Source organism: Phocoena sinus, chromosome 13, assembly GCF_008692025.1.
Source record: "Phocoena sinus isolate mPhoSin1 chromosome 13, mPhoSin1.pri, whole genome shotgun sequence".
Classification (NCBI taxonomy): domain Eukaryota; kingdom Metazoa; phylum Chordata; class Mammalia; order Artiodactyla; family Phocoenidae; genus Phocoena; species Phocoena sinus.
In genome coordinates, this window is record NC_045775.1 from 65466813 (window position 1) to 65538901 (window position 72089).

General features: G+C 39.6%; 1 protein-coding gene, 1 long non-coding RNA gene and 1 pseudogene across 2 annotated transcripts; all 3 read left to right on the forward strand.

Moving 5' to 3' along the window:
- Positions 1-2991: 2991 nt before the first annotated feature.
- Positions 2992-12539, forward strand: LOC116763912. Its single transcript, XR_004352674.1, has 5 exons — positions 2992-3238; positions 4641-4716; positions 5705-5837; positions 9124-9247; positions 12036-12539. It is a non-coding gene; the product is annotated as an uncharacterized LOC116763912 (long non-coding RNA).
- Positions 12540-49249: 36710 nt separating this feature from the next.
- LOC116764774 lies at positions 49250-50344 on the forward strand (annotated as a pseudogene).
- Positions 50345-55246: 4902 nt separating this feature from the next.
- On the forward strand, positions 55247-55483 carry LOC116763918 (signal transducer CD24-like). Its single transcript, XM_032652037.1, has one exon. It carries the CDS (start codon positions 55247-55249, stop codon positions 55481-55483), a length of 237 nt encoding a protein of 78 aa, XP_032507928.1.
- Positions 55484-72089: the final 16606 nt, after the last annotated feature.

The window sequence follows — 72089 nt, forward strand, 5'->3', positions numbered from 1 at the left end:
TGTGAGTCAGGGCTGAGTTGCTAATGATTTATATGTGAGGTAAGCTGGTTTGAGGGAGGAAATCTATGGATCTAGTCATTTTCCTTTGTGGTAAGCTTTCAGGGAGGGGTGCAAAGATTGATCTTTCCGGGGACTTTTCTGGTACTAGGAAGATATCCCATAGATGGGACCTCCAAAGACACACATTTAATTTTTAGGCCTGTTTTTCCTATTATGAGATATGAGTTTTTTCATTGATGGGGTTGATGCTTATCTGAGAAGAAATTGTGAAAGGTGTTGTAGTATAGACATGTGGCTTAAGCTTTTAAGTGTTTTTCAAGGTTTTTCCCCTAAGCTTCCTACTTCAGATGGCCTACTCACATGATACTAGTATGTGATGTGAGGCTACCAACTTACTAAATACCTGCAAGCCAGATCAGTGTCTCTTTTCTTTATATTTCCATGGAAATCAAGGGACCCATAGCTACTGCAGGTTAGGGTGGGTGGTGTGAGATTGGGGGAAGTGTGGTAAGACACATTTTGGTATCAGTAAAATGTTTACATATTAAAATATTCAGTTCCAACATTCAATTCTATTTAGGCAAACCCTTAGTTAGGCTTTTCCTGGTTCCGAACCTATGTAACTTATTTTCTCTCCCTAGTTCCAGCCGTTTAACTTTAGCATGCAGGTTGAGCATCATCTTAACCTCCAAAGAATCTTACATGTAGGAGGAAGAAACTAAAGAGCTCTATTTCAACACTTAGGAACATGAGGCCCTACCCTGACCTAAACCTTTATTCTTACAATTAGGGCATTGTCTTGTCCCATATACCCACTTCCTGCATTTTGAACCCATCAGGTTAACTGAGACGTGTCTTGGTGTAACATCCCCAGTTCATCTATCCCTGAGGCTCTCCTTAATTCCTCCCATTGTCACATTTTGGTTTAATTAAACACTGGAATCCCTCAAACCCTTGCATGGTACCTGCGGCCCTATGGGATACTGGTATTTTTTTTTTTTTTTTTTTTTTTTTTTTTTTTTTTTTTTAAACATCTTTATTGGGGTATAATTGCTTTACAATGGTGTGTTAGTTTCTGATTTACAACAAAGTGAATCAGCTATACATATACATATGTTCCCATATGTCTTCCCTCTTGCGTCTCCCTCCCTCCCACTCTCCCCATCCCACCCTTCCAGGCTGTCACAAAGCACCGAGCTAATATCCCTGTGCCTTGCGGCTGCTTCCCCCCAGCTATCTACCTTACTACGTTTGTTAGTGTGTATATGTCCATGACTCTCTCTCGCCCTGTCAAAACTCACCCTTCCCCCTCCCCATATCCTTAAGTCCGTTCTCCAGTAGGTCTTGTTAGTGTCAAATACTTAGCTGTCTGATTCTCCAAATATCCCTTGCTCCTTTATTTTCTATCCCAGCATACTACATACCCACTAAGGCATTGTTTCATCTCATGTTGGACCCCCTCCCATCCAGAGGCCTACTCTTTGCTAGTTCCCATACTTTTTGGAAACCCTGTTATGGCCAGGTCTGGATTTTTTGTGTTCCCACCCAAAGCCTGTATCTTTTAGCAAGCTGGAACTATAAGACCAAAATAGATTTTCTAGTTTCTGATAGATTTATGTCACAATTGGTACACTGTCATGTCTATAGATATTTGTATCATTTGTACTTTTTGGCCATTACGTGCCTATTGGATATTTTTCATAAATTGCAAAATAATATTTTATGACTTAGCACCAAATTGAATGTGCCTAATTGTAAGTTTGTAAACTAGGTTGTGCTAACTTGTATCTTTTCTTTATCTAAATAGTAATTTACTACTATTGTCCCATTTGTAATTCTGTGGAAGTTTTCAGAATTGTAAATAAATGCTTGTGGATTGAAACTTGGTTAGACTATGACTGTCCCTGATATGTTAAAGTTAGTGATCTTTTTACTCATTCATTCATTCATTTATTCAATAATTCTGACCTTCCTGACTCAGTTTACCCAGCTCAAATGGTTGTGAAGATTACTCACAGTGTATGTAAGATACTTTCAGAAATTTGAAACTGAAAAGTAAAACTAACAAAAAACATTTGTTATTATACATAACAGTGGAATTTAGTATGCTATTATACCTTCAGACCTACTGTAGGACATGCTGTTCTTTGCTGTTCGACTTGTGGCAGGATTCATAGTTTTTCTAACAGGTACAGATCCCTATGCCTGATACTGTGAGGAAATGTTATACTTGAGCTCCACTCTTATCTCTCTCAGGTGTTTTTTGGTATTGTCTAAAATGTAAATACATACTGTCAACCTCCAGCATGATACAAGGCTCATAATAGAAATCCAATAAATGTTTCACTATGAGTGGAGTATAAGTTGATACAATATTTTTGAAGGTTGATCAGGAAGATTAGACTGTTTGAAAAACTTTCAATATTTTAAGTTTGCATCTCTTTCATTCCAGAAATTCTATGTCTAGAAATTTATATATAGCTATACACATGTATAAAGAGGTTCACATTGCAGCCTATCTGTAACAGAGGACACAAACAAAATGCCCCCAAACTGAAAACAACCAAAAGTCCATCAATATTGGACTGGCCATGTAAATTATGTAATGTGACACAGCTATTAAAGAGAATGGAATGGATGTACGCAAAAATTGACTGGGAAAATCACTATCCAAGACAGATTGTAGACTATATATAGTATGCTGCTCTTGTATAAAATACAGGATCTCCATTAGGTAGAAATACTTACATACAAGATACAACAAGTGTGAATGTAAGCACTTGGGAAATATCTGAAAGAACCACACAAGATACTGGGAAAGTGGGACAACTTTCCATGTCCCATATGATTGGAATTCTGAGGGTACACACACGAACTAATGGACCTCTGCTACCATCCTCCGGCTAAGGAGGGAATTGCAGGCGTCAGACTCCTCTTTACCAATGAAGCGTCTCAGTTGGCCGGCGTGGTGACGTCATCTCGACGGGCGGTGGCGCATGCGCAGTAGAAGAAGGTCCGCGAGCTGCGTGGGCTTGTGCCTAGCCGCTTGTGGTTCGGCGCCTTGTGCTGGCACCGGGGCTGCCCGGTTGGCGACTTTGGCACTCTTGGCGTTGGGTGGGCGGCATCTTGGGGGTCACATGAGCCAGTGGCATCATGCTCGTGGGCGCTGGGGTCAGCGTCGCGGCTTTTCCTGACGTTCGTTGGCCAGGAGGAAGGGCGGAAAGCACATCCCGGAAGGGTAATACGCCTTGGCCCCTCGGCGTTACCGGTGGAGCTCAGAGCCCCTGGGCCTGGGCTTTGTCTCTTGTGCTGTCTCCTGTGACTTGTCCCCTCGCGCTGCCCCGTCCGCGCTGTGCTAGGGGGTATTGGTCGTCTCGCGGATCAGTTCACAGTAGCTGAAAGGGACAGTGTGTGATGTTCTGATTTCCCCCCATCGTTTTAGAAGGGAGGCTCTGGCCATTGCTCCTCGGGTAAAATGCAGCGGGACTGCTCTTTAAAATGGGACTGTCAGTGTTGGGGACGCTTCTTAATTACCAAAATGGAATCCCCTTTAATTCCTCAAGCTGTGTTGTTTTGGCACAGAAAATGTGAGTAAGAGGAACTGGAACTAAGTTTGAGTGAAAAAACGCACGGGTACCGCCGAATTTTCCGTCGAAACACTTGATTTGTGTTGTCTCTCGGAATTATAAAGGGCGTACTGTTGCTACCTAACCGGTGTCATTTGGGAGATCTACCTCTGTACGTCCAAATGATTAATTCTGAGACTTTGCTCATGTGTGCAGTAAACGCTTTAATTCCCTAAGACCATCCTTTCCTCCATCTCATACCCCATTAAGCCCGCTTCAGTTTATCTCCTGAATTTCTTTTGAATCTATCAACTCTTCCTCAACATCCTAATACTGAACTTGCCTGTCTGTTGCAATTAGGTCCTAAGTAGTGTCCATATTTCTTGTTTCCTTCCAATCCATTCTTCACACAAGAAACCTTAAAAGCAAGTTGGAACATTGCTCATAAACATCGCTCAATAACATTGTTTTGAGAATAGAAAACAAACTGTTGGCCTTTAAGACTCTGCGTGGCCTAGAATCCTCTCTGTTTCTCTGGCCCCACCTTGTGCCACTACTGCTCTCACTTTCTATGCTTCAGATACACTGAATTAACCTTAGTTCTAACTCATCTTACAGAAGTCAGTTCAGATATTTTTCACTGTGATTCGTAGCATTAAGGAATTTTATTTTCAGGTTTTGTATGAGGACTAAAACTAAACTGTGAAGGGGAAGAATTGAGTTCAATCTATTTCAGTCAACATGCATGTATTAATGATACCTTAGTAGTCAACACCAGGCTAGGTTTTATCAGGGATACAGAAGTTCTGGCCATCTCTGGTTTTAGATATCCCTTATTTGTTGAGACCTTTGCATTGTTTTGTTGCCTTTTATCTGTTTTCAAGATGGGAAAACAGGAACAAGGGAAATATAGCTTATTACAAGGTGGGGTTGAATAAGTGTATCAGCAAAATGCAAAGCAGAAAGAAGAGGGACCTACCCTAGAGCGATATGATTTCCATTTTCAAGGCGCATTCATCCTATGCAGGGAGACAGCCTAACATAAAATTTGCCTAATAAAAAATATATTAACAGGTGGAAAGACTATCTCCCAGTTGAACAGCGGATGCCTGGGACTCGTTTCATTGCTTTCAAAGTTCCTTTAAAAAAGGTGAGCAAAAGTTAATACCGTATTCTTCCAGAAATCTGAATTCACCATATAGAGCCCTGGCTCTCAACCCCGTCGTACTCCATTTTCCCTTTTTATAGCAAATACTTTTTAATACCTCTTTTACTATCCAGAAATGGGATTCATAGATAAATACAACCTACTTGTGAACTTAATTTAAAAAAAAACAACAATGCAATGCCCTAACTATAAATAAAGAATAAAGTAATTTATAAGAAAGTAATATGTATCTCAGTATGTAAATGTTTGGGGATGACTATACTAGAAATAAAGAAATAGTCGGTTACTTGTACCATGAATGCAATAAACTGTGGACTTTGATTGATAATGATGTGTCAGTGTTGGTTCATGAATTTTAACAAATGAAGCGCACTGGTATGGCATGTTGATAATGGGGAAGGCTGTGTGGGATGAAGGAGAGAGGGTATAAGTAGAGAGGATAAAAGTGTACTTTTTGCTCAGTTTTGCTATGAATCTCAAAGTGCTCTAAAGCTAGTCTACTAATTTAAAAAAAAGTGTGTGTTGCTGACACTTGAATAACCAAAGAGATCAATGGAACAGGGTACATGTATAAGCCAAATACATGAAAGAATATTTAGCAGTGAAAGCCATCCTTCCTATATGTAGATGTTCCAGAAGTATTTATTTCTGTGTCTATTTTCAGGCACTCTGCTTGGAGCTGGCAATACAGTGGTAGGCAAAATTGATGTGGTCCCTGCCTTCTGGGAGTTTAGAGTCAGGTTAGGAGACCAACATGAAATAAACAAACCTAGAAATAACTATATAGAAGTGAGCTTATTTTCTTCCATGTAATCTCTCTGGAAGAAAGGATCGTAATAATGCTTGTAAACTCCAGAGGAAGAAACTTTACTTTGAATCTCATATGTTAGCATCACAGGGTTTGAATAAATAGATAAGATAATAAAGGATTTTAAACACATGTGCTTTCTTATTTTATTCTTTCTGACAGGGTTTTGAAAAGAATCTTGCTCCAGAAGAATGATTTTCCCCCTTGGATCTTTTTTAACAAACTCCAAGAACAGAATGAGGAACTTGGGCTGACTATTGACTTAACATATACTCACTGCTATTATAAGCCAGAGGTAAATGGAACCCGTAATTGAAAATGACCTTCTTTCTGATACTGTAATAATTGATAGTAGTTCAGTAGTTATCATCTTATGCTAAGGTGAATCCTGGCCTTCTTTCATGGGTTCAAAAAGGGAAGCTAGTGGTTTCCTTAAATACACATTTGTAATTGCTGTTTCAAAATGAGATTAAAGATGTGAATTGAACTATAGTTTTTGGCAGTAGGCTCTAGATATGCTTAAGAAATTCTATAAGCTTCCAGGTTCTATATTTTGAAAATGAAGTAAACTTTTAGTAAGACTAGTAGTAGCCTAAAAGGAAAGAAAGGTATGTCCATTATGTCTTTAGCACTTATTTTAAGCAGTTGCCTGAGCATGTTTAAGCATCAGGGTAAAAGACAATTGTTCTCTAAGTATTATGCTTTCTTTTCCTAATACCTTCTGATATAGTACAGAAACCCATATATTCTCTTGGCCCATGTAGGACATACCAGTGCAAAAGAATTATCCTTCTACTGACCTGTTCCATGGCCTTGGAGACAGTAAAACCTAATGTTTGTTAATATTTGTATAGCAGTTTGCCATTTAGAAAGCTCTTTCATATGCATTGACTTAGTTAATCTTCACAGCAATCCTTTGCTGTTGAAGTGGAAGTAGTACTGATATCTCCTACTGAGTGCTTACCCTGCACTAAGCTCAGAGGATAGACAACTAGAATTCCTAATTTTACGGACGATGAAGCTGACTCTCGCACAAGGAAGAATTGAAATTTCAACTCAGTTATTCCTCTTTTTTTAATTGTGGTAAAATATACATAAATCATATTTATTTTAACCATTTATAAATATGCAGTTCAGAGGCATTAAATAGAGTCACAGTGTTGTGTAACCATCACTGCTGTCAATAACCAAAACTTTTTCATCATCCTCAACAAAAACTCTGTAACCATCAAACAGTAACAACCCCATTGTCCCTCCCACTGGCCCTTAGTAACCTCTATTCTATTTCCTGTCTCTATGAATTTGCCTATTCTAGGTACCTCGTGTAAGTGGAATCTACAATATTTATCCTTCTATTTCTGGCTTATTTCACTAAACCTAGTGTTTTCAACGTTCATCCATGTTATGGCATGTAACGAAATGCCATTTCTTTTTTGGCTTAGAAAATCCCACTGTGTGTATATAGACCATAGTTTGTTATTCAACGGTTGATTGACACTTGGTTGTTTTCCACCTTGTAGGTATTGTGAATCACGCTGCTGTGATCATTGGTGTACAGATATTTGTTCAAATCCCTGCTTTCAGTTCTGTTAGATGTGCAGCGTAGGTAGTAGCAGAGTTGTTGGATCGTACGGTAGCTCTACGCTTAACCTTTGAGAAAGTGCCAAACTGTTTTCTACAGTGTCGTCTTGTTTTTAAACAATGATCACAGATTTTAAGCATGTACAAAAGTATAAAAATACTGTGAGTGTTCCTTGTATACCCATGAACTCATCCAGCTTTCTTATTTACCAACTGATGGCTGTCATGTTTTATCTATACCCCCACCTGTTTCACCCGATTCCATATTATCTTGAAGCATCTCTGAGACAACATGTAATTACACCTATACATTTTTTAAAATTAATTAATTAATTACTTTTTTTTTGGCTGTGTTGGGTCTTCATTTCTGTGCGAGGGCTTTCTCTACTGGCGGCAAGCAGGGGACGCTCCTCATCGCAGTGCGCAGACCTCTCACTATCGCGGCCTCTCGTGTTGTGGAGCACAGGCTCCAGACGTGCAGGCTCAGTAGTTGTGTCTCACGGGCATAGTTGCTCCACGGCATGTGGGATCTTCCCAGACCAGGGCTCGAACCTGTGTCCCCTGAATTGGCAGGCAGATTCTCAACCACTGTGCCACCAGGGAAGCCCCAGCTATACATTTTTGGTATGTATATTTAAAATATAGGACTTTTATTCCTTAATATCATTTTTTAATAGTAAACACCCAGGGAGTGGTCAAATTTGCAGTTGTCTCCTAACTGTCATAAAAAATAGTTTTTAAGAATTTTGAATTAGATCCAAATAAGGTTCACACTTTGCCGTGGATTGTTAGGTCTCTGAAGTCTTATTTAATCTCTAGGTTCTCCCTCCATGTCTCTCTCACTTTTTTTTTCCTCCTTGAATTTTGGTTTTAAAGAAACCAGTTAATTTGTCCCATCTAGATTTTGATGATTACATTCCATGTGTTGTTAACATATTCTTCAATCCTTTTATTTCCTGTAAATTGGTAGTTGATCAGAGGGAAGCTTGCATGTTTTGTTTTGGCAAGACAGCTTCATAGGTGATGATGTGTTCTTCCATGGAGACGTATGTAATTGTGTCTTTCTATGGTATTAGCAGTCACTGATGATTCATACCTTCATCCATTAATTCAGTTGAGGCTTCAAAAAATGGTGAATTCTAATTTTCTTTTTTTCACTTATTAGCTGGGTATATTTGTATGAGGAGAAGATTCTCCTCATCAACTGTTTGGTTGCTCAGTTGTAGAGGCATGATTCTCTAGAGTTTTCAAACTAATGAGTTGATTCACAAATATCCTCCAGTGGTGACCAATTTTGTAAAATTTATTTATTCGTATCACCGTGAACTCCGTGACAGTTATTATTCTAACTGAGGCCCTATCTTTGGCCAGTTGCAGCTTTTCAGTGACTCCTGAGTCCTTTTGACATGACATCAGTTGTTTCTAGACTTTTTCAGTGGTCAGAGCTAGGAAATATGTATGTTTGTTTTTAATATTTTTAAAATAGGTCATAGGTTTATACTGCTACTTTCCATTTAAATTCAGAACTAGAGAATTTTCACTTATCCTTTTCTGTCTTCTATTGATAGTCTACTTTCTCCCACCTCAAGAATACCAGTTCTCAACAATGCCTAAAATTTGCTCTATTTCCTAATTCGAATCCAAGTTCTTCTGAGTCTATTCCACTACTCTCCTTAAATCACAGCCGCTTTATGTCCCTTGAAATGTAAGATAGAACATAAATGTAGGTCGAACTGTTTATATCATTTTGAGTTACATGTCCATTCATTCATATAGATTTGCTTTTCCTTTTGCATGCCTAGTAACTGTCCATTCTGCAGTTTTAATGAAAATCCAGTGATAATTACTGGTTAAAGCAGCTTTGGAAAAAATGGCTCTAACCAGAATGAGTGATAATACTAAGTTTAATGTACTCTCTTGGTTTATATTCAGCCTTCTCTAATGTTTTATTCTTTCCCTACAAAGGAAATAATACATTTTGTCATGGTTTTGCCTTATAGGACTTACCAGAAACTGTTCCTTATTTAAAAATTTGTACAATTGGGCATCAGGATCCAGATGACGACACTAGTTTTAAATTCCAGTGTGCTGTTAATGGGTTTCTGAAAGAAAATAAAGATAATGGTGAGTTGTTTTTGTTTTTGTTTTTTTTTCCTTTACCTGAACTTTGGTATGCATTTTGAGTGGGGTTGGGGATTTTTAACATTTTTAATAGTTCTGACATTAGTGTCAAGTTGTGTTTGGTAACATTAAGGTGGAAATGTCAGACGGTGCTAATAGAGTACGGTGTTTTTCCTGTTTATGGTCACAAACAATTTAGATTAGTTTGGAAAGTGATTTTTGTGAGAAATATCAACTGAACTAGCTTACTTATCTCTTTTTTAAAAATTTAAATGGAAAAAACATAAAAAAATAAAAATGTTTTTTTTTCCTATTTATTGGTTGCGAGGTGGAAGAAAAGGTTAAGACTCTCAGGTTCTTAGCGTATATAAAAGAAGGCAAAAAGCAAAGGTTCGGAGTGAGACAGATCCCTAGAAGCAAAACAGAACAAGTGGACTACAAGAGTGGCTTCCTCATCGTATGTGTTTAAGATATTTTTGCTGCTTTTACACTTCGGGTGCAAGTGAGGAAGAACACTACCACCTCTTACTCTTATCTTCAGACAGGAAGAACTTAAAAGGCTAGTGTTTTCTTGTTTCCACTTTAAGGTCTACTCTGTTGATGGTAGGTCTTAATAGCATGTGAATTTTAAGGATCCACTTGCCTTTTTCTAGCATCTAACTATCAGAAGGAACATGGTGTTTGCCATGTTTTAAGACTGAGGAATCTTTTGTCTTTGGAACGCCACTGACGCCCATGTGAAAGTGTTCATTTTGTCCTCTTTCTAAATTGAGCCTGAGGAGTGTGCACTTTATTAAATAAATGTAACAGACAGTAAATATTCCGTGTATAGATAAAATGATGCACGTATATACATAAAACAGGGAGTAGGGGAGAGGGAATAGAGATGGAGGTGGGAAGATAGGGGATGGGAGGCGAGAGAGAGAGGGAGAGACTGGAATTTCAAGATAAATTTTCATTCTATAACCTGGTTGCTTAATGCAGGCACTAGCTTTTAAATATCTTAAGCCCTATTCACAGATCTTCCCTGTACTTTTGCTTGAAAACTTGAGAGGCTTGGCCTTGCCTGTGATAACCAGGGTGTCTAGAAAGGGGGCAAATGATCCGATTTGTGTAAACTGTAAACTGTAGTCACTGAAATGTTACCTCTGCCGGACTACTCACTTCCTGCAGGCTCCTTTGTGTGTGTTCTGTCTGTTCCGCATGGGCTAGAAGATCCTTACAAGTGCATGAGAACACGTTTGTAAACCTTGATTGTTCACATGTTATACCAAGTGTAGTCCATTGCATATGCTGACTCCTCTGTGGGTCTTCTGCATGCAGTGGGCTAACTTCACCATGCTGTCTGCCATTGCAGTCTCAGGACCTTAGTTATGATCCATTGGTGACTTCGTCTGCTGTAAGGCCCTCCCACAGATGCCAGGCTCACTGATAATGAGGAGGAGACTATACTATGCACTGCCTAGAATTGGTAGAGACTCAGAAAATAAATTGTTTCAGTAAACTCCGAGAGCCTTATAGGTTTGTTGTTAGGGCACGGGGATACAGAGGTGAGTAGAAGTCTTTGTTCAGTAGCAACTTACAGTTATCTAGGAAGAGAAACATGTAGTGAGTATAAGTGGGTTAATTATGATAAAAGAATCAAGTGCAGCAGGAATATAGAGGAGAAACTGAGGAAGGCCTGACTGAGGAGACAGCGTTTGAGCTGGGCTTGGGGGAAGAGGATTTTTCCGGAATGAGGAAAGGACAGCCCAGGTATTGGGGACAGGTACAAAAGGCACAGGGCTTGAACTTGTGCTCTGGAGGGGCAGCCTCTGGTGTGACTAGAAGGTAGTGTGAAAGGGCAAAGAAGTCATACATTCATTTTCAGCAAATATTTGTATAACACCTTCTAAGTTGAAGGCACTGTTCTAGGAAGTAGGAACAGAACAAATTTCTTGCCCTTTCCTACTTTACATTCTAGTGGGGGAGAGAGATGAATAAATAAGTAAATATATGGAGTGTCAAGCAGTGGTAAATGCTTTGGAGAATAACAAAAGAAGATGAAGAGGTGAGGGAATGTGGTAGGTTATCACGGAAGTCCCCTCTATTAAGATGTCGATTGATTAGAGCCTTGAAGTGAGAAACAATCCATTGGATATCTGGGAGAGTGGAGATGGGGTGGGAGGGTGTGTTCTGGGAGAGTGGAGATGGGGTGGGAGGGTGTGTTCTGAAGCAGAAGGAATAGTAGGTGCAAAGTCCCTGAGGCATGACTGTGCTTGGCATGTTTGAGGAATAGTAAGGGAGGTGAGTGTGGCTGGACAGGGGAAAGTGAGTGAGGGCAGGGCAGTAGAGAATGAGATCAGGGGAGGCTGGCAGGGCAAAGGAGGGAGGTGGATGATGTAGGTCCTTGTAAGTCATAGTTTGAACTTATAATTCAGTTGGAGAGACAGACTGATATTTGTTTATAAAGAGTTCTCAATGCTATGCTAAAAACTTGGGCTTTATTTTGTGCTAAATGAAGATGTTTAAGCAACAGAGCAATCCAGCCAAGTTTATATTTTAGAAAGATAACATCTTCCATGTGGAGGATCAGTTGAAATAGAAGAGATTGTTAGATAGGGTGGTAGTAATCCAGGCCGGAGATAACGAATGCCAGACACCACCTAGTCACAGACATACCTTTTGCAGAGATCAGCTACATGTTGTTGTTTTTTATTTACTTTGTGATATAATTTTTTTTAAGTGCTGGACCACGAAATACTGTGGCATAGTTGGAAAAATCTGAGACTCGATTCTACTCTTTTTTCAGTTTGCCTGCTGTGCAGCTTGAGCTTACATCTGAAGTCTTACTTTTTCATTGTGAAATCAGAACGGTGCTGCTTACCCAAGGTCTCCACAGGCACATAGACCTGTGGCATGTGAGGAGCAGTGAATGAAGGAAGGAATGGAAGTGCTTTGGGACCCCAAGAGCCCTTCAGAAACTGTTTGTTCTTTTTAATATTGAGCATTAAAAGTGAAGGCATTCCATTTGTTTCACTCAAAAACAAATTCTGTTCTTCTGATAGCCTGTTTTTTTTTTCCACTCCCTTTTTCTATAGTCAAATCAGTTCCTGATGGGTATTCTCCAGTCCACACTATTGCATCTGATTGGAGGCTATGCAAAATTTCCCAGAGACAATGAATTTTGACTTTATAGTAGTTAATTCTTTATAGTACGTTACTGCAAAAACACTCTTTTCTTCAGAGTTTTTCCTTTTCAGGATAGTGGTCTTGTTTTGGTAACTAATAAAGGTTACTCTTCAGAAAGTTGTATAACTTGGTTTTAGTGTATCTACTTCGCTTACTTAATTCCATATTCCCTGTTTTATAGACAGACTTATGCATGTCCACTGTACCCATGGTTTAAATACAAGGTGTCCTCGCACCTTCCGTAAGCGTAGTAGCGTTCGGGGGAATCTATATATTTTCAAGAGTGCAGGGAATGTCTAGTTTCTGCATGGCGTAAAGAGAGGTCAGATAAGTAAGTGTACCCAGAGCAGACACTAAGAAACGTGTTTTCATTGCAGCTCACGCTCCGCACTGAAAGCCACTGACATTACACCTAAGACTAGCTAGAGCTGTGTTCCGGGGGTCTGTAGAATGTTTTGGCCATCTAGATATCTGAAAAAGAAAGCAGAGGGTTGCCTTTCACTCTGCTTTCAAAGAGGTGATCCGGAAGCCTTAGGTAGCGTAACGCTGCGCAGTCAGCCAAGAAGAGTGATCCTGTACTCAGTGTTCTTGCCTCGGACACAGTGAGGACGCAGGTGTCGTAGGAAAAGCATACTAGAGTTTCAGCACTACTTTTCCGAAAGTCAGTGGAAATCCTCTGCACGCCTCAATTCGTGGATGGAACATCTGAACAATACTTTCAACTTTGTAGAGAGGTCTAACTTTCCCTTTGGCAATGAGGGCTCTTGGATGCTTCCTGGAAGGCACAGGGCACACTCTGTTTCTCTAGGAACACTCTCTTTACTCCACAAAGGCATTCTAGCTGTGAAGAAAAGACAGAGAACAACGCTTTCTCAGGAAACTTTGACGCCGCAAGTATTCTGCTCTCCAGTGGGGAAAATAGTGCTTTTCTCACTAGGTCACCAATATCAAATTTGCATACTGCATATTACGTGCAGTTATTGATAAAGGCAAAGAGTCTGAAGCAGCACCCTGTCCTTCCCTGTTCAAACTTCGTACCAAGGAACATCTGCATGGGGCGAGTGGGGTGGCATACTTACTGTCTTTGCTTAGACTTCGACATCCGTACAAGTTATAAAAGGGCAGTTGGTGTTTCAGGGGAAAACTGTGCCTTTGTCAGGCTGCTTTGAAAGTCACCTGTCTGCTTGGCATAGAGAGATGGCCAGTTAGGGTTCCCAATATAAACACTAAGGAGAGCATTCCTTCATTGCAATCCTGGTTCAGTGCTGGGTGCCACTGGCCATACACCTAAAAGACCTGCTGGACCTGTGTTCGGGTGTTTTTTCGAAAGTTCGGACACCTAGCAATCCAACGAAGAAAGCAGTGTGTCGCCTTTCACTCCGCATTAAGAGAGATGATCTGGAGGCCCAAGGTCCCTGAAGGTTGTGAAGTCGCCCAGGAAGAGATATTCAGGACGCAGTGTTCTTCCATGGGAGGTGTGGAGGATGTAGGAGTCCCAGAGTCCTGAAAAGCTCACTAATGGGAAGGCACTACATGGACTACGTTTTCATGCAAATGCTGTACGCCTAATCTTGTGGATGCAATGCATGGACTTTAGTATGAGCCTGGCTGGCAGTGTCGTTTTCCCTTTAGGTATTGGCGCCTTTGCGATGCCTCATGTAGGCAACAGGAAGCACCTTATTGCTCTCAGGAAAACGCCCTTTTCCTAAGAGGGGCACTCCAGCACATAAGCCAGCCAGCAGGACTATATTCCAGGCAGCTTTGAGGCTGCAGTGGTTCTTCTTTACAGCTGGGAAGTGCTACCATGCACATACATTGCCAATCTGAAAGTTTGAAACTACCCAAGTACGTTTAGTATCCAGCGAGTGAAAAGAGATAGAAGGAGCACTCTGGCAAATTCCCGGATTAATTTTGAACCAGGGAGTTGTGCAACGTGTGAATGGTCTATGGGACTTAAGGCTTTAGGTAGGTTACGACCTGTCCTCGTAACTTCTCTAAGCATAGTAGTGTTCAGGGGAATCTATACATTTTCAAGACTGCATGGAATGTCCAGTTTCTGCATGGTGTAGAGAGAGGTCAGGTAAGTAAGTGTACCCAGAACAGACACTAAGAAAAGAGTGTTTTCATTGCAGCTCACGCTCTGCACTGAGAGCCACTGGCATTACACCTAAGAGGAGGTAGAGCTGTGTTCCGGGGGTCTTTTGAAAGTTTTGGACATCTAGATATCTGGAGAAGAAAGCAGAGGGTTGCCTTTCAATCTGCGTTCAAAGAGGTGATCCGGAAGCCTTAGGTAGCATAATGCTGTGCAGTCAGCCAAGAAGAGTGATCCTATGCACAGTGTCCTTCCCTGGGACACGGTTAGGACTCACGTGCCGTAGGAAGAGCATACTAGATTTCCAGCACTATTTCCCCAAAAGTCAATGGAAAATCTCTGAACGCCTCAATTCGTGGATGGAACATCTGAACGATACTTTGAACCTTGTGGAGAGGTCTAGCTTTCCCTTTGGCAATGAGGGCTCTGGGATGCTTCCTGGAAGGCACAGGACACACTCTCTTTCTCTAGGAACACTCTTTTCTCCACAAACGCATTCTAGCTGTGAAGAGAAGACAGGCAAAAACACTGTTTCTCAGGAAACTTTGACGCTGCAAGTATCTTGCTCTCCAGTGGGGAAAATAGTGCTTTTCTCACTAGGTTACCAATATCAAAGTTGCATATTACATTCAGTTTCTGACAAAGGCAAAGAGTCTGAAGCAGCACCCTGTCCTTCCCTGTTCAAACTTCGTACCAAGGCAGTTCTGCATGGGGCGAGTGGCATGATGTACTGACTGCCTTCAGTTAGGCCTCAACGCCCGTACACCTTATAAAATGCTAGTTGGTGTTTCAGGGGAAAACTGTGCCTTTGTCTGGCTGCAATGAAAGTCAACTGTCTACTTGGCATAGAGAGACGGCCAGTAAGCGTTCCCAATATAAACACTAAGGAGAGTGTTCCTTCATTGCAGCCCTGGTTCAGTGCTGGGAGCCCGTGGCCATACACCTAAAAGACCTGCTGGGTCTGTATTCGGGTGGACTTTAGAAAGCTCAGACTCCTAGCTATCCAACGAAGAAAGCAGAGTGTCGACCTTCACTCCACATTAAGAGAGATGATCTGGAGGACCAAGGTCCCTGAATGTTGTGAAGTCGCCCAGGAAGAGACATTCGGGATGCAGTGTCCTTCCATGGGAGGTGCGGAGGACGCAGGAGTCCGGAGTCCTGAAAAGATTACTAACGTGAAGGCACTACATGGACTATGTTTTCATGGCAAATGCTGTATGCCTAATGTTGTGGATACAATACATGGACCTTACTATGAGCCTGGCTGGCAGTGTCGTTTTCCCTGTAGTATTGACGCTTTTGGGAGGGCTCATGCAAGGAACTGGAAGCACCCTATTTCTCTCAGGTAAACGCCCTTTTCCTAAGAGGGGCACTCCACAACGTAAGCCAGCCAGCAGCACTATATTTCAGGCAGCTTTGAGGCTGCAGCGGTCCTTCTTTACAACTGAAAAGTGCTACCATTCGCATACATTCCCAATCCAAAAGTTCAAAACTGCCCAAGTACATTTAGTTTACAGCGAGTGAAAAGAGATAGAAGGAGCACTCTGGCCACTTCCCGGATTAATTTTGCACCAGGGAGTTGTGCAACGTGTGAATGGTCTATGGGACTTAATGCTTTAGGTAGGTTACGACCTGTCCTCGTAACTTTTCTAAGCATAGTAGTGTTCAGGGGAATCTATACATTTTCAAGACTGCATGGAATGTCTAGTTTCTGCATGGCATAGAGAGAGGTCAGGTAAGTAAGTGTACCCAGAACAGACACTAAGAAAAGAGTGTTTTCATTGCAGCTCACGCTCTGCACTGAGAGCCACTGGCATGACACCTAAGACCAGCTAGAGCTGTGTTCCAGAGATGTTTTGAATGTTTTGGCCATCTATACATGTGGAGAAGAAAGCAGAGGGTTGCCTTTCAATCTGCTTTCAAAGAGGTGATCCAGAGGCCTTAGGTAGCGTAATGCTGTGCAGTCAGCCAAGAAGTTGATCTCGTAGACAGTGTCCTTCCCTGGGACAGGGTGAGAACGCAGGTGCCATAGAAATAGCATACTAGAGTTCCAGCACCACTTCTATAAAAGTCAGTGGAAATCCTCTGCATGCCTCAATTCGTGGATGGAACATCTGAACGATACTTTCAACTTTGTAGAGAGGTCTAGCTTTCCCTTTGGCAGTGAGGGCTCTTGGATGCCTCCTGGAAGGCACAGGACACACTGTTTCTCTAGGAACACTCTCTTTTCTCCACAAAGGCATTCTAGCTGTGAAGAAAAGACAGAGAACAACGCTTTCTCAGGAAACTTTGACGCCGCAAGTATTCTGCTCTCCAGTGGGGAAAATAGTGCTTTTCTCACTAGGTCACCAATATCAAATTTGCATACTGCATATTATGTGTAGTTATTGATAAAGGCAAAGAGTCTGAAGCAGCACCCTGTCCTTCCCTGTTCAAACTTCGTACCAAGGAACATCTGCATGGGGCGAGTGGCATGACAAACTTACTGCCCTTGTTTAGACTTCTACATCCGTACAAGTTATAAAAGGGCAGTTGGTGTTTCAGGGGAAAACTGTGCCTTTGTCAGGCTGCTTTGAAAGTCACCTGTCTGCTTGGCATAGCGAGATGGCCAGTAAGGGTTCCGAATATAAACACTAAGGAGAGCGTTTCTTCATTGCAGCCCTGGTTCAGTGCTGGGAGCCACTGGCCATACACCTAAAAGACCTGCTGGACCTGTGTTAGAGTGGACTTTAGAAAGCTCGGACACCTAGCTATCCAATGAAGAAAGCAATGTGTCGACTTTCACTCTGCATTAAGAGAGATGATCCGGAGGCCTAAGGTCCCTGAAGGTTGCTAAGTCGTCCAGGAAGAGATATTCGGGACGCAGTGTTCTTCCATGGGAGGTGTGGAGGACACAGGAATCCCGGAGTCCTGAAAAGCTCACTAACGTGAAGGCACTACATGGACTACGTTTTCATGGCAAATGCTGTATGCCTAATCTTATGCATGCAATATATGGAGCTTACTATGAGCCTGGCTGGCAGTGTCGTTTTCCTTTTATGTATTGGCGCCTTTGGGATGCCTCATGCAAAGAACTGGATGCAACCAATAGCTCTCAGGTAAACGCCCTTTTCCTAAGAGGGGCACTCCACAATGTAAGCCAGCCAGCAGCACTATATTTCAGGCAGCTTTGAGGCTGCAGCGGTCCTTCTTTACAACTGAGAATTTCTACCATTCGCATACGTTCCCAATCCAAAAGTTCAAAACTGCCCAAGTACGTTTAGTTTCCGGCGAGTGAAAAGAGATAGAAGGAGCACTCTGGCAAATTCCCGGATTAATTTTGAACCAGGGAGTTGTGCAATGTGTGAATGGTCTATGGGACTTAAGGCTTTAGGTAGGTTACAACCTGTCCTCATAACTTCTCTAAGCATAGTAGTGTTCAGGGGAATCTATACATTTTCAAGACTGCATGGAATGTCTAGTTTCTGCATGGCATAGAGAGAGGTCAGCTAAGTAAGTGCACCCAGAACAGACACTAAGAAAAGAGTGTTTTCATTGCAGCTCACGCTCTGCACTGAGAGCCACTGGCATGACACCTAAGACCAGCTAGAGCTGTGTTCCAGAGATGTTTTGAATGTTTTGGCCATCTATACATGTGGAGAACAAATCAGAGGGTTGCCTTTCACTCTTCTTTTAAAGAGGTGATCCGGAGGTTTTAGGTAGCGTAATGCTGTGCAGTCAAGCCAAGAAGAGTGATCCTGTACACAGTGTCCTTCCCTGGGACAGGGTAAGAACACAGGTATCATAGGAAAAACATACTAGAGTTCCAGCACTACTTCTGCAAACGTCAATGGAAAACTTCTGCATGCCTCAATTCGTGGATGGAACATCTGACGATACTTTGAACCTTGTAGAGAGGTCTAGCTTTCCCTTTGGCAATGAGGGCTCTGGGATGCCTCCTGGAAGGCATAGGACACACTCTGTTTCTCTAGAAACACTCTCTTTTCTCCACAAAGGCATTCTAGCTGTGAAAAGAAGACAGATTACAACACTTTCTCAGGAAACTTTGACGCCGCAAGTATTCTGCTCTCCGGTGGGGAAAATAATGCTTTTCTCACTAGGTCACCAATATCAAAGTTGCATACTGCATATTATGTGTAGTTTCTGACAAAGCCAAAGAGTCTGAAGCAGCACCCTGTCCTTCCCTGTTCAAGCTTCGTACCAAGGCAGTTCTGCATGGGGCGAGTGGCGTGATGTTCTCATTGCCTTTGGTTAGGCTTTGACGTCCGTACATCTTATAAAAGGGCGGTTGGTGTTTCAGGGGAAACTGTGCCTTTTTCAGGCTGCTTAGAAAGTTCACTGTCTGCTTGGCATAGAGAGACGGCCAGTAAGGGTTCCCAATATAAACACTAAAGCCATTCAAAAGAGCATGGGTAGGCAGGTGTCTCTTGTAGTACTATAGGTGACTCTTCTAAGTGACACCAGGGCAATGTCTTGCACAGTGATTTTTCTCTCTGGTAGAACTCATGGAGAAACATGCAGCTGGCCGTGCATAGTTGGAGACAGCTGCAAGATTTCTGTTTAATGGAGGTACACACAAACATGCTCAGCTCTGTGTTCCAGTGCAAAAGTGGTCTCAAAGGCTTTCAGAGTGTTGGGAAAGGCTTGTTTCCCACTAAGGGGACCTTTGTACTTTTTCATGTTTTATTGTACTTGGGAATACCTAGAGAAGCACCCTAGAGGAGAGGTTCCATGCAGGAGATCGAACCAAAATAAGTTCAACCCTCTTGTCTATAGTGCCTAGAGTCTTAAGGAAGGTTCCTGTCTCCCAAAGGTCCCTCTGGGCGACTTGTAGCCCTGCTCCACACTGCAGGACTCGGCGAGAGAATGACAGCACTATTTCCTCCCCCTGAGTGAAGAAATTCTAGGACTATCCAGGAGTCCTCTGAAATGGCCCCCACGAAGAAACACACGGTGACATTCTGACCTTCTCCGGAAGGAGTACTACACATGCTGCCGTGACTGGAACGACTGTTTCCTAAACTCTATTGATGGGCTGTTGGTAATTGCTCTCGTGAAGGTGATGCCAACTTCACTTGCTAAGTGCAAGAGAGAATCAAAGGCTCTCACATGTAATTTGCAGCCTTGGAGTCCTATATGGGATGGATATGAAGCTTTCTCCCAGGGCCGAGGCCATGCTCAGCAAAGTGTGCTTCTCAAGGAGAAAGACCTCCCTGAATTCCGAGACCTGTATTGACTTGTTCCAGAAACTTGGAATACACCCTAAGAAGAGTGGCCTCAGACTTCCCTGGTGGCGCAGTGGTTGGGAGTCCGCCTGCCGATGCAGGGGACACGGGTTCGTGCCCCGATCCCTCCACATGCCGCAGAGCAGCTGGGCCCGTGAGCCATGGCTGCTGAACCTGCACGTCCGGAGCCTGTGCTCCGCAACGGGAGAGGCCACAAGAGTGAGAGGCCCACGTACAGCAAAAAAAAAAAAAAAAGAAGAGTGGCCTCAGGAGAGGAAAATTCCATGTTTCTCACAAGGCTCATGAAGGATACTGGAGACACAGTGTTTTTTCTGAGAATGTAGTTTCATGCCCAAGGTGTGGCTGCTCGTAAATTGTATGAGGGCCTTGTACTACTGCCTTCTCCACACCTCTGAGTTTAGCTGCCTTCAGCACAATGTTCAAAGAACGCTTTGCACTGAAAGCTGTTCTGAAGAGCATGGGAAGGCAGGTGTTTCATGTAGTACTGGTAGGTGTCTTTTTCAACCAACACCAGGGCAATGTCATGCACAGTGACTTTTCTGTCTGGGAGAACTCATGGAGAAATGTGCAGCTGACAGTGAATATTTGGAGACAACTGCATGATTTGTGGTTTCACAGAGGCACACACAGTTGTGCTCAGCTTTGTGTTCCAAAGGAAAAGTGGTCTCAAAGGCTTTCAAAGTGCAGGAACAGGCTTGTTGCACACTAAGCAGTTCTTTGTGCTCTTTCATGTTTTATTGTTTTCAAGAATATCTAGAAAGGCATCCTAGAGTAGGGGTTCCCAGCAAGATGTCGAGCCAACAAAGGTCGGACCATGTTGGCTCTAGGGCTTAGCGTCTTAAGGAATGGTCCTGTCTCCCGAGGGACCCCTGGGCGAACGTGTAGTTTTGCTCAACACAGCAAGCTTTGAAAAGACATTGACAGCCCAGGCCTTTTATGTACTGCTGAGTGAAGAGATTCTAGGACTATCCAGGTGTCCTCTGAAACTGCCAACATGAAGAAACACAAACAGTGCCATCTGGCGTTCTCAGAAGGAGGACATTTGCTGCGGTGACAGGAGCGACTGTGGTCCTAAACTCACATTGATGGGCTGCTGGTAATTGCTCCTGTGAACGTGATTCCAGCCCCACTTACTAGAGGCCAGGGGGAATCAAAGGCTTGCAGGTGTAATTTGCAGCCTGGGAAGCCTATATGGGGAGGACACAAAGCCTGCTCCCAAGGCCAAGGCCACGCTCAGCAAAGTGTGCTTTTCAAGGGGGAAAGACATACCTGACTTCTGAGACCTGTATTGACTTGTTCCAGAAACATGGAAGGCACCCTAAAAGGAATGGCCTCGTGAGACGAAAAGACCACGTTTCTCACAAGGCACTTAAAGGACATTGGAGACACAGTGTTGGTTCCGAGTATGTCATTTTGCACCTGAGGTGCGGCTTTTCCTAAATTGTATGAGGGCCTTGTACTACTACCTTCTCCACACCTCAGTGTTTAGCTGCCTTCAGCACCATGTTCCAAGGTCGCTTTGCCGTGAGAGACATTCAGAAGGGCATGGAATGTCTGGTGTCTCATGTAGTACCAGTAGGTATCTCTTTCAACCGACACCAGGGCATTGTCTTGCACAGTGATTTTTCTCTCTGGAAACTCATGGAGGAACGTGCAGCTGGCAGTGAATGGTTGGAGACAGCTGCGAGATTTCTGGTTCCACGGAGGTATGCACAACTGTGCTCAGCTCTGTGTTCCAAAGGAAACGTGGTCTCAAGGGTTTCCAGAGAATTGTTAACAGGCTTTTTTCGCACTAGGTGGACCTTTGCACTCTTTCGTAGTTTACTGTACTTGGGAATACCTAGATATGCACCCTAGAGTATTGGTTCCCTGCAGGAGTTTGAACTGCAAAATTTAGAGCCAAAACTTATTGGCTGTAGTTCTTAGTGACATAAGGAAAGGTCCTGTCTCCCGAGCGTTCCCTGGGTGACCTTGTAGCTCTGCTCCACACTGCAGGCCACAATGAGAGAATGGCAGAGAAGGCCTTTTACCTGCTGCCGAATGAAGAGATTCTAGGACTACCCAGGAGACTTCTGAAACCGCCTGCATGGAGAAATACACACAGTTGCATTCCGGCCTTCACAGGAAGGATGACTACACATGCTGCAAGGACTGTAGTGACAGTTGTGCAACTCCTATTCATGGGCTATTGGCAATTGTTCCTGTGAACATGATGTCAGCTCCACTTGTTAAAGTCAAGCAGGAATCAAAGGCTATCAGACTGTTATTTGCAGCCTGGGAGGCCTATACAGGAAGGACACGAGGCTGGATCCTGAGGCCGAGGCCACACTCGGGAAAGTGTGCTTTTCAAGGGGAAAAGACGTACCTGACTTCTGAGACCTGTATTGACTTGTTACCAGAAACATGGCAGACACCCTAGGAGGAATGGGCTTGGGAGGCAAAAGTCCATGTTTTGCACAAGGCACATGAAGTACATTGCAACACATTGTTGGTTTCAAGTATGTAGTTTCGGGTCCAATGTGCGGCTGCTCGTAAATTCTATGAGGCCTTGTATGACTGCCTTCTCCACACCTCAGAGTATGGCTGCCTTCAGCACCGTGTTCCAAGGGTGCTTTCCAGTGAAAGCCGTTCAGAAGGGCATGAGAATTCAAGTGTCTCATGTAGTACCAGTAGGTGTCTCTTTCAATCAACACCAGGGAAATGTCTTGCACAGTGATTCTCTTTGGGAGAACTCTTAGACAAACGTGCAACTCTCGGTGAATTGTTGGAGACAGCTGCAAGTTTTGTGGTTCCACAGAGGTACACACAACTGTGCTCAGCTCTGTGTTCCAAAGGAAAACGTTTCTCAAATGCTTTCAGAGTGTTGGGACCATACTTGTTTCATACTAAGTAGACATTTGTTTTCTTTCATGTTTTAATGTACTAGGGAATAACTCGAAATGCACCCTAGAGTAGAGGTTCCCTGCAGGAGGTCAAACTGAAAAATGTTCGACACTCTTGCCTCTAGTGATTGGCATCTTAAGGAAAGGTCCTTTCTCCTGAAGGTCCCCTTAGGCAACCTTGTAGTTGTGCTCCACACAGACCTCGAGGAGAGAATGGCAGCTGAGTCCTTTCACCTGCTTCCAAGTGAAGAGATTCTAGGACTCTCCAGGAGTCTTCTGAAACTGCCCGCTGAAGAAACACACACAGTGGCATTCCTGCCTTCTCAGGAAGGAGGACTACACATGCTGTTGGAATTGTAACGACTGTTGTCCTAAACTCCTTTTTTTTTTTTTTTTTTTCGCAGTACGTGGGCCTCTCACTGTTGTGGCCTCTCCCGTTGCGGAGCACAAGCTCCGGACGTGCAGGCTCAGCAGCCATGGCTCACGGGCCCAGCCGCTCCGCGACATGTGGGATCCTCCCGGACCTGGGCACGAACCCGTGTCCCCTGCATCGGCAGGAGGACTCTCAACCACTGTGCCAGCAGGAAAGCCCCTAAACTCCTTTTGATGGACTTTTGGTAATTGCTTCTGTGAATGTGATCCCAGCTCCACTTGCTAAAGACAAGGGGGAATCAAAGGCTCTCAAACCTATTTTCTCACATATTGTTCAGCCTCGGAAGCCTATATGTAAAGGACCCTAGGCCTCCTTCCTAGGCCAAGCCACTCTCAGCGATGTGTGCTTTACAAGGGGTAAACATATACCTGACTTCCGATTCCTATATTGACTTCTTCCAGAAACACTTTGGACACTTCCCAAAGAGGAATGGTCTCGGGAGAGTAAACATCCACATTTCTCACAGGGCACATGAAGGACATTGGAGACACTGTGTTGGTTCCAAGTATGTAGTGGGCCCAGTTGGGTGCAGTGGCTTGTAAATTGTTTGAAGGACTTGTAGTACTGCCTTCTCCACACTTGAATGTTCAGCTGCCTTAACTACTGTGTTCCAAGTGCAATATAGAGTGAAAGCCTTTCAGGGGGAAAGGAAAGGCAGGTGTGTAACGCAGTTAAAAAAAGTGTGTCTTACAACTTGGATGAGGACAATGTTATACACAGCAATATTTCTCTCGAAAGAACTTAAGGACTAGCATTCAGCTGGTGGTGGGAGTGGGGTGGGTGAACTGTGTTAGTCCTGCAAGATTTCAGTTTTTATTGGTCAATGCACAACTTCGCTCCCCTATGAGTTCAAAAGGAAAAGTGGACCTGAAGAACTTCAGAACTTAGGGACAAGACTTTTTTCTGTTCAACCTCCTGCAGGGTACCCTTACTCTAGTGTGCATTTCTAGGTATTCCCAAGTACAATAAAACATGAAGTAGCATAAAAGTCCTCTTCGTGCCAAACAAGCCTGTCCCAACACTGTGAAAGTCTTTAATACCACCTTTCCTTTGGAACACAGAGCTGAGCACAGTTGTGTTTGCCTCCGTGGAACCAGAAATCTTGCAGCTGTCTCCAACCATTCATCACAGCTGCATGTTTCTCCATGAGTTCTCCCAGAGAGAAAAATCACAGTGCATGACATTGCCCTGGTGTTGTTTGAAAGAGCCACCTACCGGTACTACATGAGAAACCTGCCTTGCCATGCCCTTCTGAAAAGCTTTCACTCTAAAGCACCCTTGGAAAACCTCGCTGAAGGTAGCTGCAACACAAGCTGTGGAGATGGCAGCATTACAAGTCCATCAAACCTTTTCCCAGCAGCTGCACACTGGGGGTTGAACCCAGCTATCAGAACAAACATTGTGTCTCAATTATCTTTAATGTGTGTTGTGAGAAACAGCTTGGTCTTTTCCTCTCCTGGCTACAAAGCTTGCTATGATTTCTTGGGTATCTAAGGTAGGTAGTGTTACATAGCTCTGGAAAAAGTCATGTGAATGCCTCGGGAGTCAAGGACATTGTTTCCTCACCCCATCCCCTCCCAACTAGGAAAGAACACTCTGCTTAGCTTAGCCACACCTTAGAAACAACCAAATTATCCTTCGCATACAGCTGTCCTTGGCTGAAGCATACCCTCCAAAATCTTATGATTCCCACTTTAGCAAGAGGATCTAGGATCAGGTTCACAGGAACGTTTCCAAACACCCCATGAATAGGAGTTGAGGACAACAGTCACTGCAGTCATCCCCCACTCTGTAGTACTACTTCCACGAGGGCTTCCCTAAAGTGGCCAACTGCAAGTTTCTGCAAGTAGGGCACTTCAGAGGACACTGGCATGATCAGAGAATCTCCTCCGACTCAAGAGCCCGAAAAGACTTTGGGCCCCATACTAACTTCGGGCCCTGTATTTAGCCAAATGAGAAGGCCGCCCAGGGAACCACGAGGAAAGCAGGCTTTGACAGAAGATGCTAGGAGCTAGGGTCCAAAGGGTGAAGTTGGCTCTCTTGCAGGAAAACTCTAGATTGCATATCTCTTGACTCCACCTCTCCCAGAACACAAACGTCTCACTCAGTGCAGACAAGCTTGTCCCGAACCTCCAAAGTTCTTTGAGACCACTTTTCCTTTAGAACCCAAAGGGAGCCCAGTGTGCATTCTCCATTAAAAGGAGAAATCTTGCAGGGCTCTCAAACCGTTCACCCATCACACTCCCACCCCCAGCCGCACGCTTGTCCATAAGTTCCATCGAGAAGAATGTCACCGCGTACAACATTTTTCTCATCCAGGTTGTAAGAGGTACCTTCCATTAACTACATGACTGACCTGCCTTCCCTTGCCCTCTCTGAAAGGCTTTCACTCCAAATCGACTAGGAACACAGTACTAAAGGCAGCTAAACTCTAAGGGGTGGAGAAGACACTATTACAAGTCACTCAAACAATTTGTGAGCACCTGCACCTTGGGTCTGAAACTACATACTCAGAACCAACATGGTGTCTCCAATGTCCTTCATGTGCCTTATGAGAAATGTGGACTTTTCCTCTCCCGAGGCCATTCCAATTTGGGTAGTGTTCTATGTTTCTGGAACAAGTGGATACACGTCTTGGAAGGCAGGTATGTCTTTCCTCCTTGAAAATCACACTTTGCTGACCATGGCCTCAGCCTAAGGCCTCCCAGCTTAAAAAATACCATCTGAGAGCCTTTGATTCCCTCTTGTCTTTAGCAAGTAGAGCTGGGATCACATTCACAGGAGCAGTTACCAAGAATCCATCCACAGGAGTTTTTGTTTTGTTTTAAACATCTTTATTAGAGTATAATTGCTTTACAGTGATGTGTCAGTTTCTGCTTTATAACAAAGTGAATCAGTCATACATATACATATGTCCCCATATCTCTTCCCTCTTGCATCTCCCTCCCTCCCACCCTCCCTATCCCACCCCTCTAGGTGGTCACAAAGCACTGAGCTGATCTCCCTGTGCTATGCGGCTGCTTCCCACTAGCTATCTATTTTACCTTTCATCCATAGGAGTTTAACACAAAGTTGCTACAGTCCCCAGAGCATGTGTAATCCTCCTTCTCGAGAAGGCTGGAATTCCACTGTGTGTGTTTCTTCATGAGGGTGTTTTCAGAGGACTCCTGGATAATCCTAAAATCTCTTCACTCAGCAGCAGGTAAAAGACCTTGGCTGACATTCTCTCTTTGAGCCCTGTGTGGCACATGACTACAAGGTCACCCAGGGGGACCCTCAGGAGACAGTAGCTTTCCTTAAGATGCTAAGCGCTAGAACCAAGAGTGTAGAACTTTCTTCAGTTCGACCTCCTGCAGGGAACTCCTACTATAGGGTGCATTTCTAGGTATTCCCAAGTACAATAAAATATGAAAGAGCATAAAGGTCCACTTAGTGCAAAACAAGCCTGTCCTGACACTGAAAGTCTTTGAGACCACCTTTCCTTTGGAACACAGAGCTGAGCACAGTTGTACATACCTCCATGGAAACAGAAAATTTGCAGCTGTCTCCAACCATTCACTGCCAGCTGCACGTTCCTCCATGAGTTCTCCCAGAGAGAAAAATCACTGTGCATGACATTGCCCTGGTCTCAGTTGAAAGAGACATCTACCTTCCATGCCCTTCGGAATGGCTTTCACTCCAAAGCACCCTTGGAACAGCTCGCTGAAGGCACCTGCAAGACAAGCTATGGACATGGCAGCATTACAGGTCCATCAAACCTTTTCCCAGCAGCTGCTCATTGGGGGATGGACCCACCTATCAGAACCAACACAGTGTCTCAAATATCTTTCATCTGCATTGTGAGAAACAACTTGGCCTTTTCCTCTCCCAGATACAAAATTTGCTATGACTTTTGGGGTATCTACAGTAGGTTACATAGGTCTGGAACATGTCATGTAAATGCCCCAGGAGTCAAGGACATCATTCCTCCTCACAAAGGAAGCATATTTTTCTTAGCATAGTCACACCTTAGGAAACGACCAAACTGTCTTTCCCATATTGCTGTCCTTGGCTGAAGCATACCGTCCGAAAGCCTATGATTCACACTTGTCTTTAGCAAGTGGAGCTTCGATCAGGTTTGCAGGAGTGTTTCCAAATTCCCCATTAATAGGAGTTGATGACAAACTCGCTGCAGCCATTCCCCCAATGTATAGTACATCCCCTGGGAGACCTATATGGGAAAGACATTTTGCTTGTTCTCTAGTCTGAAGCCACACTCAGCAGTGTGCTTTTCAAGGGGGAAAGCCTTCTGAGACATGTATTGACTAAGTACTAGATGTCTTCTGAGACATGTATTGACTTGTTCCAGAAACATGGAACACTACCCAAAGAGGCATGGCCTCAGGATAGGAAAAGTCCATGTTTCTCATAAGACATAAGAATGACATTGGAGACACAGTGTTAGTCCTGAGTATGTAATTTTGGGCCCAAGGTTCAGCTGCTCGTAAATTGTTTGAGGGATTTATAATACTGCCTTGTCCACACCTTAGAGTTTAGTTGCCTTAGGAACAGTGTTCCAGGGGCAATTTGGAGTGAAAGCTTTTCAGAAGTCAAGGGAAGACAGGTGTGTCATGTATGTAACAGAAGGTGTCTCTTACAATCTGGATGAGGACAATGATATACATGATAACCTTCTCTCAATAGAACTTACGGACAAGCATAAAGCTGAGGGTGGGGGTAGGGGGGTGAAAGGTTTGAGAGCCCTGCAAGACTTCTGAATTTATGGGGGATTGTGAAACTGGGCTCCGCTTTGGGTTCTAAAGAAAAAGTGAGCTCAAAGTCTTTTCGAGGGTCGGGACAAGCTTTATTACACTAAGTAGACATTTGTGTTTTTGGAGAGCTGGAGTCAAGGGAAATGCAACCTAGAGTTTTCCTGCAGAGGAGTGAACTTTGACTTTTGGACCCTAGCACTTACTGTATTCTGTAAAGGCCTGCTTTCCTCATGGTTCCCAGGGCAGCCCTCTCATTTTGCTGAATACAGGGTCTGAAGTGAGTATGGGGCCCAAGGCCTTTTCCAGCTGTTGAGTAGGAGGAGATTCTCTGATTATGCCAGTGTCATCTGAAATGCCCTACTTGCAGAAACTCACACTTGGCCACTTTAGGGAAGTCCTCTGGGGAATTAGTACTACACAGTGGTGGATGGCTGCAGAGACTGTTGTCATAAACTCCTATTCATGGTGTGTTTGGAAACACCCCTGTGAATCTCATCCTAGCTACGCTTGATAGAAACAAGTGGAAATCAAGGATTTCGGAGGGTATGCTTCAGCCAAGAACACCATATGTGAAGGACAGTTTGGTTGTTTCCAAAGGTGTGACTAAGCTAAGCAGAGTGTTCTTTCCTAGTGTGTTTGGGGGGAATGATGTCCTAGATTCCTGAGGCATTCACATGACTTGTTCTAGAGCCATGTAACACTACCTACCCTAGATACCCAAAAAATAATAGCAAACTTTGTAGCCAGAAGAGGAAAATCTAAGTTATTTCTCACAATCCAGATGAAAGATATTTGAGACACAGTGTTGGTTATGAATAGGTGGTTTCAGCCTCCAGTATGCAGCTTCTGGGAAGATATTTGATGGACCTGTAATGCTACCATCTCCACAGCTTGTCTTGCAGTTGCCTTCGGTGAGCTGTTCCAAGAGCACTTTGGAGTGAAAGCCTTTCAGAAGGGCATGGGAATGCAGGTGTCTCATGTAGTACCGGTAGGTGTCTCTTTCAAACAACACCAGGGCAAAGTCATGCACAGTGATTTTTCTCTCTGGAGAACTCATGGAGGAATACGTAGCATGTGTGAATGACTGGAGACAACTACAAGATTTCTGTTTCCATGCAGTAATGTACAACTGTGCTCACCTCTGTGTTCAAATGGAAAGGTGGTCTCAAAGACTTTCAGAGTGTCAGGATAGGCTGTTTCACCCTAAGTAGACATTTGTGCTGTTTTTTGGTTTTTTTTTTAATTGTCATCAGGAATTCCTAGAAAACACCCTAAAGTAGGGGTTCCCTGCAGGAGGTCAAACCAAAAAATGTTCAATCCTCTTTGTTCTAGTACTTAACATCTTAAGGAAAGTTCCTGTCTTCCGAGGGTCCCCCGGGGTGACCTCGTAGTCCTGCTCCACTCAAGCTTCGAAGAGAGAATGTCACCCAAGGCTTGTTACATGCTGCCGAGTGAAGAGATTATAGGAAGATCCAGGAGTCCTCTGAAACCGCCTGCATGAATTAACACACACAGTGGCATTCCGGGCCTCTCCAGAAGGAGGACTACACATACTACAGGGAGTGTAGCAACTGTTGTCCTAAACTACTATTGATGAGTTGTTGGTAATTTCTCCTGTGAACATGATCCCATCTCCACTTGCTAAAGCTAGGGGGAATCAAAGCCTCTAAGATGGTATTTTTCAGCCTGGGAGGCCTATATGGGAAGGACATATTGTTGGTTCTCTAGGCTGGGGAAATGTTAAGCAAAGTGTGCTTTTCAAGGGGGAAAGATATACCTGACTTTTGAGACATGTATTCACCATTTCTGGAAGCATGTAACCTTATCTACCATATTTACCTAAAAAATAATGGCCAGTATGTACTCTGTAGAGGAAAAGTCCATGTTTCTCATAAGGCAGATGAATGACATTTGAAAGATAAATTATGTCTTACATATAAAATATGACACACATATATATTTTATATATGTTACATGTTATATTATGAATATTTTGATATATATAAATATATAATTATATAATATACAATATAGTATATATAATATATAATAACTATGACATTATTATATATTATACTTTATATATTATATGACTATACATTTTAAATTATTTTAAGATATATAATACAATATGATATATTATAAATTTATATTATTTATTATATTATATATCATATACCTTTATTAATAATCTTTTTTAGAATAGTAAATTATGTATGTTTTATATATTTAAATATATTTATTACATGTATACTATAACATAATTCATGATATAATATATAGTACGTACATAATATATTGTTGAGCATATATAAAAAATATATAATTATATTTTTATAAACATACATAATATATTTTGTTAAATATATAATACATAAAGTAATCATAGTGTAATATAAAAATATAATAATTTATTAATAATATAATATAAGTATATATTATATATAATAATATTACTGTAAATATATAATGTATGATATAATGTATATACTACTTAGTATATGTTATGTATTATATGTTATATAATTAATATATTGATTATATAATATATATAATATAACATATACATTATACATTATTATATAACATATGTTATATATTTATATATTAATATATTTAGCTATTAGATATATTTTATATATAATAATATAATAAACATAATAAGTTATACTCTATTCTATATAATAAAATATTAATTTTATATATTATATTATATATAATCATGTATATATAATGTATTATATATACATGATTATATATAATATATATATTATGTATAATATATTTATATTCTATATGTATGTTACATATATTATGTATGTTATATATAATATATTTATTATAAAATATATAGACATAACATTTTACTGTAATGTTTATTATATACATTATATATTATTATACTATTATATGATGATAATATATAATATAGAAGTATCTATATATTTTTTCATTTTATTATACATTATATATATTAAACTTATATGATAATATATACTATGTAACATAAAATATATGATATTTAATACAATTTATATATATATTATATTATAATGTAAAAATGTAATATAATAATTATATACTATATAATATTATAAATAATATAATTCAATATATTATAGTAATATAATACATTATAATTATATAATTATCTTAATAATTATATCGTAATATTACTATTATAATAAAATATACTATAATAACATAATGTTATATTACATTTCTATATTATAACATAATATATAATATATTTACAATACTATATAATACAGAATATATAATATTATATAAAATATAATAAAATATATAATATAATTGATTATATTTTAATTTTTATTACATATATTATTAATATTATATAATTATAATGTATTAATATATATTAAATATTTTATATATTTTACTGAGTCACTTTGTTGCTTACCTGAAACTAATATAACATTGTAAACCCACTATACTTCTATTTTAAAAAGTTTTAATCAGAGATAGCTTCAAGATGGCAGAGGAGTAAGACATGGAAGTCACCTTCTTCCCCATAAATACATCAAAAATACATCTACATGAGGAACAGCTCCTACAGAACACCTACTGAACGCTGGCAGAAGACCTCAGACTTCCCAAAGGCAACAAAATCCCCACATACCTGGGTAGGACAAAAGAAAAAAGAAAAAGATACAAGAGAATAGGGATGGAAACTGCATCTCTGGGAGGGACTTGTGAAGGAAGAAAAGTTTCCACACATTAGGAAGCCCCTTCACTGGCAGAGATGGCGGCTGGGCGGGTGGGAGACTTCAGAGCCATGGAGGAGAGCCCAGCAGCAAGGGTGCAGAGGGCAAAGTGGAGAGATTCCCCCACAGAGGATCACTGCCGACCAGCATTCACCAGCCTGAGAGGATTGTCTGCTCACTCTCCAGGTCACAAGTGGGCTAGGAGCTGAGCCTCGGGATTTGGAGGTCAGATCCCAGAGAAAGGACTGGGGTTAGCTGTGTGAACATAGCCTGAAGGGGGCTAGTGCGCCACAGCCAGATGAGAGTGAGTCCAGGAAAAAATCTGGAACTGGCTAGGAGCCAAGAGACTATTGTTTTGGGGTGCACAAGGAGAGGGGATTCAGAGCATACCCTAAATGATCTCCAGAGATGGGCATGAGCCGCAGCAATCATCATGGACCCCAGAGATGGGCATGAAACTCTAAGGCTGCTGCTGCAGCCACCAAGAAGCCTGTGTGCAAGCACAGGTCACTATCCACACCTCCTCTCCTGGGAGCCTGTGCTGCTCACCACTGACATGGTTCCAGATTCCAGGGACAACTTCCCCAGGACAGCTCATGTCATGCCTCAGACTGTTGCAATGTCACACTGACGTCTGCCGCCACAGGCTCACCCCACATTACATTTCCCTCCCTCCCCCTGGCCTGAGTTAGCCAGAGCCACTAATCAGCTGCTACTTTAACCCCCTCCTGTCTGGGCAGGGAATAGACGCCCTCAGGAGACCTACACGCAGAAGCAGGCCAAATCGTAACTGAACCCCAGGAGCCATGAGAATAAAGAAGAGAAAGGGAAATCTCTCCATGCAGCCTCAGGAGCAGCGGATTAAATCTCCACAATCAAATTGATGTACCCTGCATCTGTGGAATACCTGAATAGACAAGGACTCATCCGAAAAATGAGGCGGTGGACTTTGGCAGCAACTGTAGATGTGAGGTTTGCTTCCTGCATCAAATTTATTTCTACTTTTATGTTTATCTTAGTTTAGTATTTAGAGCTTATTATCACTGGTAGATTTGTTTATTGATTTGGTTGTTCTCTTCCTTTTTAATATATATATATATTTCCATTTTCTCCTTTTGTGAATGTGTATATGTGTGCTTCTTTGTGTGATGTTGTCTGTATCGGTATTATTTAACCATTTTTCTGTCAGGGTTTTTTTGTTGTTTTGGGGTTTTTTTTGTATAGTTTTTAGCACTTATTATCATTGGGGGATTTATGTTTTCATTTGATTTCTCTCTTCTTTCTTTATTCCCTTTTAATAACATTTTTTATTTTAATAAATTTATTTTATTTTTTCTTTCTTTCTTTCTTTCTTTCTTTCCTCCTTTCTTTCTTCCTTCCTTCTTCCTTCCTTCTCCCTTTTCTTCTGAGCCATGTGACTGACAGTGTCTTGGTGCTCCAGGCAGGTGTCAGGCCTGAGCCTCAGAGGTTGGAGAGCCAAGTTGAGGACATTGGGACACCAGACACCCCCTGGCCCCACATAATATCAAGTGGCAAAAGTTGTCTCAGAGATCTCCATCTCAACACAAAGACCCAGCTCCATTCAACGACAAGCAAGCTACAGTGCTGAACACCCTATGCCAAACACCTAACAAGACAGGAAAAAAACCCCACCCATTAGCAGACAGGCTACCGAAATAAATAATAAGGTCACAGACACCCCAAAACACGCCACCACACGTGGTCTTGCCCACCAAAAGACAAGATCCAGCCTCATCCACCAGATCACAGGGACTAGTCCCCAGCACCAAGAAGCCTAAACAACCCACTGAACCAACCTTATCCACTGGGGCCAGACACCAAAAACAATGGGAACTACAAACCTGCAGCCTGTGAAAAGGAGACCCCAAACACAGTAAGTTAAGTAAAACGAGAAGACAGAGAAATACACAGCAGATGAAGGAACAAGGTAAAAACCGACCAGAACAAATATATGAAGAGTAAATAGGCAGTCTACCTGAAAAATAATTCAGAGTAATGTTAGTAAACATGATCCAAAATCTTGGAAATAAAATGGAGAAGTACAAGAAACGTTTAACAAGGCTCTAGAAGAACTAAAGAGCAAACAAACAATGAAGAACAACACAATAAATGAAATTAAAAATTCTCTAGAAGGAATCAATACCAGAATAACTGTGGCAGAAGAACACATAAGAGACCTGGAAGATAAAATAGTGGAAATAACTACTGCAGAGCAGAATAAAGAAAAAAGAATGAAAAGACTTGAGGACAGGCCCAGAGACCTCTGAGACAACATTAAATACACCAGCATTCAAATTATAAGGGTTGCAGAAGAAGAGAAAAAAAAAGGGACTGAGAAAATATTTGAAGAGATTATAATTGAAAACTTCCCTAATATGGGAAAGGAAATAGTCAATCAAGTCCAGGAAGCACAGAGTCCCAAAGAGGATAAATCAAAGGAGAAATACACCAAGACACATATTAATCAAATTACAAAAATTAAATACAAAGAAAAAATATTAAAAGCAGCAAGGGAAAAGCAACAAATAACATACAAGGGAATCCCCATAAGGTTAACAGCTGACCTTTCAGCAGAAACTCGGCACGCTGGAAGGGAGTGGAAGGACATATTTCAAGTGATGAAAGAGAAAAACCTACAACCAAGATTACTCAACAATGATTCATTCAGATTCAATGGAGAAATTAGATCATTTACAGACAAGCAAAAGCTAAGAGAATTCAGCCCCACAAAACCAGCTTTACAACAAATGCTAAAGGAAATTCTCTAGGCAGGAAACACAACAGAAGGAAAGCACTTACAGTAACAAACCAAAAACAATTAAGAAAATGGTAATAGGAACACACATATTGATAACTACCTTAAATGTAAATGAATTAAATGCTCCCACCAAAGACATAGACTGGCTGTATGGATACAAAAACAAGACCCATATATATGCTGTCTACAAGAGATCCATTTCAGACCTAGGGACACATACAGACTGAAAGTGAAGGGATGGAAAAAGATATTCCAAACAAATGGAAATCAAAAGAAAGCTAGAGTAGCAATTCTTATATCAGACAAAATAGACTTTAAAACAAAGACTATTACAAGAGACAAAGAAGGACACTACATAATGATCAAGGGATCGATCCAAGAAGAAGATATAACAATTGTTAATATTTATGCACCCAACATAGGAGCACCTCTATACATAATGCAAATGCTAACAGCCATAAAAGGGGAAATTGACAGTAACACAATCATAGTAGGGGACTTTAATACCCCACTATCACCAATGGACAGATCATCCAAAATAAAAATAAATAAGGAAACAAACTTTAAATGATACATTAAAAAAGATGTATTTAATTGATATTTATAACACATTCCATCCAAAAACAGCAGAATACACTTTCTTCTCAAGTGTTCATGGAACATTCTCCAGGATAGATCATATCTTGGGTCATAAATCAAGCCTCGGTAAATTAAAGAAAATTGAAATCATATCACGTATCTTTTCTGACCACAGCACTATGAGACTTGATATCAATTAGAGGAAAAAATCTGTAAAAAATACAAACACATGGAGGCTAAACAATACACTACTAAATAGCCAAGAGATCACTGAAGAAGTCAAAGAGGAAATCAAAAAATATAGAGAAACAAATGACAATGAAAACACAGTGTCCCAAAACTTATCAGATGCAGCAAAAGCAGTTTTAAGAGGGAAATTTATAGCAATAAAATCCTACCTCAAGAAACAACAATCATCTCAAATAAACAACCTAAACGTACACCTAAAGCAATAAGAGAAAGAAGAACAAAACCCCCCAAAGTTAGCAGAAGGAAAGAAATCATAAATATCCGATCAGAAATAATGAAAAAAATGAAGGAAAGAATAGCTCAGATCAATAAAACTAAAAGCTGGTTCTTAGAGAAGATATAAAAAATTGAGAAACCACTAGCAAGACTCAGCCAGAATAAAAGGGAGAAGACTCAAGTCAATAGAATTAGAAATGAAAAAGAAGTAACAACTGACACTGCCGAAATACAAAGGGTAATGAGAGATTACTACAAGCAACTATGTGCAAAATAAATGGACAACCTGGAAGAAATGGACATATTCTTAGAAAAGCAAAACCTTCCGAGGCATAACCAGGAAGAAATAGAAAATACAAACAGACCAATCACAAGCACTGAAATTGAGACTGTGATTAAAAATCTTCCAATAAACAAAAGCCCAGGACCACATGGCTTCACAGGTGAATTCTATCAAACATTTAGAGAACAGCTAAAACCTATCTTTCTCAAACTCTTCCAAAATATAGGAGAGGGAGGAACACTCCCAAACTCATTCTATGAGGCCACTATCACCTTGATACTAAAATGACACGTAGGTGTCACAAAAAAAGAAAACTGCAGACCAATATCACTGATGAACATATATGCAAAAATCCTCAACAAAATACTAGCAAACAGAATTCAACAGCACATTAAAATGATCATACACCATGATCAAGTGGGCTTTATCCCAGGAATGCAAGAATTCTTCAGTATATACAAATCAATCATTGTGACAAACCATATTAACAAATTGAAGTAGAAAAACCATATGATCATCTCCACAGATGCAGAAAAAGCTTTTGACAAATTTCAACAGCCATTTATGATAAAAACTCTACAGAAAGTAGGCCTAGAGGGAACTTACCTCAACATAATAAAGGCCATATATGACAAACCCACAGCCAACATCATTCTCTATGGTGAAAAAATGAAAACATTTCCACTAAGATCAGGAACAAGACAAGGTTGCTCACACTCACCACTATTATTTAACAAAGTTTTGGAAGTTTTAGCCACAGCAATCAGACAAGAAAAAGAAATAAAAGGAATTCAAATCAGAAAAGAAGTAAAATTGTCACTTTTTGCAGATGACATGATATTATACGTAGGGAAGCCTAAAGATGCTACCAGAAAACTACTAGAGCTAATCAATGAATTTGGTAAAGTAGCAGGATACAAAAGTAATGCACAGAAATCTCTTGCATTCCTATACACAAATGATGAAAAATCTGAAGGAGAAATTAAGGAAACACTCCCATTTACCATTGCAACAAAAAGAATAAAATACCTAGGAATAAACCTACCTAAGTAGACAAAAGACCTGTATGTAGAAAACTATAAGAAACTGATGAACGAAATTAAAGATGATACAAGCAGATGGAGAGATATACAATGTTCTTGGATAGGAAAAATCAACATTGTGAAAATGACTATACTACCCAAAGCAACCTACAGGTTCAATTCAATCCCTATCAAACTACCAATGGCATTTTTCACAGAAGTAGAACAAAACATTTCACAGTTTGTATAGAAACCCAAAAGACCCCGAATAGCAAAAGCAATCCTGAGATAGAAAAATGGAGCTGGTGGAATCAGACTCTCTGCCTTCAGAATATAACACAAAGCTACAGTAATCAAGACATATTGTACTGGCACAAAAACGTAAATATAGATCAATGGAACAGGATAGAAAGCCCAGAGATAAACCCACATACATATGGTCACCTTATCTTTGATAAAGGAGGCAAGAATATACAAGGAAGAAAAAACAACCCTCTCAATAAGTGATGCTGGGGAAACTGGACAGCTACATGTAAAAGAATGAAAATAGAGCACTCCCTAACACCATACACGAAAATAAACTCAAGATGGATTAAAGACCTAAATTTAAGGCCAGACAATATAAAACAGTTTGAAGAAAACAGGCAGAACACTCTATGACATACACCACAGCTAGATCCTTTTTGACCCACATCCTAGAAAAATGGAAATATAAACAAGAATAAACAAATGGGTCCAAATGAAACTTAAAAGCTTTTGCACAGCAAAGGAAACCATAAACAAGGTGAAAAGACAACCCTCAGAAAGGGAGAAAATATTTGCGAAAGAAGCAACTGATAAAGGATTAATTTCTAAAACATACAGGCCGTTCATGCAGCTCAATTTCAAAAAAACATACAACCCAATCCAAAAATGGCAGAAGACCTAAATAGACAGTTCTCCAAAGAAGATATACAGATTGCCAACAAACACATGAAAAGATGCTCAACATCACTAATCATTAGAGAAATGAAAATCAAAACTACACTGAGGTATCACCTCACCCTAGTCAGAATGGCCATCATCAAAAAATCTACAAACAATAAATGCTGGAGAGGGTGTTGAGAAAAGGGTACCCTCTTCCACTGCTAGTGGGAATGTAAATTGATACAGCTATTATGGAGAAAAGTATGGAGGTTCCTCAAAAAACTAAAAATAGAAGTACCATATGACCCAGCAATCCCACTACTGGGCATATACCCTGAGAAAACCATAATTCAGAAACAGTCATGCACCACAATGTTCACTGCAGCACTATTTACAATAACCAGGAGGTGAATGCAACCTAAGTGTCCAACGACAGATGAATGGATAAAGATGTGGTACATATATATAATGGAATATTACACAGCCATAAAAAGAAATGAAATTGAGCTATTTGTAGTGAGGTGGATGGACCTAGAGTCTGTCATACAGAGTGAAGTAAGTCAGAAAGAGAAAAACAAATACTGTATTCTAACACATATATGTGGAATCTAAATAAATAAATAAACGTTCTGAAGAACCTAAGGGCAGGACAGGAATAAAGACGCAGATGTAGAGAATAGACTTGAGTACACGGGGAAGAGGAAGGGTAAGCTGGGATGAAGTGAAAGCATGGCATGGACATATATACACTACCAAATGTAAAATAGATAGCTATTGGGAAGCAGCCACATAGCACAGGGAGATCAGCTCGGTGCTTTGTGACCAACTAGAGTGGTGCGATAGGGATGGTGGGAGGTAGATGCAAGAGGGAGGAGATATGGGGATATATGTATGTTTATAGCTGATTCACTTTGTTATACAGCAGAAACTAACACACCATTTAAAAACAATTATACTCCAATAATGATGTTAAAAAAATAGCAAAAAATTTGGGCTTCCCTGGTGGCGCAGTGGTTAAGAGTCTGCCTGCCGATGCAGGGGACACGGGTTCGTGCCCCGGTCCGGGAAGATCCCACATGCCGTGGAGAGGCTGGGCCCGTGAGCCATGGCCGCTGAGCCTGTGCGCCCGGAGCCTGTGCTCCGCAACGGGAGAGGCCACAACAGTGAGAGGCCCAGTTACCACAAAGAAAAAAAAAATAGCAAAAAAATAAAAAATAAATAAAGGGACGTAATCACCCTTTGTTATCACTAGGAAGACTGATTAAAAAACGCAGTAATCCAGGTCCCTTAATTTCACATAGGTAGATACGTATTCTCACAACACTGCAACGGTCTGAGTTTAATGCCATCACCATGAAAAAAAAGCATATTTTCTTTTTTGTAAGAAATCTTACAGAATCATTGAGTACATTTCAATAGCTATACATCCATCCTTGAATGTCCTTGACAATTTCATGTCTTTCACCTTTGTCCATATCTTTGAACCATATCTTTGCCAGTATAAAATCTCTTGTTTAGTTTTTTTAATGGCACCTTTGGACAGTAACAATTGGCTTTTGGATTATCAGGTGCTATGGCCCCTTTTGTTTCTTCACGTAATGATATTTTATAGAGGACCATATGTGCTGGGCACTGCCCTACTTTATAGGGACAGAATCCTGTTTTTAAAAAATCATCATTTCTTTTAGGGTGCTTCAAGATATCTGAGATTATCTATGTGTAAATAAATAAATTTAATTAAATGGGTATGTGCTGTAATATAGATGTTTACTGATGCCATAAGAATCATATCTTTCTCCCTGGTGGGACTTCTCTACCTTTCCCATCCCAAGAACTTGTCATTATTATGCGTTAGAACTGTATTTAAAGTTTCTCAATAAAACTAGCCAGAATTACTTCTAAGGATGTAGGGATTTTTCAGAGCTAGAGGACTATGTTTTCAGCTAAATAATCTTTAACTTCTTTTGTGGGTTAGGGGTGGTTAGAGACTATTTATAAGTAAATAAATACTCATTAACTTAATTTTTTTTTTTTTTTGGCTGTTTGGTCATCATTGCTGTGCGTGTGCTTTATCTCGTTGTGGCAAGCGGGAACTACTCTTCATTGTGGTGCGTGGGCTTCTCATTGTGTTGGCTTCTCTTGTTGCAGAGCTCGGGCTGTAAGCACACAGGCTTCAGTTGTTGCAGCATGTGGACTCAGTAGTTGTGGCACTTGTGCCCTAGAGCACACGGGCTTCAGTCATTGTGGCACACAGGTTCAGTAGTTGTGGTGCACAGACTTAGTTGCTGTACCACATGCAGGATCATCCCAGACCAGGGACCAAACCCGTGTCCCCTGCATTGGCAGGTGGATTCTTAACCACTGTACCACCAAGGAAGTTCTTTACTTACTTATTTTTTTAAAAAATAAGAGTCCTTTAAAGATATAATAAAATGCTTTGGTTTTGTGAGACAGGGTCTAGACCCTATTTCTGTTCTGTAACTAATACAGTATGTGAAAACTGCTTAGTTTTTACCCCCTTTCTTTGGTTTAAATTGTCCCATACTCTAAAATGTCTTACATTAACAACTGCAGAACATTAAAAATATTTTTAAATGTTTAAAAACTGAAAAGTGGTAGAAGCAAAATAATAATCCCATCTCACTTTGGTGCCCAAAACTCGGCCTCTGTGCACTGGTGCCAAATCAAATCTCAGAGACAGAGTTTTGGGTGAAGTAAAAAGTATTACTTTATTGCTTTGCTAAGCAAAGGGGGCCACAGTGGGCTCATGACCTCATCACTGTGTGTCCTGACCTGGGGGAATTTGGTGAGAACTTTTATCACAATGGTTCAACGGCAGAGTTGCTGATAAGGATCAGGGTGTGTGCAGCGCCTTCACTCCTTTAATCTGGCCTCAGGTGGTCTCTCATTTTCCTCCAGCTTGGCTGATATGGACATTATGTCAGGTGACACACAGAATGTGACAACTAGTGGTTCAGCTTCCTTGGATACATGGGCACAATTGATTTGGAGAAGTAGGCCTTGCCCATGCAGTATTGTCAGTGGAACTGACAACCTCAGCAGTGGACCAGGGAAGAAGGCAATGACTCTAGTAGCTTGAGGTTGTAGTTGAGATAAATATAATATTGGCTGAGACTGCATACATCCATATCAAGACCAGAGAGATCCCAAGCCGTCCCTCCATATAGTCCTGGCCAACACTGAGACTGAGTATACCACAGAAGAGATGCAAAAAGAGCCTAGGGAAAAGAAAACTCTGGAAAAGAATAGAAAACAGCTTGAACTTTGAATGTGGTTCCCTCCCACACAAAGATCCATCAACAGAGAACAGAAACGTTCGTGGTTTAAGTTGTTGGAGTGCAGCCTCTATGCCGTCACTAGTGGACCAACAAGCTGTACAGAAAGAAGGGTGAGCTTTAGCAAGTGAGGCTTTAAAAATAAAATCAGCAGTAATAGTATAAAAAAAGGAGCAGAGATATAAGCAGCCATCAGGGAGACTAATTTAATAAATTTAACAAAGGCAAGTTACTGAACAAAGCAACAAAAACAAATGTCAGGGGAAAAAAATCATGACTCCGACTTGTTACAATGTTATAAAATGTCTAGTTTCCAATAAAACAAAATATGAGATATACAAGGAAATAGGAAAGTATAATCCATGTTTGAGGGGACAAAAAGCAATTAGTAGAAACTGTCTCTGAATATCTGAGATGCATTCTTAGCCCTCCTCTTCTTTTTCCAGTTGCCCCCTGCAAACTCAGGTTTTCTTGATAACTGGCTTCAGTCAGGTTCCACTAGGAGAACGCACCTGTAGGAGGTAGTGGGACAGAAGAAGAGGAGATGCTTCCATTCTTCTCTGCTTTAGGCTGTGTCTCTGTCTACCTCTCCTACTAGGCTCTAGTCTCTGTGGGAAGTCCTAACTGATACAGTCATCTTTCTCTTTGTCTGTTTAGCCATGCACATGATAGTAGCTGCTGCTGTTGCTTATCTCTGGGTTTCCCTACCATCCCAAATGCATATGTCTAAGCAGACAGAAGAAGCATTATTGTTTCAAGCTAGAGTATCTTCTCTAAAAATTAATTTTTCTTTAAAAAATAATTAAAAGAGTTGCAAAATATAAAGGACTTTTCAACTGATTCTCTTTGAGGGAAAAAAGTCATATATTTGTGCATATATTGCATATATACAAAGCACCTTTAAAGTCCCAGTGGATCCTCCAAGAAAGCTTATTTCCCAATAATTTTCCCCCCAAATGATGTCTTAGATCTGAGCACACGTGTGCAAAAATATCATTTTATCACCTGCACTCAATTTCCTTCCATTAGGCAAAGTGAGAATGAAACTTAGATGGCAAAAGAGGGCATGGTTGTCTCATGATCTGCCCAGACCAGGGCAGCAGCTCTGTTGCTATTACCACATAGGAGAGGCAAATAGCTGGCCATTTTGATTGCATGCAGTGAAAAGGAAAAAGAGAGTTATTCCTACAGTAATGATGTTAATGCCTTGGAAGTGCTATCCCCTGGCCTAGTCAAATGCTTTCAAACCCCACTGTCCAGAAATGGATGTTCCCCATGGGGGTTGAGTGAAAGGAGGGAATAGCCATTTTCTTGAATAACCCTTAGTAGGGGAAGTGAAGAGAGGAGTGGGGAAATATCAATAGGAAATTTTTTGAGAGAAGGAGCCTATGTGGGGCATTTCATAGTTTTGGCACTGTGTAATGAGGGTCTTTGTCACATTACCTGGTCTGTAACCTTAGCTGGTTAATGTCACTGACCCTCATTTGAGATAGAAAAATATTGAGTGAATTCTTACCAAATGCCAGACATTGGGTGAACGTAAATCACACCTTCTATTGACCCATTCTTTTTTTAATGTAGACAGTGATCCCAAAGACTTTGAGCTACTGAAGTGCTCATGTTATTCATCCCAGGAGGATATGAAGAAGCAGAGAAAAGAATAAGGAAGCAGCCACACAAGCCAGCAGGATTTCCCTGATTCTCTATTGATGTCAAAACACAGGGGTATAGCTACAAACTTGGGAACAATAGTATTCCCTGTAAAGTATTTGGGGTTAAGTAGAGAAAGAATAGACCCCTTTGTATGAGACAAAAGATCATACATCAAAATGGCATACTGACATTTTACATAAAGTTCACCAAGGATACATAGTCCAGGTAAACAGGTACAAAGCAAACAGCAAGTCACCATGACCCACTACGGAGCTGGGAAAGAACACTGTTCTTTTAAGGAGTTACATTTGTAGCATCAGAAGAAAGAAAAATATTGAGCAGGCACTCCCATCTTTAAGGAGTTCTGGTTAGGGAGGGAGAAGACCCAAACAATACGGAGAGAGAATTTTATGTTTAATTTTTTCTTGTCTTGCCTTAAAATATAAATTTTATTTCATCAGATATTATTTTATCTGCCTCAGAAGCTGGGCAATGCATTCAAATGGATTGTTTTTTTTTATTTTATCTGGTGCTTCTTGTTTTCTTGGCAGAAGCATCACAGCTTATAAGCCAAAGCCTTTACTATTAGTTATTGGAAATTTATGTTGTTCAATAACTAGTATTATAGGTTCTCTACCTCAGGACTAGTTTTAAAATTTTATAAGCTATGATTATTTATTTATCCACATGAACTGTAGAGTCTCAGTGCCATGTACCATCCCCACCCCATATTACTAATTTCACTAAATGTATGAATTTACTTGAAGATGACCTTTATAGTATTGAATATTATTTATCCAGAAACAGATCTTTCTTATAAATTGCCTGTTTCTTGGGGTTTTTTGTTGTTTGTTTTGCTTATTACTTTCAGAACAATTGTCTAGGAAAATGTAAATTCCCAAATTTGACTTAAGAAAACCAAAAACATAAATGTAAGAACTAAAACTATAAAATTCAGAAGAAAACATAGGGGTAAATTGTTGTGGCATGCAAAACATCAAATAAAACAGCAAATTAAATTTTTTAAAACTCCAAGGGTCAAATGAGGAAAAAAACATAAAATCATCTCACTAGATGTTAAAAAAAATCATTTGAAATATTCAAGAGAAAATGATAGGCAAGAATTTGGAGACAGCAAGTGGAAACTGTTGTCAAACAGGTTGTTCAAGGAAAAACAGATGGTCTAATAGTTGAAAGATGATACAGGATCAAGGATAAAACTCTGTGTGTGTGTGTGTGTGTGTGTGTGTGTGTGTGTGTGATATTTCTGAATGATGGGATGCCCTGAACACGTTCATAGGTTTTTTGGAAGGAGCCAGTAGATAGACAAAGGTTAAATATACAAGAGAGAAGAGGAGCTATTGAAGAAGTAAGATTCTAAAGAAATGGAAGGGAATAGTATCAAGAATGGAGCCAAAAAGAAGAGATGAGTTCACATCGTAAGAAGAAATTAAGAATGAATGATTTCAGAATAGTAAATAGAGAAGTTCAAGATTGTTCACATATATTTTCCCTATTGACATAGGATATGAAATCAGATGTTAAAGAGATCAAATAAGGAGCTGAAGAGTTTAGAGGTTGAATTTGGCCACTAGGAATTCAATGGTGACCTTAGAGATGAACTGCCGTAGCGTGATGGTGACCCAAAATTCACTGAGTGAAGAATGTGGAATCAAGGACAGATTTTTCTTTCAAAGATCAAGACAAAAGGAATAGAGAAATAGATTGGCAGCTACATTTAGAAAGAAAATCCTTCAATTTTAAAACAATTTTACAGTATCCAAGAATCACCATAGCTATTGTCATTAGATGACTTGAAGCAGTTTGTTGTCTTGTTTATTAAGGTGACATCAGTCTCTACATTGTAAATACACAATGAACTACAAATTACCTACCTTATCCAAAGGAAAGAAAAATTGACATCAAAACACCAGGAAGTACAAAAATGTAAAAGCTGTTTCTGAGATTTCAATGCAAATTAATATTTTTTCCTAAGAAAAAGAGTACTCATAATTACCACTTCCATTTAGCTCTGTTATAAAAATCGTAAAATGAGCTTGACTGAATAAACAAACAATGGTGGCGGGGAAATTCAAAGAAAATAAAACAGGCTTTTGAAAGTTACATCTAGATGTCTCAATTTAGCAAAGCATATGGCTACTGGCCTGTTTCAACTTAGCACTTAAAAGTCCATAAGGACACAGGGGGAAAAGAGAAAATTTTATCAACTAGGATTGAGAATCAATATATTGCAAAGATCATAGAGAAGTAGAATCTGACGAGGCAACCTACGTACGCAAGCTTTGTTACCAGAAATAGAATAAAGCTGCTGACAACATAAAAAAGGTGGGGTGTGGGAGGGAGGGAATGTGGCCTCTCTCTCCCACTGTACCTTGATTGCAATGGTCCAGGTGAGTATCAAAAAAAAAATCCAAGCTGCTGGGGATGATTTTTGAGTCACCTGTAATGTTGTGTTCTCCTCCACAATTACAACTCCACCTATACTTAAACAGTATCTTTCCATTTAGAGTCCATAATTCCCTGAAAAACAACAGGCTAAACGTATGACAAGGGCTAATTATGGTGCAGAAATCCTGAAAGATAGGTACGTAAAAGCCAACTGATATGTTATTGAAACACCAAACAGTATAGAGTTACAAGACTATACCGTAATCCCACAGAGACACACTAGGTGAATTAATGCAAGGAGCTTAAAATGCTCTCCAGCTGGAGCTGTTAAAAGGGGTTGTTTCTAACATGCAAACTGAGATGAGGGACAGCTACATCAGAATGCCAGGATTCTGAAATCTCCTTGCTTCGTTATACAGTGCTATAGGAAGAAGTGCCTTGGAAGACCTGAAGCATACAAAGAAAGCCTTGTGCTGTGATATGCACAGCACAACAAGGGTTGCATAAAGAGGAATTGTAAGGGAAGGTTGAACAGAGACCTTAAGATGGTACTTCTGCCTGTGCAAGAAGCTGTCTGGGGTAAAGTTGATGGGAACCTTGAATGGAAAACTCCAGATCTGAAATTGAAAATGTATGCATAAGACTTAATTTGTGTCCTCAGTTGGTATGTGCGATCCCTACCATATCTAGAGACCTTGGCAAATTGTTGTAGAGGTCTCAGTAATATTAATAGGATATACTGATGATATTATTTATCTTGGAAAACAAAGCAGCTTAGCAGACTTGGCAGTGAGTCCAGTCAAGACTATGACCGAGTTGTGTCCACCGGCTCAGGAGCAGCCCACTCATGCAAGCAGGTGGAGAGAGGTGCTCCCTGTCTTCCTTGAGTCACTGTAGGTGTGAATGCTGCCAGGTGAAGCCATCTGTCTCTTCCACTGCAGATAGCAACTTCCTAGTCAGCCATTTGTATCATAGGTACAAATGAAACAGGATGATTGCAGCCCTAGCTCTTTTTTTACTTAAGACTATATTTTACCCTGAGAAAACCATAATTCAAAAAGAGTCATGTACCAAAATGTTCATTGCAGCTCTATTTACAATAGCCCAGAGATGGAAACAACCTAAGTGTCCATCATCAGATGAATGGATAAAGAAGATGTGGCACATATATACAATGGAATATTACTCAGCCATAAAAAGAAACGAAATTGAGCTATTTGTAATGACGTGGATAGACCTAGAGTCTATCATACAGAGTGAAGTAAGTCAGAAAGAGAAAGACAAATACCGTATGCTAACACATATATATGGAATTTAAGAAAAAAATGTCATGAAGAACCTATGGGTAAGACAGGAATAAAGACATAGACCTACTAGAGAATGGACTTGAGGATATGGGGAGGGGAAGGGTAAGCTGTGACAAAGCCATGGACATATATACACTACCAAACGTAAGGTAGATAGCTAGTGGGAAGCAGCCGCATAGCACAGGGAGATCAGCTCAGTGCTTTGTGACCTCCTGGAGGGGTGGGATAGGGAGGGTGGGAGGGAGAGAGACACAAGAGGGAAGAGATATGGGAACATATGTATATGTATAACTGATTCACTTTGTTATAAAGCAGAAACTAACACACCATTGTAAGGCAATTATACTCCAATAAAGATGTAAAAACAAAACAAAACAAAAGATTATATTTTAACTACAAATGTGTGGTATGCTAAATACTGAAACTTAGTAAGCACAGAGACACAAAGAGGTTGTGTCTCTGGGAAGCCGCACCCATCTTTCTATTTGTCACACCAATGCTTGCCTTTACACCTCCTATCATATTTACTTCCCAGGATTGTTCCTCTATGGTGCTAAAAGGACTCATAACGAAGAACTCCCTTTGTATTCTACAATATGCTTTCACCTCTAGCTTTAATCTTTCCAAATTAATGGGCCTCTGATAATCTGCTTTAATTTCTTAAGTAAGAAATTGAAGGAAGGATCCTTGACATCTTTCATTAACCTCGGTTGTCTATACTATAGATGGGAGAAATTCTTTTACTAGTTAGTAATACACTACCATGCAAAGGAATGTGGTCTGTATCATGTCAGCCAGGGAAAGTAGATAAGTGAAGCAGTCTGTGTATTAGTCAATAAGGGAGAGTGGAGAAAGTGGCAAATTGAAGACTTCTTTCTAAAGAGAATACAGGATACTCAGCTCTGAGTGTCACAAAAATAAATGCATGCCAGTGTTGCCCTATCACATATCCTTATGAATATATCATGGTTTATTGAAACATCCCTGTGGAAATTAAGGTTGTTCCAAATTCTACACCATTATAAATAATGCCATGATGACCATCCTTGTGCATAAACCATTTTCTATAACTCTAATATTTCTCTAGGGTACATATCTCAATATAGAATTAACAAACCAAACAGTACAGAGATGTCTTTAAAACTCATAAGCAGAATGTGCAAGTGGACCACACAGTTTAGGCACACAGTGTCCAGTATATGAATCACTCAAAGCACACTTTCTTCTCTAAGCATGCCTTTGAAGAAAAATGACGTTCCTTGAGCAAAAATTTTTAAAAATCAGCTGTTACTCAACCAAAAATTAAATGGATAAAATTTCTGAGTTTTAATTTTTGTATCCATAAATATTTCTTCATCTTAGGAACCCACCTCTGCTTGTTAATAACCAGTCCTAGTAAGTATCAAATTAATTAAGAAACTGGAATTCATGGTAGAGATAAGAAATGTGTTTCCATTAAATAAGTAAATATACACACATAAACACACACATTTTTGGCTCATAACCTGAAATTTATTAAGTCTAAGGTATTCTAAAAAGAGCATCATGACTTCCAGGTGATCCTGACTTTGGAACAAATTGGAAATTACACATATAAATCTTCTGATGTGGCATCCATTTCCATGAGTTCATGGTACACACATCCATGCAGGGCTACTCACCAGAAAGAAGCCAACACAATAAACAGACCATTGGGAAGATCGACACAAGGTAAAGAGCTTACTGCACTGGCTGATAATGGGGCAATCAAATGTCAATGTTACCATCATGTGATCAGCAGCAAATGCTGCAAGTGAGTGCAAGTAAATGGCATTTCTAGTATGTATTTGGTCTCGAATGCAATTTTGTAAGTTATAAGCAGAATTACTCATTTAAAAGTGAGATAGAATTATGCATTACATATAAGAAAGGTAGTTGTTTTTGAAACTTTTTCCCATATATATGATGTATATTCACATTATGTGAATACACATACACACCAAAACACACACACATATAGAATGACAAGATAAAACATTTTTCCCTTAATGTTTCAAAGCAACAAATGTAGAAAAGATGCATTATAAGTCATATATTACAAATGCATTGTAAGTCCAGGCTCTCCAAGAAGGAGACATCAAGATAGAATTAGACTTGTAGGAGATTTACTGGTGAAAACAATGTCAAGGAGCAAGAAGGAGGGAGCAGAATGCAGAAAGAGAATTCAGACTGTGATCTGACACCCCAGAAAGAGAGAGAGCAGGAAGGTGGATTGAATAGAAAGAGCTTCAGATTATAGTGTAACTTCGAGGTAGTCTTGCCTAGGCTTATGGGGATGCCAGATAAAATTTTGTAGTTTAGAGCACTCCTGTGTTGGGCAAGATTTGTCCAGCAAAAATTATCCCTGCACACTTGTTGAACATAACCTTGACATAAAAGCAATGCCTAGATTCTGAAATTCAGCTTTCAAAGCTCTCCACCAGCTATGCTTCTTGCAGCAGGCTCTCCTGAAGGGAGATCCTTAGCTCTCATGTGGAGGTCAAATATCTCCTCCATATGTTAGATCCATTCTGTGACACTTATATGTATTACATATAGGAGTCTGTGTTCTGAAGAGAGACTCCTTGGGTTCAAATCCCAACTCCAAGGCTAAGACTCAAGTGAGACAAGCCAGGCCACTATAAGGCGAAAAGTTCAAGGAGGGCCTTATTCCTGAGAATGAGTGCTTCCTTAAACATTGCGCCCTGGGACCTCACCCTACTCCAAGCCTTGCCCAGGAGATAATTTAGTAGCTATGTGACCTTAAACCAGTTTCTGACTTTCTGTTTCCTCATCCTGAGAATAATTCTGCTCACAGGACTGTCATGAATATTAAATGAGTTAATGAGCACAGCTGGCAGTTGGCCAATTCCAGCGCCAGATCCGGCCTCCTAGAGGAACCATGCTCCTGCAGCTTTGGGTGTCACCTGTTGTGCCAGGCGCACACCGCTGCACAAGAGGAGATGCCGTGTGAATTCTCTGTGAATGTTCAGAGGAGGAATGCCAGAGCTACTGGCTAAAATCTATCCAAATAAAAGAAATATCCCCAGGATGGATTTTCTGGTTCTCTTCTTGTTCTACCTGGTTTGGTGCTGATTGGTATTGTTACAATCTGCATCTGCTAGAAAACGCATTGCTTGAAAGGCCTGGTCAGAAGAGGAACACAGATAGTTTTGTATATAGTTCCAGAGTGCCTTCATAGAGCCATGCTAAGATTGCTTCATTACCTCTTCCATACATGAAACCACACCTTCAGTATCCTGCATTTCATCTTTCAAGGAATGGTTTATCCTGAATACACCTGGGAAATATTTGTCTTCTGTCAAGAGCTGGAGTTCTTGTATTACCTTTTTCTGCCTTATCTGCTGCTGATTATAAACCTGGTTTTTTTCACCCTAAGTTGTGTAACCAACACTGGTACCATAACAAAAGCAAAAGCAAACATGTTACTGTTTCTTCAAGTTTATGAACTTGATGAGGTGATGTTCCCAAAGAATGTGAGGTGCTCTACTTGCGATTTAAGGAAACCAGTATGACCCAAGCACTGCAATGTGTGTAATTGTTGTATGCACTTGTTTGACCATCACTGTGTGTGGGTGAACAACTGCATAGGGCCTGGAACACCAGGTACTTCCTCTTCTACCTCTTGACATTGACGGCTTCATCAAGAGGTGTGTTTTCTGTGTTTCTGGTACCGTTTCTGGTACAGTGGTGTTGGACTTGTACCTGAAGGCTTACATCAATGATCTTGGACACTTGCAGGTTGTTGACATTGTCTTTCTTATTCAGTACGTGTTCCTGAGCTTCATGAGGATTGTCTTCCTGTTGGGCTTTGTTGTGGCGCTGAGCTTACTCCTTTGGAGCTCCCCGTGCTTTTGTCTCTACGTGGCTACCACCAACCAGACCACTAACAAGTGGTACAGAGGTCACCAAGCCTGGTGCCAGCACTGCCCCCACATGGCCTGGTCCCCATCAGCAGAGCCCTAGGTTTACCAGAACATTCACTCACATGGGCTTTGGAGCAACCTTTGAGAAATCTTTCTACCTGCTACTGCACATTATGAGAGAAAGAAGAAATAAGAATAGGAAGAGTGTTACTGCCTTTTAAATATAGCATACTTTTATTTACACATATGGATAAAAAGATGAGTTAGTGAGTAAGAACATTTTGGACAATGCTTGCAGTACTGTGTTGACTGCTCATATTATCCCCAGTATTACGTTTACATTTAAAATTCAAATTTTCAGGCTCCATCCCCTTACCCAAACAATTTTGATTCAGCAGTTTTAGGGTGGGGTGGAAGAGTAACTTTGTAATATACTCACTTACTTATTCTCATGTGTACCCAAGTCTGAGAACCACTGACCAAATCCTTTCTTACTACTCAGCCATTTGCTTCTCATTTATCTCAATATTGTTCCAAGTACCAGAACTTGAGCAATGAAATCAAATTGTGTCATGTGTGCTTTCAGCCCAAAGAAATCTGTGGGGAAGAGCCCAAGAGATGCAGGGTCCAGTCTCATTGACCCTGACATTGACCAGGTTAAAGTCACTTCATATTTAGCCATTAGAAGTAGAGGACTTGAATATATGTATAACTGAGTCTCTTTGCTGTACAGTAGAAATTAAACACAACATTGTAAATCAACTACAATGAAATTAAAAAAAAAAAGAAGCAGAGGACCTGAGGTGCTTTCCCAATGGGCACAACCAAGTTCTGCATTACTGTAGTCCCATTTGAACTGAATGAACTTTTCTTCCTTTTTCTTTCTTACCCTGCCATCTGACTCTCTGAAACCACCTTGCTTCCTACAACCTCCTCAAGAATGGTGCCCTGGATATCATCAAGGAGCAGTTTTGTGAGCAGCACCTTCCTTTCACACATAGAATTGCTGTGTGAATTGGTTGTGAATGCCTCCAAGCCTACAGACATCAGGCCCGAAATAGTGCTCTCACCCACAAGCTTTGAAGTCTGTCATCCTCGAGACACACTCATGAAAAGTGCACAGGTGCAATTTCAATTGGAGCTTATGGGGGACAATAGCTTTGGATTGAGATGCAATTCCATCCAAGTCAGAAATCAGCTGCACCATGATCAACAAATTTGTGGTAAATGACAGTACCGCTTCACAGTGAGTTACCTTATGTTCTGAAGGGAAAACACAAGCTTGAGAAATGGAAATGTTTTGTCTGACTCTCAAACAGGGGCTTAACTCAGAATAAAAGCCACAGGTCCAAATACAGCCTGAGGAAGAAGTCGCTGGGACAGGGAACACACTTCAACCTGGCTCTCAATTCAAGCTGTCAGCCTACATTCATTACATGTCATGACATGTTCAGCATATATGGCCTTGCCAATCACCCTTGTGGGGTGGTTTTGGTCATGGCAGACAATGGTGGGCTGATTAGTCATTAGTCCATCCTGATATCTTATTTAAGATGAAAGAGTGGGAGATTTTAGGTGAGATGATCCTGAAGAACCAAATGATAAGATACAGTTTATTTCTATAAACATCTGTGTGTTATTGACCTGGATCAGAAGAAAAACACGTTTGTGGGTGGGTTGCTGGTTTCTCAAGGCTTAGTGATTAAGCAGCTGTGATAAGTTGTTATGAGGATGTTGACTGGAAATGATTTGACTTAATGGCATGTGCATGATCAATAATAATATGTCCTATTTAACCATTCAAGTTACTTCATGAATATTCGTGGGGTCTAGGATCTTATGTGGATAAATCTTACATATTATGTAATATCAGTAGTTTAGTGGCATACTTATATGCATGTGGTAGATAATTAAAGTATGATTAGACATATTATGTATTATGTATGATAAACCATACTAATATATGTGGTAGGTCACAGGATGCACGAGGTACATAGTGTTAGAACAATTCATGATAATTTTTAACACTGACATAGTACATGACAATAATACTTCATTGTTTGTATACAAGTTTTCAAGAAATAGTTTAAATAGAATTTCAGTTTGGGGAGCTGGAGCTTTTTCCTTGAATCCTAGGGAGAAATGTTACTCTCCTTTTCTAGTTTAAAAAGCCAGAGTAATAATATATTACAAAGACTCTTCATTTTAGGAGATTGTTTTCAACAACACTTGTTAATAGTATAAGTACAAAAAAGAGGAGAAAATATAAAAGAGATGCTAATTGCCCAATGATGATAAGTGGGTATTCAAAAGATTGTCCTCCAATTCATGTTAGCGTTAGTAGGTCTGTTACTAGTAATCACAATAAACATTGACTAAGGGCCAGAATATTTGATGTATGATGTATTGGGATAATTGCTAGAATTAGAATTGCGAAGATTAGCTCTAATATACCACCTAATATGTTGAGGGTGGATTGTTGGAATGTGTAGGTGAATAGGAAAAACCTTTCTGGCTTGTTGTGCAGTGGAGTGCTGAGTGAGGTAGCTGGAGTATAATTGTCAAGGTCTCCTAAAAATCAGGTGAGAATAGTACTAGAATTAGGAATAAGAGCCCCAAGATATCCTTGATTGTGTAATATGTGTGGGAAAGGTTTTTGTCCATGTCAGATGAGATTCCTGATGGGTTATTAGAGCCCATTTCATAAAGAAGTAAGCTGGCCAACAATCAGTAGGGCTAAAATAATGAATGAGAGAATAAAGTGAAAGGCAAAAAAAATCAGGTGAGAGTGGCTTTATTAACTGAAAATCACCTTCAGATTCACTTGACCAGGCTAGGGTCAATATAAGGAATGGCTGAAAGGAGATTTGTAATGTCTGCTGTGCCCCACAAGTATATGCCTCATGGTAGGCGGTAACCCATGAATGCTGTGGCTACTACAGTTTAATGGAAGAATGATTCCAGTATTTCATATTTCTAGAAAGGCATGAGATTCAAAATATAGGTCTTGTCCTATATGAATGAATAAGTAAATGAAAAATATGAAGGCTTCATTTACATGTATCAAATAATTCATCCACAGTTTACATCTCAGTAGAGATTCACGGAGAAAAAGACAGCTGTTGTATCTGATGTGCAGTGTATATCTAGGAAGAGTCCTGTAAAGATTTGTAAAATTAAACATATTTCTAATAGGGAACCAAAGTTTCATTATGATGAGATATTTGAGAGGGCTGGTTTGCCAGTTGCAGATAAGTCCAGTTACAGGAAGATTAATATGGTTGAGGTTAAATATGAAAATTTGTTGTAAATGTCATTCATTTAGGTTAGATAGGAATTATGTTATTGGAATCCATTATTCTTGATGCAATTATATGAGATTGCTTGGAATGTGACAGTGTTTGCAGCTGTTTGGTCATACCATCGTTCGATCGATAGAAAAAATATAATTCCGATTCCTCATCCAATGAAAAGTGGGAAAAAATGTTGGAAAAGGCTGTTGGCTGTGACTAACAATAGGATGGTAATCAGATATTTGAAAAATTAATTAATATTAGGGTCTGAGGGTATATATCATATTGAAAAAGCTATAATTGACTATGTAACAAAAAGTGCTACTGGTATAAATATACAGAGAAATAATCTAGTTTAAAGCTAAATGATAGATTCAGGGCTTGGATACTCATTTATTGTCAGCTTAAGTTTTTCATGACCTGAGTAAATAAATATTTTTGTAGAAATAAGACTAGTGATGAAGGCTGATGAAGGCTTTAAATGGTGGTTTTTAAATAGTATGGGTACAAATCATTTATGTAGATGTTAGAAGTGGTTTAGATTGGTAAAATTGGTATGAATGCTGTTATTAATAGACAGAGGCAAATAGATTTATTACTTTTATTTGAAGTTGCACCAATATTTTGGCTCCTAAGATAGATTACTTCTATCTTTTAAAAGTTTGAAAAAATAATTCTTATTTTGGAGACATGAATTAGGAGTTCTTGCATACTTTTTTGGTAAATAAGAAGCTTTGAGGTGACATTTGGTCAGCGACTGGAGCAAATCTTGCAGATATCTGGAAAGTGTTGCAACAAGGGAGCACCTAGTGCAAAGGCCCTGCAGTAGGACCATGTTTGGATCCTGAAAGCATAACAAGGAGGCCAGGGTGGCTGGAGTTTGGTAAGTAGGTGGGAGAGATGGTCAGAGAGAGTGGACAGAGGTCACGTCCACCTTTCTAGGCCATTGGAGGACTTTGATTTTTACTCCAAGTGAGATGGGAAGATTTGGGGGTTTTGAGGAGAGGAGTGATCATTCTGCTGCTGTGTTGCGTAAACTGAAAGGATCCAAGGGAAGCCAGGGAGAGCAGATCTTGCAACAGATCCAGCTGGGAGGTGCTGGCCACTGAGATCAGATTTTTACCAGCGGAGGTTTTGAGAAGTAGTTCAGTGATGGATATTATCCTGCAGGATGCAGGTGAAATCAGGTGTTTAGTTTTGGGCATGTGAATTGATCAGAAATCCAAGTGAAGATGTCCTGTAGGCACGTTGACAGGCATGAACATGATAGGAGCCCAGGGCCTGTCTGTGTTGTAGATGTATTAGGATACATCAGTGAAGAGACAATATTTAAACCCATGAAAATAGGTGGAATCATCTGGAAAGTGGGTGTAAACAAGGAAGCGTCTGAGGTCAGAGACCTGTAGCACTGCAACATTTGCCAGTTAGAGGATGTCAAGGAACCAGCAAAGAAGGCTGGGAAGGTGTGGCCCATGGGGAGGTGAGTGGAGAGAGATGCGGTCCAGGAAGCTGGGAAATAAAGAGGAAGGTGAGATTCCCTCTCTCATGTGGTGCCACTAGGTCAAACGTTTGTATATATATACTTATGTACAAAATGTATATATATATATATATATATATGTATGTACAGTATTAGCCTTCTTAACTTGACGTTACTTCATGAGGGCATTTTCCCCTGTAAATGATGGTTTAACACTGTTAACAAGAAATGTATATTTGACTTTGCCTGTGCCCGCCCTGAGCCAGCGATCCTCCATGCTCCCTGCATCCAGTGAGATGTGCTACACATTGATGGAGCGGACATGAGCAGAACGATGGTGGCCAGGCTCCGACTGGGGCTGCTGCTTCTGGTGCTGCTCTTATCTACGCAGATTTATTCAAATCAAACAATTCTTGTAACACCTTCAAGTAACCCCTCCCAGAATATCTCAGCTGCCCCCAATCCAGCCAATGCCACCATCATGTCAAGTATTGATGCTCCACAGTCAACAGCCAGTCTCTTCATGATCTCGGTCTCTCTTCTACATCTCTGCTGTTAAGAGACTCAGGCCAAGAAGCATCTATACATCCCCATCTTCTAAACCCAGTTCAAAAGGCATCTAGACATCTAGTGTGACAAGGAAAACAACAACAACCAGGGCTTCATTGAATGAATCTGCTGATTCCACACCTTATTTTATTGACAGAAATTGTTGAGGATCCCACATTTGATTGGTTTGAAGAGCATGTGAAGGGTTTGACTAGATGATGAATGCCAATATTAAAGCTGCTGGAGTTTCCTGTACAAGATGAAGAGAGACAATATCCAAAATTAGTTGAGATGATTTTCTTAAATGTGGCTTAAGAAGTATGGGCACATAAAACTCTACCTTGAAAATGAGAATAGATTTTATCTTACTTAGAGATAAAGAATAAGATGTAGAACAAAGATTCAGTTTTCATTTGGTGCATTAAATTTATAAGGCCATAAAACAATTGGGTAAAACAGAAAGCTTCCATGATTCTCTTTATACATACATTAGAAGGAACTTCCAGGTATTACTGCAAATCCTCCATGTGTTGTTTCAGCATTACTAACTTAATGCCGATGTACTCTAAATAAAATTTTATGTTAAGCTATCACTGTTCTCTTGGGAACTGAACTCTTTCTTCTGGGGCTTTGTGTTTGACATTGAATTTGGATTATTATTCTTTTTTGCAGTACGCGGGCCTCTCACTATTGTGGCCTCTCCTGTTGCGGAGCATAGGCTCCGGACGCGCAGGCTCAGCGGCCATGGCTCATGGGCCTAGCCGCTCCACGGCACGTGGGATCTTCCCGGACCGGGGCACGAACCCGTGTCCCCTGCGTCGGCAGGCGGACTCTCAACCACTGCGCCACCAGGGAAGCCCCAAATTTGGATTTTTATATAGCCATTGACATGTGCCAACTCAATGATGGATTGGCATCTACCCCAAAAATCCAAGCATAATGAGTACATTTTGCTTATATACTTATCAACTATCCTTATTCAAAAAGAGTGCTAGATTCATTTAGCTAGACAGATAACAAAGAGTAGAAGTATATTAATCTCAACTAATTTCAAAATGCTTTTTATTTCTGCATAGGTTGAATAATTTTTACAATTAAAAAAATGGTCTGTTTTGAAGGTAAAATTGACAAATCTTGAAATTAAAAAGGCAAATATGTGAAGGAACCAAACTGTAAATCAAATATTTGAGAACTGAAGACTGGAAGCTTGCTTACATTAAATTCAGAAAAATATTTATATTCTTCTCTGTAAATACTTCCCTTGAAACTGAATCAGAATAGCCATATTTGGAACATTTTCTGTTATCATTCAATATTTTTAGACAGTTGGAACCTGGTCTTAAGCCTAAAGTGGGCTTGATTTTGGAAAGTAAAACTTTTCACAACTGCTTTGATTCACAGAAACCTTTTTAAAAGTAGCCATTCCCTAAAGTCTTTTGTTCACATGGTCACACAATTATGCTTAGATGTTCCAAAATCTAATATGGTCACAGTTAACCAAAGTCATATTTTTCCAACTTTAAAAACCTACATTGGAATAACCATATCCAACAGATCTCAAGCTACTGTGTGTGTGAATGAACATTCTCTTTTGTTTCATACCTGAATGCTGTATCTCTATTTTGGATTGTATATTGTTTTTATTATATTTATGCTTTGATTTATAGTAACTTCTCATGTTATGGAATTGATATTGTATTAGACATAAACTGTAAATAAAAAGAAGTGGCTGAAAGAGCAAAAAAATCAAGATATGTATATTTTCCTTGTTGTGTTATATTTAATATATAGAGGGAATATAGGGCAGTTATAATGATATTAATTTCTGTTAGGATAATGGTAACATTAGAGCATGAGAATGATATTACTACAAACAGTTCTCCATTTAGTTTGATTTTGGGGGTTAAAGTTAGGTTGATGAGAGTTGCTAGGAGTCATAATGCTGCTATAGGTGGAAGGAGTGTTCATAAACTGTGAGCTAGAACTATAGTTCAACTGTGAATTTGTTCATAATTCAGGTTTGGTAGGTAGAATAATATTGATGATGTAAGGCAGTGGATGGACAATTATTAGGGCTGTAGCTCCTATACAGCTTCCTGGTGTTTAAATAAGAATGGCTACAATGACTAGTACTATGTGGCTGAAAGAGTGATTTTAAGTCTGGCATAAACAGATTGAGATGGTTATGATTGGTCCTCAGAAGAATAATATGAGGAGGAATTATGCCATGTAATTTGTTAAGAGGCTTAGTATTGTTCTAATTCATCAAGTTTTAGCAGTAAAGCTGCAAGTAGATTCAACAAGTAGCGGCTTTTGCTTTGTGCTTTTGGTAGTCAAATGGTTGTTGCTATGGCTTGAGTGTTGGCTATATGCAAGGCACAGCGTTTTACAAGCATATTATTTCACTTTACCATCATGACAACCTGATGAAGTGAGTATTATTTTCATTATATAGATGTAATTTTTGAGGCACAGAGAGGTTAAGTAACATTCCCCAAATCACAAAGTTAGGAAGTAGAGAATCAAAGTCTATGTCCAGTTCCATCTGTCTCTCAAACCACTGTTCTGTGTTTAAGGTGATGTCTTTGAAGAGAATAAAACAAAAAGTATGACATGACTCTTTCCTATGGTATATATCTGGAGAAAGCTTTAAACATACCAGTTAAAAATAGAAAAAAAGTCCATTTTGAAAAAGGCAGATCACATATTCTGCAGAAGTAGAAAGAACATCAAAGTGGGGTTGTAATTTGTACAGGTAGGAATAGGTTAGAGAGGGCATCTTTTTGCTGATCCATCTTGTTATCTAAACAGGACTAGAAAGACTATAAAATATAGGACCTGAAACTCAACCCATCTCCAGAGGTGAGTGGGCTCCAGGGGACAGACCCAGCTGGGTATTAGCAGGCAGTATGTGCCACTTAGCTGAATGGATCTAGAGTGTCTGCTCCAAAGAAATGCAACCCAAGGAAGCAGAGTATACTGGTGGGTGAGCAGAAATTACACGAGAAGGGGATTTATTTGCCATATGGAGAAGGATAATGAAGTGGGTCAGAGGGAAGGCTGGCTTATTCACACATTTATCAATCACAATCTTCGTGATCTTGGACATGTTATATACTCCCTGATTCTGTTTCTTTATCTAGAAATTGGAGATAATAATGTAATCTACATAATAAAGTTGTAAGGAATGATTCATGGAAAGCAATTAGCACAGTGTCTAAAATAGGTTAGGTACCATATAAAGGCTTCCTATTATTTTAATCATACACAGGACATAGTAAAAATAAAAGTGGGAAGTTATCAGAACTGGAGAGGTCAGCAAGGGAGAGAGTAAAGCATATGACAGCATGGAAGAAGTTGTTGGCAAGGAGATGTACCTTGGATGGTGGATCATGGGCATGTGGTTGGTGGAGTTAAGAGGTACTATAATAATTGATCCTTTTATATATGCTAGACATGACTTAACTCATTACATATCTATGATGTAGTCTACTATATTGCCCCATTTTACAGATGTAGAAATTGAGGCTCGGGGATAGGGATTCAAATAATCTATTTATTGTCCTCAGGTTTTTATTACATCATTGGTTCAGAATTATTTTGGTGCCTATACCAGATGCTGGGGAGGATTTTAGTCCTGTGTAGCCTCTAAACTGATTCTCTTTAACCTCTAACAATCCCAGCTACATAATAAAATGACATTTTGTGTCTTAGGATACATTTGATCTAATCTCACTAGATTATTATCGTTTTCCCCATACTTTATCCATCCCCCAAATTATTCATTCAGTCGCTCATTCAACCAATACTTGTTGTTAAGCTCCTTCCAACATTCTAGATACAATTTAGGATGTGGTGACTCAGAGATGATAAAATACAGAGGCAGAGATACAGGTAAATAGATATTCACAGATCGCTCTATAAATATTATGGTAGAAGCTTAATAGACGTGTATATTGGGAGGGAGTGTCACAGGGAACAGTCAAGAGGCCAATTACCTCACCTAAGCAGCCCAACTCTTGAAATCTAGAATTAGATTAGTTCCTGGACACTCTCATTCGTTCCTCTATCTCATTTCATCTCTGCCTGCTCTGTGCCCAATCCTTGCTTCATCCTTCAAGCCTCACATTGACTTCAGAATCATCTCTGTCTCAGTCCCTGGAATTTCTATTTAAGTTCCTATGACCATATAAGGTTTAAATTGACTAATCAATATTGAAGGTGAGACTTGCCTTTTTCCCAAAAGTCAAAAGTCATCTTTAGATGACAAAGAGATGGAAAAGAATGACTAAATTCTGAGGGAAGAAGCAGGGAGAGAACTATGGCAGAAAAATTCTATATATCTCATTTTCAGTTAAAGGAGATTTTATGTGTTTTTTGTTTGATTGCTAGATCTTGAACTAGTAGCTAATATTGAATGTAGCTAGGAATGACACATTAATCAGGGCAAAAGTCTCATAACCACAAAAAGCCTATTTCAATGACACCACAGGGGTTATTCTATCCTTCCCTCTTTTTTAATGAACAGTTGTTTGTCACCTACATTGGGCAAAGCAATGAGATAGATACAAAATGGAGGGAGACATATACCCTACTTTTTTAAAAGGAACTTCTTTGTTTTTTATTGTCACTGTAAATGACTACTGAGATAATTTTTAAAACTTTAACACAGATCTTTCTAGGCTAACAGAATCACAGCCTCTAATTTTATAAATCTCTCTTCTTCTGGTACAAGAGTTAAAATTTGTGGAACAAAAAGATTTTCCTAAAAACACAAAATCAGCTGTTAATCATGCATATACCCTACTTTTAAGGAACTTTATATTATTTACTATAGTGTATATGAAACAGAGTCAGTATTACCCCAGAGAAGCAATTAAATAACCAGACTATATATAAACATTTGACAGGGTCACAAGGATTTTTCAACATACACAAATCAATCAGTGTGATATACCACATCAACAAGACAAAAATTACATGATCATCTCAATATATGCAGAAAAAGTATTTGATAAAATGCAACATCCATTCATGATTTAAAAAATAAAACCTACAAAAGTGGATATAGAAGGAACATATCTTAACATAATAAAACCTATTTATGATAAACCCACAGCCAATATAATATTCAACAGTGAAAAGCTTAAAAGCCTTCATGCTAAAATCTGGAACAAGACAAGGATGCCCACTCTCACCACTTTTCTTCAACATAGTATTGGAAGTCCTAGCCACAGCAATCAGAAAAGAAAAAGAAATAAAAGGTATTCAAATTGGTAGGGAAGAGGTAAAATTGTCATTATATGCAGATGACATGATGCTATATATAGAAAACACTAAAGACTCCACACAAAAACTACTAGAACTGATAAATGAATTCAGCAAGGTAGCAGGATACAAGATTAACATACAAAAATCATTACATTTCCTTACAGTAACAATGAAATATCAGAAAGAAATGTAAACAAACAATCTTTTTAAAATTGCATCAAAAATAAAATACTTAGGGGGACTTCCCTGGCAGTAAAGTTGTTAAGACTTTGCTTTCCAATGTAGGTTGTGCAGGTTCGATCCCTGGTTGGGGAGCTAAGATTCCACATACCTCGTGACCAAAAACATTAAAAAAAAAGCCATATTGTAACAAAATCAATAAAGACTTTAAAAATGGTTCACATCAAAAGAAAATCTTTTAAAAAAACACCCAGGAATAAACCTAACCAAGGAATGTGAAAGACTTATATGCTGAGAACTACAAAACATTAGTAAAGGAAATTGAAGATCATTCAAAGAAATGGAAAGATAGCCAATGCTCTTGGGAAGAGTTAATATTGTTAAAATGGTCATACAACCCAAAGCAATTTACAGATTTAATGCAATCCCTATCAAATTACCCATGACATCTTCTCACAGAACTAGAACAAATAATCCTAAAATTTATATGGAACCATAAAAGACCCATAATTGTCAAAGCAATCTTGAGGAAAAAGAGCAAAGCAGGAGGCATAGCCCTCCCAGACTTCAGACAATACTACAAAGCTACAGTAATCAAAACAGTGTGGTATTGGCACTAAAACAGACATATGGATCAAGGGAACAGAATAGAGAGTCCAGAAATAAACCCACATACCGATGGACAATTAATTCTTTACAAGAGGCAAGAATATACAATGGGAAAAAGACAGTCTCTTCAACAAGTTGTGTTGGAAAAGTTGGACAGCTACATGTAAATCAATGAAGTTAGAACACACCCCCATACCATGCACAAAAATAAACTCAAAATGGCTTAAAGACTTACATATAAGACGTGACACCATAAAACTCTTAGAAGAGAATATAGGCACAACATTCTCTGATATAAATTGTACCAATGTTTTCTTAGATCAATCTCCCAGGGCAATAGAAATAAAAGCAAAAATAAACAAATGGGACCTAATCAAACTTATCAGCTTTTGCACAGCAAATGAAACCATAAACAAAATGAAAACTCAACCTACAGACTGAAGAAAGTATTTGCAAAAGATGTGACTGACAAGGGCTTGATTTGCAGAATATACAAACAGCTCATACAATTCAATAACAAAAGAACAAACAACCCAATTGATAAATGGATAGAAGACCTAAATAGACATTTCTCCAAAGAAGACATGCAGATGGCCAAAAGGCACATGGAAAGATGCTTAACATTGTTAATTATTAGAGAAATAAAAATCAAAACTACAATGAGGTACCACCTCACACCAGTCAGAATAGCCATCATTAAAATGTCTACAAATAATAAATGCTGGAGAGGATGTGGAGAAAAGGAAACCCTCTTACACTGTTGGTGGGAATATGTACTGGTGCAGCCACTATGGAAAATAGTATGGAGGTTCCTCAAACAACTAAAATTAGAGTTCCATATTATCCAGCAATCCTACTCCTGAGCATATACCCAGACAAAACTATAATTCAAAAAGATACATGAACCACTATGTTCATAGCAACATTATTCACAATATCCAAGACATGGAAACAACCTAAATGTCCATTGACAGATGAATGGATAAAGAAGATGTGGTATATGTGTACAATGGAATACTCCTCAGCAATGTAATGCCATTTGCAGCAACATGGATGGACCTAGAGATTATCATACTAAAGTGAAGTCAGAAAGAGAAAGATAAATACCATATGATATCACTTATATATGGAATCTAAAATACAACACAAGTGAACATATCTACAAAACAGAAACGGACTCACAGACATAGAGAACAGACTTGTGGTTGCCAAGGGGGAGGGGAGTGGGGTAAGGAAGGACTGGGAATTTTGGATTAGCAGACGCAAACTATTATATATAGGATGGATAAAAAACAAGGTTCTAGTGTGTAGTTCAGGGAACTATATTCAATATCCCGTGATTAACCATAACTGAAAAGAACAAGAAAATAATATATATAAAACTGAGTCACTTTGCATACAGCAGAAATTAACACAACATTGTAAATCAACTACGCTTCAATAAAAGTTTTAAAAAATAAAGATTTGACAGTTACTTATGGTCCTAATAGCTAATATTCTCAAAATGCTTTTAAGCTATTCTGATAAGGTCAGTCTATAGCACCAGTGACATTTCCCAAACCCCCCCAGAGGCCAGGAGTCTTTGTCTTTTCATGCTGTTGCTGGAGCTGAGGGTCTGGTCTAGTGTGCGTATTCCTTAGAGGACACATGGGTGTCAAAGTCTATCACAGAGACACTATAGAAAAATCCATCATCACACTAGAATATAAGCTTGACACAGTTTTGTGAGGGCAAAGAAAAATCAAAGGTGGAGGAGCAGGTATGACTAAAAATCATCAGTGTCACTTGGGATACCTATAAACAGTCCCTCTGATGCCTGCTTTACTACTTTTTTTTGAAGTATAGTTGACTTACAACTATATTTACATTAGTTTCATGTGTAACATAATGATTCAATATTTTATACATTCCAAAATGAACACCACAATGTCTAGTTGCCATATTGACTATATTCCCTACACAGTACATCACATCACTCTGGCTTATTTATTTTATAACTGGAGGTTTTTAATATCCTCATCTATTTCACTTATCCCCACACAACCCTTCCCTCTGGCAAACACATTTGTTCTCTGTATCTATGAATCTATTTCTGTTTTTTTTATGTTTGTTCATTTCCTTTTTTAGATTTCACATATAAGTGAAATCATATAGTATTTGTCTTTCTCTGTCTAACTTACTTCACTTAGCTCAATATTCTCTAGGTACATCCATGTTGTCACAAATGGCAAGATTTCACTTTCATGGTTGAATAATATTCCATTGTATGTATAATAGACTATTATATATAATATATACCACATCTTCTTTATCCATTCATCTACTAACCTAACAATTAAGTTCTTCCCATATCTTGGGTATTGTAAATAATGCCACAAAAATCCCGTGTTCATATATCTTTTCAAACTAGCATTTTCTTACTTGCAGAATTTCTGCTGAAAGATCAGCTGTTAACCTTATGGAGAGTCACTTGTGTGTTATTTGTTGCTTTTCCGTTGCTGCTTTTAATATTTTTTTCCTTGTATTTAATTTTTGTTAGTTGGGTTAATATGCGTCTTGGCCTGTTTCTCCTTGGACTTATCCTGTATGGGACTCTGCACTTCTTGGACTTGATTGACTATTTCCTTTCCCATATTAGGGAAGTTTTCAATTATAATCTCTTCAAATATTTTCTCAGTCCCTTTCTTTTTCTCTTCTTCTTCTTGGACCCCTATAATTCGAATGTTGGTGCATTTAATGTTGTCCCAGTTGTCTCTGAGACGGTCCTCAATTCTTTTCATTCTTTTTTCATTATTCTGTTCTGTGGCAGTTATTTCCACCATTTTATCTTCCAGGTCACTTATCCGTTCTTCTGCCTCAGTTATTCTGTTATTGGTTCCTTCTATGGTATTTTTAATTTCATTTATTTTGTTGTTCATCATTGTTTGTTTGCTCTTTAGTTCTTTTAGGTCCTTGTTAAATGTTTCTTGCATTTTCTCTATTCTATTTCCAAGATTTTGGATGATCTTTACTATCATTACTCTGAATTCTTTTTCATGTAGACTGCCTATTTCCTCTTCATTTGTTTGGTCTGGTGGGTTTTTACCTTCCTCCTTCATCTGCTGCATGTTTCTCCGTCTTCTCATTTTGTTTATCTTACTGTGTTTGGGGTCTCCTTTTTGCAGGCTGCAGGTTTGTAGTTCCCATTGTTTTTGGTGTCTGCCCCCAGTGGGTGAGGTTGGTTCAGTGGCTTGTGTAGGTTTCCTGGTGGAGAGGACTGGTGCTTGTTTTCCGACGGGTGGGGCTGGAGCTTATCCTTCTGGTGGGCAGGGCCGTGTCAGTGGCGTGTTTTGGGGTGTCTGTGAAATTAGTCTGACTTTAGGCAGCCTCTCTGCTAATGGGTGAGATTGTGCTCCCGTCTTGCTAGTTGTTTGGTATGGGGCATCCAGCACTGGAGCTTGCTGGCAGTTGGGTGGAGCTGTGTCTTTGTGTTGAGACGGAGATCTCTAGGAAAGCTCTTGTCAATTGATATTACATGAGGCTGGGAGTTCTCTGGTGCTCCAATGTTCTGCACTCGGCTCTTCCACCTCAGAGGCTCAGGTCTGACACCCAGCTGGAGCACAAAGACCCAGCCAGCCACATGGCTCAGAAGAAAAGGAAGAAAAAAAAGAAAACCAACAGAAAGGACCCAAAACCAAATGGTAAAAGCAAAACTAAACAGACAAAATCACACGCAGAAACATACACACTCATAAAAAGAAAGCAAAGAAACAAACAAAAATAACAACCAAAAAAGAACAGTCAGAACCCTAGGACAAATGTAAAAAGCAAACCTAAACAGACAAAATCACACAAAAAACATACACATACACACTTGCAAAAAGAGAAAAAAGAAAAAAAATTTATAAATTTAAAAAATAATAAAATAAATTAAGTTTTAAAAAGGAATTGAGCAACCAAACCAATAAGCAAATGGAGCCAACAAATCAATCCACTTACGATAACAAGCACTATAAACTAAACTAAGATAAACATAAAAACCAGAAACAAATCAGATGCAGAAAACAAACCCCATATCTACAGTTGCTTCCAAAGTCTGCCACCTCAATTTTGGGAACTTTTATTGTCTATTCAGGTATTCCACATGTGCAGGGTTCAACAAGTTGATTGTGGGTATTTAATCTGCTGCTCCTGAAGCTGCAGGGAGAAATTTCCCTTTCTCTTCTTTGTTCACACAACTCCTGGGCTTCAGCTTTGGTTTTGGCCCCTCCTTTGCCTGTAGGCCACCCTCAGGCATGTTATTAGGGCTCTCTTGCTCACTCAGGCCAGGGAGAGGGAGGGGTATGGTAGTCGTAATTGGAATGCCATGAAAGCCTGCAGTGGCAGAGGCCAGTTTGACATTGCAATGGCCTGAGGCATGCCATGTGTTATCCCGGGGAAGTTGTCCCTTGGTCTCGGGACCCTGGCAGTGGCATGCTGCACAGGTTCCCAGCGGGATGCAGTTAGTGACCAGCACTTGCACACAGGATTCTTGTTGGTGGCGGTTGTAACGTTAACAGTTCATGCCCATCTCTGTGGTCTGAGCTGATAGCCGTGGCTCATGTCCATCTCTGGAGCTTGCTTAGGCAGAGCTCTGCCTTCTGTGGGCACATGGAGTACAAATTCCCTCTCCTCATGCACCCCAAAACAATGATCTCTTGCCTCTTCAGCAGCTCCAGACATTTTCCCTGACTCCCTCCTGGCTAGCTGTGGCACACTAACCTCCTTCAGGCTGTCTTCATGCAGCCAGCTCCAGTCCTCTACCTGGGGTCTGACCTCTAAAGCCAGAGCCTCAGCTCCCAGCCCCCACCCAACCCAGTGTGTGAGCAGACAAGCGTCTCAGGTTGGTGAGTGCTGGTCAGCACTGATCTCCTGTTGCTATGCTCTCCTCTGTGGCTCTGAAGCTTCCGCCCTGCCCACACCCTGTCCCCACCAGTGAAGGGGCTCCCTAGTGTGTGGAAATTTTTCCTCCTTCACAGCTCCCTCCCAGAGGTGCAGGTCCTGTCCCTAGTCTTTTGTCTCTGTTTTTTCTTTTTTCTTTTGCCCTACCCAGGTACGTGGAGATTTTCTGGTTTTTTGGGAAGTCTGGGGTCTTCTGCCAGTGTTCAGTAGGTGTTCAGTAGGAGTTGTTCCACATGTAGATGTATTTCTGATGTATTTGGGGGGAGGAAGGTGATCTCCACATCTTACTCCTCTGCCATCTTGAAGGTCTCCCTTTCTATATTATGGATATTAACCCCTTGTCAGATATGTTGTTTGCAAATATCTTCTCCTATTCAGTAGGCTGCCTTTTCATTTTATTGATAGTTTCCTTTGATATGCAAAAGGTTTATAACTTGATAGAGTCCCATTTGTTTATTTTTGCTTTTGTTTACCTTGACATATCCAAAAAAAATACTGCTAAGACCAATGTCAAGGAGTATACTGCCTGTGCTTTCTTTTAGAAGTTTATGGCCTTACATTTAAGTCTTTAATCCATTTTGAGTTTATTTTTGTATATGGTGATAGAAAGTAGTCCAGTTTGATTGTTTTGCATGTAGCTCTCCAGTTTTCCCAACACAATTTATTGAAGATTGTCTTTTCTCTATTATATATTCTTGCCTCTTTTGTCATAGATTAATTGCCCATATAAGTGTGGGTTCATTTCTCTCTGTCTATCCTGTTCCATTTATCTATATGCTTGTTTTTGTGCCAATACCATACAGTTCCAATAAGAGTAGCTTTGTAGTATAGATTAAATTAGGGTGTGTGATACCTTCAATTTTGTTCATCTTTCTCAAGATCATTTAGTCTATTTGGGGTCTTTTGTGTTTCCATAGAAATTTTAGAATTATTTTTTCGAAATCCATGGGGAAAAAATGTCCTTGGTATTTTGATAGTGGGGGATTGCCTTGAATCTCTATATTGCCTTGGGTAGTATGGTCATTTTAACAATAGTAATTATTCGAATTTATGAACATTATATCTTTTTATTTTGGGTGCATTCTTCAGTTTCTTTCATCAGTGTGTGATAGTTTTCTGAGTACAAGCCTTTTACCTACTTGGTTAAGTTGATTCCTAGATATTTTATTCTTTTTGATGTAGTTGTAGATGGGATTGTTTTCTTGATTTCTCTTTCTGATTGTTAATATATAGCAATGAAACAGATTTCTGTACATTAATTTTGTAATCCTGCAACCTTACTGAATTCATTTATTAGTTCTAATATTTCTTTGGTAGAGTCTATAGAATTTTCTATATGTAATATCATGTCATCTGCAAATAATGACAGTTTTACTCCTCTCTTCCAATTTGGGTCCTTTTATTTTTTCTTGCTTATTGCTGTGGCAGGGACTTTCAATACTATGTTGAACAAAAGTGGAGTGAGTGGGCGTCCTTATCTTTTTCCTGATCTTAGAGGAAATGCATTCAGCTTTTCACCATTGAGTAACATGTTGTCACATATGGCTTTTATGTTAAGTATGAGTAACATATTAAGATATGTTCCTATACCCACTTTTTTGAGAGTTTTAAAAATCATAAATGGATGTTGAATTTTGTCATAAGGTTTCTCTGCATCTATTGAGATAACCATATGATTTTTATTCTTCAATTTGTTAAGGTAATGTATCACGTCAATTGATTTGCAGATATGGAACCATCCTTGCATCCTGGGATAGATGCCACTTGATCGTGATGTATGATCCTTTTAATGTATTGTTGAATTCAGTTTGCTAATATTTTGTTGAGACTTTTTACTTCTATGCTCATTAGTGATATTGGCCTATAATTTTCTTTTTATGTAGTATCTTTGTCTAGTTTTGATACCAGGGTGATGCTGGCTCTGTACAATGAGTTTGTAAGCATTATTTACCCATCAATTTTTTGAAATAGTTTGAGAAAGATAGGTACTAACTCTTCTTTAAATGTTTTATAGAATTAACCTGTGAAGCTGTCTGGTCCTGGACTTTTGTTTGTTGAGCATTTTTTGATTACTAATTCAACTTCAATTACTAGTAATCGATCTGCTCACATTTTCTATTTCTTTTTGACTCAGTAGTGGGAGATTGTATATTTATAAATTTATCCACTTCTTCTAGGTTGTCCATTTTATTGGCATATAATTGTTCATAATAAATCTCTTATGATCCTTTGAATTTCTGTGGTGTTTGTTGTAACCTCTCTTTTATTTCTGTTTTTATTTATTTGAGCCTTCTCTCTTTCTTCATGTCTGGCTAGAGGTCTGTCAATTTTGTGTATCTTTTCAAAGAACCAGCTCTTAGTTTCATTTTCATTTTTAATCTTTATTTTATTTATTTCTGCTCTGATATTTATTATTTCTTTTCTTCTACTACTTTTGGGTTTTATTTGTTCTTTTTCTAGCTCTTTTAGGTGTAATTTTCGATTGTTTATTTTGAATTTTTGTTTTTCCTGAGGTAGGCTTGTATCCCTATAAACTTTCTTCTTAGAACTGCTTTTTCTATATTCCACAGGTTTTGGGATCATTGTCTTTCAATTTTCATCTGTCCCCAGGTATTTTTTTAATTTCCCTTTGATTTCTTCAGCGACCCATTGGTTGTTTAGCATGTTGTTTAGCCTCCATGAGTTTGTGTTTTTTGTAGTATTTTTCTTGTGGTTGATTTCTAGTCTTATACCATTGTGGTTGAAAAATGTGCTTGATAGAATTTCAATCTTTTTAAATTTGAGATTTGTTTTGGGGTTTAACTTGTGATATATACTGGAGAATACACCATGTGCCCTTGAAAAGAATGTGTATTCTGCTACTTTTGGATGGAATGTTTTATATATATATATATATATATATATATATATATATATATATATATATATATAAAGTAAGTCCACCTGGTGTAAAATGTCATTTAAGGCCAGAGTATACTTATTAATTTTCTATCTGGATGATCTGTCCATTGATGTAAGTGGGGTGTTATGTAATGTCCTTCTTTGTCTTTTGTTACAGTCTTTGTTTTAAAGTCTACTTTGTACAATATAAGTATAGTTACCCCACCTTTCTTTTCATTTTCATTTACAGGGAGTATCTTTTCCCACTCCCTCGCTTTCAGTCTGTGTGTGTCTTTAGCGCTGAAGTTTTTTTTTTTTTTGCAGGCAGCATATATACAGGTCTTATTCTTGTATACATTCAGCCACTCTATATCTTTTGGTTGGAGAATTTAGTTCATTTACATTTAAAGTAATTATTCGTAGGTATGAATTTATTGCCATTTTGTTGTTTTCTAGTCGTTTTTGTTGTTCTTTTTTGTTCCTTTCTTTTTATTTTGCTCTCTTCCCTTGTGATTTGATGATGATCTTTAGTGTTATGTTTGTATTCTTTTTTCTTTGTGTGTGTGTATGTATCTAATATGCATATATATATGATTATTTTAAGTTGATCTCTTAATTTTGAATGCATTTGAACAACCCAGCATTTTTACTGTTACACCCCGCATTTTACTGTTACACCCCACATTTAAAGTTTTTGACATCATATTTTACAACTTTTTTGTGTGTGCGCCCCTTAACTACTTATTGTATCTATAGATGGATTACTGTTTTTTTCTCTTAACCTTCCTATTAGCTTTATAAGTGATTGATCTACTTCCTTTGCTTATATTTTCCTTTACCAGTGAGATTTTTCCTTTCATAATTTTCATATTCTAGTTGAGGTCTTTTCATTTTCACTTAGAGGAGTCCTTTTAACATTTCTTTGAAAGCTGATTTAGTAGTGCAGAATTCTTTTAGCTTTTGCTTGTTTGTAAAACTCTTCATCTCTCCTTCAATTCTGAATGATAAATTTTCCAGGTATTCTTTGTTAAATGTTTTTTTTCTCCTTTCATCACTTTGAACATATTATGCCACTTTTTCTGGTGCAAAAATTTCTGCTTAATAGTCAGCTGATAGTCTTATGTGAGTTTCCATTATTAACTAATTGCTTACTGCTTTTTGATGTTGTCATATTTTTCACTTTCTCCAGAGGTCAGGTCAGATTCATGACAGACACCCTGGGAGTAGGAAGACCATGTCAGTGATCTTTCTGTTCAGCTCATGAAGGTCCTTCCTACAGCCTTGACAGTACCAGTGGATGTTCTGAGAAGAACCCCAGCCATCATGCCAGTTTTCCAGAGGAGATATGTAAAGCTTTTGATATGGCAATAATAGCATGGATATAGTTACCAATCTCCCTACAATGCCAATGTTGTCATGGTGACCTAGGCCAGGGAGGCCAAGACTTGTGCTGGAGGCATTACTGATCATCTTGAGGGAGTGGTCATACATCATGTTTCACTGCCATCACATTGAAACATCAGCTAGGCAGCATCAGCTGAAGGGGCAGAGGTGATGATCCTTTGGTATCTATACTTTAAGTGAACCCCAGGCTTCTATAAGGTAAGGAAGACACCAGTGGATTCCACATCATATTCAGCACTAGCATTCACCCCCATTTGATATTTTAAGATGGAGATTTACTGCCATTGATCACAAGCTTTCCTGTCTCAGCTTAGACACTGCCACTGAACTTTCCATGGATACTAAAACCACAGATCATGTGGTTGAGGTCAAAGAGAGGACCAATGATGGTGACAATATTGCCTTTCCAGTGTTGAAAGAAGTACTCCCTGGTAATCATGCACCCTGTATGGCCAAATCGGTTTATTTTGACTTTCATCATCATGTCTTAGTGGAAAAGAACTTTCTTTTAAGGAGGCAAGATAGCAACATGATTCTATGTACCTAGTCTCTCCTTTCTCACATTTTCAATGAAGTAACCAAAGAGGAATTCATCTATATTAGCACTAGAACCTGGGCGTGGGTGTCAGCACATGCACATGAAGAAATCTCTTAGATATATTGTGCAGATGGAACCATTGGGTATTGACATGAGATCCTCAGAGTAAACATAGTGGAGAGAATGAAAAAATGATGAAAAAAAGTTCTCAAGGGCTTCCCTCGTGGTGCAGTGGTTGAGAGTCCACCTGCTGATGCAGGGGACACGGGTTCATGTCCCGGTCTGGGAAGATCCCACATGCCATGGAGCGGCTAGGCCTGTGAGCCATGGCCGCTGAGCCTGCGCTCCGCAATCGGAGAGGCCACAACAGTGAGAGGCCCGTGTACCGCAAAAAAAAAAAAAAAAAAAAAAAAAAAACAAAAAAAACAGTTCCCAAGGCCAAAGCATTCAACCCCTAGTGGTTCATAAGAAATGTGTTTTACTTGTCTATTGAGTATCAGCTGAAAATTTTTAACCAGGGATGTAATGGATATTTTTAACAGATTGAGAGACCAGTTATAAAACTTGGATTAGTAGAAATTTCTACTAATACTTGGTAGTAGAAATGGAATAAAATGGATGAATTTCCCAAATATATTGACAGTACAATGATAGGATTTAGTATGGGATTGAATGTTAAAAGTAGCTGTCTCTGGGTGGTGGATTAAAGGATGATTTTTAGCCACCTCTTTTTCCATTTATACATTTTACAATTTTTCTAACTGAACATTATTTCCATAATTTTTCAAAACTTTAAAAAAATTTTCTTGAATAC

What these genes read in the sequence shown, in the direction of transcription:
- LOC116763918 (XM_032652037.1), top strand. Translation starts at nt 55,247, where the DNA reads ATGAGCAGAACGATGGTGGCCAGGCTCCGACTGGGGCTGCTGCTTCTG.